This window comes from Pyrus communis, chromosome 15 (assembly GCF_041283825.1).
Source record: "Pyrus communis isolate YQ-2024b chromosome 15, ASM4128382v1, whole genome shotgun sequence".
NCBI lineage: Eukaryota > Viridiplantae > Streptophyta > Magnoliopsida > Rosales > Rosaceae > Pyrus > Pyrus communis.
Genome location: NC_142579.1, coordinates 3,683,905 through 3,742,272, shown reverse-complemented (window position 1 = coordinate 3,742,272; position 58,368 = coordinate 3,683,905). Strand labels below are relative to the sequence as shown.

At 37.2% G+C, this 58,368-nt stretch overlaps 2 protein-coding genes across 2 annotated transcripts; both read left to right on the top strand.

Annotated features, from left to right (window-relative positions):
- The first annotated feature begins 11,318 nt into the window (after window positions 1–11,318).
- LOC137709292 (receptor-like protein kinase 7) lies at window positions 11,319–14,906 on the top strand. The gene is made up of 2 exons (XM_068448381.2): window positions 11,319–14,051; window positions 14,146–14,906. Exons 1-2 carry the CDS (start codon window positions 11,498–11,500, stop codon window positions 14,541–14,543), a joined length of 2,952 nt encoding a protein of 983 aa, XP_068304482.2. The 5' UTR covers window positions 11,319–11,497; the 3' UTR covers window positions 14,544–14,906.
- A 25,979-nt stretch (window positions 14,907–40,885) lies between these two features.
- LOC137716535 (receptor protein-tyrosine kinase CEPR1) lies at window positions 40,886–44,679 on the top strand. Its single transcript, XM_068455991.2, has 2 exons — window positions 40,886–43,646; window positions 44,059–44,679. The coding sequence occupies exons 1-2, from the start codon at window positions 41,006–41,008 to the stop codon at window positions 44,451–44,453; spliced, it is 3,036 nt and encodes a 1,011-aa protein (XP_068312092.2). The 5' UTR covers window positions 40,886–41,005; the 3' UTR covers window positions 44,454–44,679.
- The last annotated feature ends 13,689 nt before the right edge of the window (window positions 44,680–58,368 follow it).

Here is a 58,368-nt window from a genome sequence, read left to right as displayed (position 1 = left end):
AGGAAAGAAGAGGGGAGATGGGGTCGGTGACAGGAAGCAGTGGAATGGGTACGGGAGGAGGAGGTGAAGGGGACGTGGGGCCAAGAGAAGGGGGATAGGGAAGGTCCGGGAAAGGGGGAATGGGAAGAGAAGGTGTGGGGTTTTGGGTAGGTGGGGACGTGGCAGCAAAAGGGAAGGAATCTTCATGGAAAATAACATCTCGACTGGTGAAGGTGCGGTGAGTTTCTAAGTCATATAATTTGTATGCTTTTTGGCCAAGAGGGTAACCAATGAAAGCACATCGTTGGGCCCGAGGGGAAAATTTTGTGGTAGGATGGATAGAGGTGGCATAAGCAAGGCAACCGAAGACACGAAAATGGTCATAGGATGGGGTTGTAGTATGGAGGACCTCAAAAGGAGATTTATTATGTAAAAGTCGAGTAGGGAGACGATTGATGGTATAAGCAGCGGTAAGAACACATTCACCCCAAAATTTGAGGGGAAGGTGTGATTGAAAACGAAGTGCGCGAGCGGTTTCAAGAAGGTGCCTATGTTTGCGTTCAACAACGCCATTTTGTTGCGGAGTGTAAACACAAGAAGTTTGAAAAAGAACCCCATGATCAGAAAAAAAATTGCGAAGAGAAACAAATTCTCCCCCATTATCGGTACGAATGCTTCGAACTTGAGTGTGAAATTGGGTATTAACATAGGCAAAAAAAGATTTGATTAGTTGTTGAGTATCAGATTTGTGCGTCATGAGAAAGACCCACGTAAAGCGGGAAAAATCATCCACAATAGTCAAAAAATAATGAGCACCAGTAAGGGAAGATTGACGATTCGGACCCCAAATATCACAATGAATTAAATCAAAAGGAAAAGTTGTAGAAATTGAACTTAAACCAAAAGGTTGACGAGTTTGTTTTGCCAAAGGACAAACAGGACAAACATGACTAGAATCAAATGAACAATTAAGGAAATTAGAGGCTAAAATTTGCAAACGGCTAGAAGAAAGGTGACCAAGACGGCGATGCCATAATGAGGATGGGATGGTGATGAGGTTGCATAGTGGTTGACGGGTGGGAAGGGAGGAGGTAAGGGCCACGAGGTAATAAAGGTCACCACGTCGCTTACCCACACCAATCATCGCCTTCGAAACCAAGTCCTGCAAAACACACCAAGAAGGAAAAAATGTTACGGAACACGATAAACCATCTGTAAGCTTACCAACCGATAAAAGGTCCACTTTAAAATTGGGGACACATAAAACATCTTCCAAGTCAATCAAAGAATTTAAACGAAGAGTGCCAGTTAAAGTAATTGGAGCAGTGTCACCGCTAGGCAAAGAAACAGGTGGCATGTGCGAAGCAGAAGTATTAATCAAACATGAAGCGGAGGAAGTGATATGATTCGTGGCGCCACTGTCAATGATCCATGGACCATGATGAGAAGCCACGGGAAACAAACCTGAGGCAAGGTGATCACGGGAAACTATATTAGCCCGAGGAGGAGATGCCGGGTTGTCATTGAGGGCAGCAAGGAGACGATGATGCTGTTCGGCAGAAAGATGGGGCATGGCAACCTGTAGATCATGCAAAGTGGGCTGCGGCGTGTGATGGGCTGGTGGGCCAGGGTGCGGAAGGAGATCATCCAACATAGGCTGATGTGCATGATTAGCAGAGGGGCGTGAGTGGCTTGCGGAGCTGCGAATGGGCCGAGAGGCAGCATTGTTGCTGCGAGCAGAGGGAGCAGCAACGCTGCGGGCAGAACCTGCGGAAGTGGAGGAGCGGCGGGGAGGTCTCCACGGCTGACCATGGAGAGGATGTCCAACCGGATACCCATGAAGCTTGTGGCAAGTATCACGGGTGTGAAAGTCATAACCGCAATAGGAGCAATGTAGAGGAGGCCGATCGGACGAAGACCGAGGATAGCTACGCACCACCATGGCAGCAGGGGGCTCGGCAGTACGTGAAAAACCTAGTGCACGTTGTTTTTCGGCTTGAGAAACAGAGGAACAAGCTTGGCGGACTGTGGGCAAAGGATTCATAAGAAGAATTTGGTCCCGAACGGCGGCAAACGATTCATTGAGACCCATAAGAAACTGCATAAGGTGTTGGCGATCATGTTTGGTGCCACAAGAACAAGAACATGCATCACTATAGGAGGCAAGCTCGTCCCAAAGACCTTTGAGGCGAGTGAAGTAGGTGGAAACCGAAGAGGACCCTTGGGAGATGGTGGCAATTTCACGGTTCAGGTGGAAGATACGGGGTGCATTGGATTGTGAAAAACGTTCATGAAGATCGTCCCAAACAGCCTTAGCGGTGGTGGAAAAGAGAACGGATTCGGCAAGATCGGGTTCCAGGGAATGAAGGATCCATGAAAGGATCATATCATTGCAGCGCCTCCAAGAGGCGTGAGCATCAGGATCATCGGCAAGGTCAGGTTCGACAATATCACCTGTGATAAAACCAAGTTTATTCTTGGCGCTTAAGGAGATGTGCATCCCGCGTGCCCAGGTTGTGTAATTATCTCCATTTAACTTCTTGGAGACGAGAACAAGGTTGGGATGGTCGGAATGGTGAAGATAAAAAAGGTTGGGGCCATCAGAAGAAGAGTCTCCCATGAGAAAAGAGAAACGGCAGGGATGACTGCCGAGAAAAAAAATTTGCGGTTTGGAGAAAAAAAAAAAAAAAGCTAGGGTTTGCAACCTGCTCTGTATACCATGTAGAAAAAGAATGTGTGGCTGAAAGTATATCTCATTAATACGTGAAGAAAGAAAATATATACAATTACATGCCTTGCACAACAAGGTACAATCCCTACAATATAGGAATACACTTATAATTAGGATTACAATCATATCTAGACTCCAACTAGGAAGCTATTTCTAACAAGGACCCAACAAAAATCCTAGGTCAATGGCTTGGACTGGCTCCACTAGGAAGAGAAAAGGCGCACACACACCCCCTCTTGTTCTGCAATTATATTAATTGAGGAGATGAGGAAGAAGAAGATTGTAGATATTTGATGGATGATCGATCAAAAGACCAGATTGCGTTGAATGGACTCGATCGTTAATACCAAAAGAAAAAAAAAACAGAAATGAATGATTACTTCTTGATCGATGGACGGGATTGAAAAGATATGTTATATGCGCGGTGGGTTCCCAGACAGTGCCTTTGCTTTTGGGTAGGTGGACATTTTTCACAACCTCCGTCTTCGTACTCCGAAAAGCTAATATTCCCTTATCTTCTATTTGAATTAATTAAAAAAATATGCGCAATTATGCATGGATTGTGCAAAATGTGCATGCATGGGTGCTAGAAATGCCTTCTGAGTCGACTACTACGGCCATTATGTCTCCACATGAAATGACAAGTTAGGCTCAAATTATTGGTTGCATCTCGCAGCTGACTCATCTACTTTTCTTGTAATTTTTTGTTTCCTTTTCCCCTTTTGATTTGTCTGTAATTTTGAGGGATCCGATAGGATTTGCATGCTGTTAAATGAAGAAACATTAATCAGTGCACTTTATACTGTGTTTGTAAACAAAAATCAATCTACCTTGCTCTTTTTGTTAGAACAAATGTTATGAAAGAAGGAATTCATATTCTGACACGAGTGGAGATTACTTACACAATTAGCTACTTAAGTTATACAACTCTTATAAAATTAATTTTTTATTTTCTTGTCATTCAAACAACGTTGATTGATTTTGTCCGACGAATATAAGTTTTCCGTCGCACAAATAGTAATTTCTAGTAGTGATGACTGGGATTTTATAGCACATTTCCTTATGTCTAATGTGTGAACATATATATTCTTTAAAATAATTAGTTATGTTGTGTTAGAATTTAATCCCGTTTGTGTTGGTTCTGATGCATTACGTGGTTTGGAAACAACAGATATGCATGCATGCTCCGGCATTCCTTAGGCTTATACCATGAGCGCTGGAATAGCAGAATGTTTAGGCTGATAATAAACCACAATATTAATTAGGGTTATCGGAAAAAGTGTTCCAAAAAGTTTTGTATACCCTTTTTTTTCTATTAAAAAGTTCTGATTATTACATGTGCCCACTTCACCGCGTTCAGTGCCTCTGGTCGAGCTCTGAGTCCAATAATTTAAACTTCTCTTTTAGTATACGTAGCAATGGCTCATTATGCAAGGAGCAAGGCAATGCTCGAAAACATGTTATTTTTTAAAGTTTTAAATCGTGTCTACGGATGAAATTTTATTACGATTATTCGACTTGTTGGGTAAGTACATCTACTTGGCTAGATTAATTGCATAAAAACTAAAAACTGTTGTGGCCTAAATTTAACTAAAGGAGAGAGAGATGCAACGGTAAAGAGAGAGAAAGAGAAATGTAGGAAAATTCTATGCTCTTCCCCTTACCTTGTACCCTTATTTATAGTAAACATAACGGACTTACTTTTCCTACAAGTAAGAAAGCCTAAGTTATAGATTACATAAGAATCCTAAATACAATTTACTAGGATTTGTGCAATCACTGTTATAATGTTAATCATTCCCCATTGAGTGTATAAATACTCAAGTAAATGTTGCATTAGCTCTTCAAGGATGATATAGAAGCAACTGATGAAGTCGTCTCATTTGGTCAGCATAAGTAGCAAATGCGAGTCGTAGGATAAGAAAAAAAATATGCACCTAGGGATAAACCTCACAAAATATGGCTATGGTAAAACTCAAGGTAGGACAAAATCCATAGTCTAAGGAGAAAATTGAGTAAATGCAATAAGTTAAAACTAAATACCTTCATGGCACAAGTAAAACACACCTAAGGGTATGACCAACCTAGAGTAGGAGCCTTATCAAAACCTTTAAGGCAACAAAAACCAACAGGACAAAATGGTCCTGATCGTAGGGAAAAATATACTTAAGGTCAAATGAGTATATTTCAGGATACTCCCCTTGAGTTTGAAAAAAATCCTAAATGAGAACTACAAGCATTGCAAATCAGATAATTTACGCATACCAATTCCTTGAACAAGCTTAGGAAAAGTAGACTTTTACAATGACTTCGTGAAGTGGTCGGAAGGTTATCTATGGATCAAATCTGCTTGACTTAAATCTTTTAATGCTCTTGCTGTTGATGTGAAAAGAAGAACTTTGATGTAATATACTTGATGTTGTCTCTTTTGATATATCCGTTCTTAATTTAGTCGATACATGCGGTATTATCTTCCTAAATCATTATTGAGACATACTTTAGGTATATAATTCTTTTGCCCATATAGGTTTTGAAAATTCTTTTACAAGGTTACTATTTCCTTCAATTTCCATATTTTATAGAGTTCAATAAAAAAAAAAAAAATTTCACGAGTAATTTCGATTTCATCTTTGTTATAAGTAGAAAGTTGCTTTCAAATTTTATCTATAAATAGACAATGATGTTTAATATATTTGTATTTATAAGTAGATAATGATGATAAATAATTTTCAAAGATGGATAATAGTATCAAATGACTCAAATTCCCTTTCAATAGAAAAAATAAATTATAACTTTGTAACTTTGTTATAGATAAATAATTGTGTCATATTACATTCGTCACATGCAGAATTTGGTGTTATATCTTGGTATAAGTTGATTCTTTGTTTTCATCCCTTTTTAATTTTTTAACATTGAGTTTCTTCAATTTATTCGATTTGGCGTTTGAAAATTGAGAAAAATATGTAAAAAGTAAAAATTAATGTGTAATAGCACTATCCTACATCAATGATTACATAATGGCATCTGATAATATACATCGTCACCATTGTGCACCAGCACGGACTTGACTCATTGTGTGTTGAGTGTCTAGCTATGTATGGCCCTTTAAAAAGTCGTAATCACTTTTTGGCTTTTAGCTTTTAGCTTTTCGTTCTTTTGCACTCTCTTTATCTAAGTTGTAAATTATGTGTAATTCATCTGTCGTTCTTATAGAATCAGAATTAAATTATTAAATAAGACTGGTATATGCTGATTAAACTGTAGATTACGTAGCTGCCCTATAAATAAAGTCGATGACTAGTTAGGTTTAGGACACACCCCGGACTTGATCAGATTCCTGTGACAAGAACTTTCCAGCGGGTGCGGTACAAATTAGTCCACAACAACAACACTTTAGGTAATAATATAAAGAACAAGTTAATAGTAATAAATAAATAATATAAAAATGTCACTCAGTACTACGGTCTGGTGACATTTATTTTCATTTGGAATTGAGAGATCTTAGGTTCAAATCTCATGAATGGAAAATTCGATACCAAATTAGGCTGCTCATTGTGTGACTTAACCAAACTTCTCATCTCCTTAGTATTAAAATATCGATATACTTAAAAAATATATATATAAATGAAATGAAGTTTGGTTTGGTTTGATGAAGTAATTTTCATGAACTCTTCTGCCTTCTAGATGGCATTGTTAATCTGATAATAAACCATGCAGAAGAATGCCGTGCATGTCCTTCTAGATGGCATTGTTTTGTTTTGATGACATTTTAAATAACAAAGTGTGTCTCAGAGCTTATTTGCACCTTTTAATATTATTTACTTTTTTACTAGCGATATTGGAGAAGAGATGGTAGTCAAGCATATGACTCGTGTCCAGACTTGGTACAAGAGATATTGTACACATTCATAATTACATGAATATTTCAGAAAACTTTTGTTGTTGTTTATGTTAAGATTCACATATAGTATGAACGTTTGTCAATTGCTTTTGGCTCGATATATATTTCAAATTGTAAGACCATCTCCAACACTGATGCTAAAACTTAAAATTTGTTTTCTAGCACCATTTCTTCCCTAACAGGAGCCTTAATCTAAATCCAAAAATAGGTCATAAAGCAATGGCACCATGCTAAAAAGGAAGTGAATCTCACAAATTAGTTCAGCAATTACATGACAACAGAAGCTGCAGATGCAATACAAAATTTAGAATTTCACATATTTTTGGGTTGGAGATTGCCTAACTCAAGAAAAAATCTTCTATATGATAATTGTCACATCCCTGCCTGGGCCCCTACCACATCTCAGGCTCGACTTCACCATAGTACGATATTGTCCGCTTTGGGCACTAACCACACCCTCACGGTTTTGTTTTCAGGAACTCACGTAAGCAGAACTTCCCAATGGGTCACCTATCCTGGGAATGCTATGACCCCTTTCTCGCTTAACTTCGGAGTTCCGATGGAACCCGAAGCCAGTAAGTTCTCAAAAGGCCTCGTGCTATGTAGAGATGGGAATATACATATAAGGCTTTCAGGATCCACTCCCCTGGGTGATGTGGGATGTTACAATCCACCCCCCTTAGGGGCCCGACGTCCTCGTTGGCACACTTCCGGCCAAGGATTGGCTCTGATACCAAATTGTCACATCCCAGCCTGGGCCCCCACCACATCCCGGGCTCAACTCCACCGTAGCACGATATTGTTCGCTTTGGGCCCCGACCACACCCTCACGGTTTTGTTTCTGAGAACTCACGTGAGCAGAACTTCCTAGTGGGTCACCCATCTTGGGAATGCTCTGACCCCTTCCTTGCTTAACTTCGAAGTTCCTATGAAACCTGAAGTCAGTGAATTCTCAAAAGACCTTGTGCTATGTAGAGATGAGAATATACATATAAGGCTTACAAGATCCACGTTCCTGAACGATGTGAGATATTACAATAATCGTACTACGACTGCTAGAAAGGGTGAGGCAATTGTGATTTTTGTGTCTTATCGTATTGTTGAATTTCCTCTAGCTCAAATAATGGGACTGCATAATTAGCAAACACAGTTGCGTGGAAAACTATGGCATGGATTAATATTAACAAACAACTCCGTCCCAAATTTTCTTTGGGATGTTTCAAATGTCGAGGACAAAAAAGGAGAAAGTTCCAATCACTTGGACTTCGTTCACAAACAATTTTTTGTCGGAACTGGATCCCCTCCTGAGCTTAGAATGGAGATTCTTCTTAACAATTATTCGGACAGTTGAATTTTGATCTAACAACTCCAAACAAAAGATCACTTTAAAAATTATAATAATTGCAATCGTTGAATCAAATTTGAATGATCTGAATGTGCTGTTCATGAGAATTCCTAGAGTTCAAGAGATGACCTGGCTCCTTTTTTGTCCACCTCTCAAAGAAAATTACACTTGTTTGGACTTTACCCACTAGAAAATATGAATAATTTTCAACAGGGGTGGGTCTCGGGATTGATGACTAAAGGGTTAAATTCAGAGTCTTCTTCAACGTTTCTCAAAAGATATCACTGTTATGTACGACAATCATATCAATCTTCCAGAAGGTGGAGCCCACGTGTCACCTTGGGACACATAGACTGAGTGCATTGAATCTTCCTCGAAGAATGACAAAATATTAATTAATAAATCTTCATCGAGGTGTGCGCGCGGAAGTAGGATTTTTCCTCATTCTATTATCATCTCATATTTTTTCGTTTTATTTTTATATAAAAATTTTAAAAATAAAATACTGTAATCAAAATCGTTTAAATAAAAAAAGATAAAATAAAAAGAAATTATAAAAAAGGAAAAAAAAAAAAGAAATTAAAAGAGAAGAGAATTTTATTCTAATTGCAGAGTGCTACAACTATTTCTTTCTGACTCTGGAAGAAGAATAATAAATGAATGATAAATGTCAAGATCGTGCCTATTGAAGCGCGTGGAGTGGGGGCAGTTGATCGGTCAACATTTTCCACGTTTTTGTGTGAACGATTTTTAAAGGTCAAGAAGGGCGGCTTCACGCTGCCGTGCTTCACCCATATTCTCCATTTGTTTGATTAGGAAGTCGCGGTCCCCACAATATTTCAGATATATTAACCCTTAAACTTTGTTTATAAAAATATAAAATTTAACGGTTAAAACGAATGTTCCAAGCTGTGAAGCGTCATAAAATTTTGTATTTTTCTGTTTCGAAAACAAAAATAGTTGTTTTCATCATTTGCCTCCTTTCTCAAAAAATGAAAAAGAAAATCCCTTGGGCAAAACAAAGCTATCAATTACTACGGGGTAATCCAATAGTTAGGGACGAATTTCAAGTTTGTTTTCCATACGACATATCGTGGGTTCAATTCTTATTAGTGGTGAATCGCATGGTGTTCCATTTGTTTGATTAGATATTCGTGGTCCCATACAATATTTTAGATATATTAACCCTTAAATTTTGTTTATAAAGTTGAACTGTTAAAATGAAGATCCAATATTTTGAAGCGTCCTATAAATTTTGTATATTTCTTTTTGGAAAATAAAAACAACTATTTTCATCATTTTAATTTTTATTTATTTATCAAGGGATAGAATTTTTTATAATCTAATAGTAAGGTTTACATCTTCATCAAGAACATTAAAAAAAGAAATTTGGACCAATCTCGTCCCATAAAGAACCACCGTGCTAGGCAGCATACAAAGCAACAGCATGGGCAATAACTAAGATTGACATTTCTCCAAAAAAACACAAAAAAAAAAAAAAAAAAAAAAAAAAAAAAAAAAAAAAATCCCTTAAACAAAACAAACCTATCATATCTTATAGTCGGTAGGATATAATCAAACTTAAAACTTTGAATGTAAGAGTAAACGCTCTTATCAACTTTGTCGAACTGTATCAAGCATATAGTAGCTCCCATTCAAAATGTGGGACCAACTTGCTAGCTTGTGATGAGCCTGACTACTAATTTTTGCCTTCTCTTGTTGTATGTGACAAGTGTAGATGCATTTCGTTAGAGTCATTGCATTTAGCTCTTGTTAACTTCAAGTCAAATTGAGATGACCCCCTTCCATGCCACGTCTCCTGCTTATTTAGCTACGTCCTTCTCGGTTGCTTCCGCTACGTCTTCGACCAACAACTAAAAGTGGCACACAACTCACCTCATACAACAAAAAGAAGTGGAGAGCAGAGGCAAAAAGTGGTGCTGGTACACAAGATCTCCTTTCCAGCAATATTATTCACATACATAGATTTTAAGCCGATCAGACAAAAATACAAGTTGGAATATTCCCAATAATTAACAAGATGAAAATAATAATAATTATTATCATATTAATAATATTAATAGTACAACCACCACAAGACAAGGTACCATAACTGGGTTAAATAATGCGGTTCAGAGACTAAGGCCAACAAACAAAGCCAATAAAATACATTTATATGTGAAATACAGATAAGTTTGGAAAGCAGAATGCTTCCAAATTAATTTTACATAATCACGACAAACCGACCTTGATTAGAAAGTGGTTTACGTGCTGAAACAAAGCTCATTCTCACACCTTTTTTTTTTTTTTTTTTTTTTTAAATAATTAATTTTTCGATAGATAAAAATCTCTTTTGACTGTGTTTTTAGAATGATGAAAACAACATTTTCTGACAAAAAAGAAGAGTTTATATTGGGATTGTTTGATAAACTTTTTCATTTTTAGTTTTTTATTTTTAGCTTTCGCTTTCTTTTAAAAAAAACTTGTTTCGTAATTACTATCAATTTTTCAAATATTTGCAAACAAAAAGCGGTTAAAATGAAATAGTTATCAAACATCGCAGTAGAGTGTTTGATAGCGTTTATGAAAAGTGTGTTGTTTACTTCTATGGAGGATGTTATTTAAAGAAACAACTTCCAATTGATTTTGCTCAAAGATTTTTGGTAAAAATCTGAAAATGGAAGTGTTTTACCACTCAAGTTAATGAAACGTGAGCACTTCCAAATTCCAATAGGTCACATCAGTCGGTCTGTAAATTTTGCAAATTTGTTAATGCTTTCGAGGCTTCCTCTTCTAATTTTGTCTTTTTCTTTTGGACCAAACGATATTATCTCTACTAATTAATGAAATCATTTTTATCAACCAAAAAAGGGTAAAAATACAACTTAGTCTTCTATCACAAAAAAAAAAAAAAAATGATTGGCAATAATGTAATTTCACATGTCCAAATTTTACTTTTTTTTATTGAAGCTTCACCAACTGGTGATGTTAATATACCTCAAATATTTAAAAAACAAAAAAAAAAAACACCAAAAACCTCCCACTCCCTCTCTCCTTCTCATTTTCTAAAAAAAAAAAAATATGTTCTTACACATAAAGTGTATTGTCAAATGCTAGTCTACATTAAGGGAAACCAAAGGAGATAGGGTACGCTTAGTTTCACAATGAGCTAGCAATAATGTGGTTCAAATTCGTCTTTAAAGAGAATTGAACCTAAATCCTCTCACTTACAAATGAAGAGAAATATCACTAGACCGTAGTATTAAGTGACATCTTCTAATTTAGTCTTATGTAAAAAGAAAAAATGTTAGAGAAATCACGTTTGCAACCACTATATATGACGATTGAGAGTTAAATTTTTTTTTTTAATAATTTAAAAAGACACTACACTTTGAAACACAATCGACAAGTGGTTAATGATTACAACCACTCATTCATCTCATAGGTTAAAAATGGTACTCTCTTAAGACTAACTTCCACCCTTCTCTCTTCAAAAATCCCCGCACTCCCCAAAGTCCACTCTCCCGTCAACCCCACAAAAATGTCGTCATCGACAGACCAGAGAAATTTTCATCTCCCCCTCTACCTCCTCCTCTGCCTCCTCTCCGCCGCGGCGGCCGACGAGCTTCAGATTCTTCTCACACTCAAATCCGCGTTCCAAGTTTCAAACACCAACAACATATTCAACTCATGGAACTCCACCAATCCCGTTTGCAGCTTCACCGGAATTGCCTGCAACGAAAACCGATTCGTTCGAGATATCGATCTTTCGAATCAGAACCTATCCGGGTTTCTTGCGGCGGACGCAATATGCCAGCTCGAATCGTTGGAAACGCTTTCCTTGGGGTTCAACTTCTTGGACGGGACAATCAAAGAGGACTTGAACAACTGCTTAAATTTGAAGTACTTGGACTTGGGCCACAACTCGTTCTCAGGATCTTTCCCCGACATATCATCCCTGTCCCGGTTAGAACATCTTAATCTCAACAACAGCGGATTTTCAGGTACTTTTCCATGGAAATCATTGGCGAACATGACGGGTTTGATTCGACTGAGCTTGGGAGACAACCCTTTTGATCAAAGCCTATTCCCAACCGAGTTGTTGAATCTCAAGAAACTCAACTGGCTTTACTTGGCGAATTGCAGCCTCGGAGGACCGATTCCTAAAGGAATCGGAAACCTCACGGAGCTTATCAACTTGGAGTTATCCCAAAACAGTATGGATGGAGAAATCCCATCCGAGATTACAAAGCTCAACAAGCTCTGGCAGCTCGAGCTCTACGGCAACAAGCTCACCGGGAGGCTTCCTTCCGGCCTAAGAAACCTCACCAACCTCGAAAACTTTGACGCCTCCGAGAATCGACTCGAAGGCGATTTGTCGGAGCTGAGATTTTTGGAGAACTCAGTTACCCTCCAATTCTACGAGAACAATTTCACCGGAGAAATACCTGCCGAGTTCGGGGAATTCAAGAAGCTTGTCAATCTGTCCTTGTACACGAACAAGCTGACCGGTCCTCTGCCTCAGAAACTTGGCTCTTGGTCCAAGACTGATTTCATTGATGTCTCTGAGAATCTACTGACGGGGAGTATTCCGCCGGATATGTGCAAGATGGGGACGATGAGAGGCTTGTTCTTGCTCCAGAACAACTTTACCGGCGAAATTCCGGCGAATTACGCAAAGTGTTCGACGTTGAAGCGGTTCAGAGTTAACATCAACTCGCTGTCCGGTGTTGTTCCTCCTGGAGTTTGGGGGTTGCCGAACGCGGAAATCATCGACCTTACTTCCAATCAATTCCAAGGCCCGATTACTTCTGACATCGGTAACGCGAAGACGCTTGCGCAGTTGTTCGTCAGTTACAATCAGTTATCTGGTGAGCTGCCGGATGAGATTTCCAAAGCAACATCTTTGTTGTCGATTGTTTTGAACAACAATAGGTTTTCGGGGAAAATCCCGGGGACTATCGGTGACTTGAAGAGTCTGGGGACTCTGTATTTGCAGAGCAACATGTTCTCTGCTTCGATACCAAAGTCTTTAGGAAGCTGTGATTTTCTGAGTGACTTAAACATTGCTGAAAACTCGCTTTCCGGTGACATCCCATCATCGTTAGGCTCTCTTCCAACCTTGAACTCTCTGAATTTGTCGCGAAATCAACTTTCTGGTGAAATCCCGAAGAGCTTAGGATCTCTAAGGCTAAGCCTTCTTGACCTATCACACAACAGGCTCACCGGCGCCATACCAAAATCTCTGTCGATTGCAGCTTACAACGGTAGCTTTTCTGGTAACTCCGGTCTCTGCAGCACGGACATAACCTCATTCCCGCGGTGTTCTTCTCGATCGGGGATGTCCAAGGATGTGCGGACGCTAATTATTTGCTTCTCGGTAGGTTTAGCAATCCTGCTTGCGTCCCTCACATGCTTCTTGTTCTTAAAGAAGGGAGAAAAGGACGAAGACCGTTCATTAAAGGAGGAATCTTGGGATGTGAAGTCTTTCCATGTGATGAGCTTCACTGAGGGTGAGATTCTTGATTCCATTAAGCAAGAGAATCTTATCGGAAAAGGAGGTTCCGGAAATGTTTATAGAGTTGTACTTGCGAATGGCAAAGAACTCGCCGTAAAACATATATGGAATACCAATCCAAGTGGCAGGAAAAGGTTCAAGAGCACGAGCCCAATGCTTGCAAAACGAGGTGGGAAGTCCAAGGAATTCGACGCTGAGGTGCAGACGTTGAGCTCAATTAGGCATGTGAATGTGGTGAAGTTGTACTGCAGCATTACCAGCGAGGATTCGAGCTTGTTGGTGTATGAGTACATGCCGAATGGAAGCTTGTGGGATCGGCTTCATACATGCCAGAAGATGAAGCTTGATTGGGAGACAAGGCATGAGATAGCAGTGGGAGCAGCCAAAGGGTTGGAGTATTTACATCATGGCTTGGAGAGGCTGGTGATACACAGAGATGTCAAGTCTAGTAACATTTTATTGGATGAGTTTTTGAAGCCTAGAATTGCGGATTTTGGGCTTGCCAAGATTGTTCAGGCCACTGCAGGCAAGGACTCTACTCACGTTATTGCCGGAACACACGGCTATATTGCTCCTGGTTAGTCAAATACTCCATTCATGGAAATATTTTAGGACTTTTGAGTTCATTAATTTGTTATTAGTTGTGGCTAATGTGATTTTTAAATATGCAGAATATGGATACACTTACAAAGTGAACGAGAAGAGTGATGTGTACAGCTTCGGAGTGGTACTAATGGAGCTAGTGACGGGGAAAAGGCCGATAGAGCCAGAGTTCGGGGAGAACAAGGACATAGTGAGCTGGGTAAGCAGCATGCTCAAGAGTAGAGAGAGCATATTAAGTATGGTGGACTCATTTATTCCAGAGGTGTACAAGGAAGAGGCTATCAAGGTGTTAAGAATTGCAGTTCTGTGCACGGCTAGGTTGCCGGAGCTAAGACCCTCCATGAGAAGTGTGGTTCAAATGCTAGAAGAGGCTCACGAGACGTTTAAATTGCTCAAAATTGTTATCGGCAAGGATGATGCCGCTGGTAATAAGAAAATGGAACTAGCGAAGGGTATAGATAATTGAAACTAATCAAGACTCCGGCCGCGCTTTGAAAATTAATTGGCCGAAGCAGCCCAATTACGAGAGCTGAGATTGCTTGTAACATATTAGCCAGAGCCTGCAGATTGGATATAGATTATATATAGATATATATATATATATATATATATATATATATATATATATGTTTGCAGTTTTGTGGGTGTAAAATAGTTGCAGGACTTTTTGTCTGATATATGTATCTCCGACTGGCTACTACTAGTTAGTCCCTTTGTTCCCTTCAGGCTACTGTAATTTTCGAACTCTCGAGCCTAACTGAAAGGAAGGCTACTGTAATTTGTTTTTGTTGGGCAATTGGAACTTGTATAATAAGCAAGGTTTGCATCAGTGTAAGAGTTTGGTGAAAGAATTTTACTAGAAACAGTCGTTCACACACGCGGTGGCTCCAATACAAGTGTGACCTTGACTGCGACTGTCCGAATCCGATTTTGGGTCATGAACTGCAAGGTTCAAGTAGCTGGGTGGTAGCATATTTGAGGTAGATCTTAAGATATTTAATGGTATATTGGTCTTGAGTTAGCAGCCTAATTGCTTGGTTGCTGTAACAAGAATTTGATTTGTTTAGTGTAAAACAGCATGGTGGTTGGAGCTGAGGGGGCGTTGAGGAGGAGAAAAAGATGCGGTCGCACATGGCCCCAAATTTGAAGGGACCTCCAAAATTTTTGTCACCTAATATTTATATGTAATAATGTTCTATATTTAAAAATTATTTTTGTTAGCGCTTTAAATCTCATCATGCACTCCTTATAAGCTTAGTTTTTTTTCCTTTCTAAATATAAAAATTTGGAGTATAATGAGATATTTTTAATGGCAATAATAACACCTTAAAAAGGGTTTTTTTTTTTTTTTTCAAATTTATTATATAATAATGTTATTTATTCAAGTGAAACTTTAAAGTTAGATTTTTTTGAAGTTTTTTTCTTTCTTGTTTGGTTGTTTAAGATTAAACTGCTTTTTATTATTTACTGAATGTTATGTTTGTAGCTCTTTTTACTCATTATTATTGACATTTTTAAACTTGCAATCACTAAGTGCTAAACTTTGTTTTGATTTAAGTGATTACTTTCTAGCGTCAATACATTGTCATATATTTTTTAAAATTATCTTAAGTAGTGGCCCTTTTATAAATTTCGCACATGACCTCTAAAATCTCAGAGACGGCCCTGAGTTGGTAAAATCTCAGAGACGGCCCTGAGTTGGAGTGGTAGACTCCAAATTTAGGTCAACAGCCATGCTTTTTTGCCCTTTTTGTTTTTAGTTTTCTGGCCGACATAGGAAGCAAGTAGAGACACTCATGGGAAATGAAAAACACAGTTTCATTAGATAAATATTACTGTTCTTGGCATTTAAAAAAAATCATCATACGCACATCTTCTGTTATAAAAATATAAAGTGAAAATTTCTATCAAAATTCTGCACTTAGAGCATCAATAACATCACATTCCATATATTATAAAAATAAACGAAACGATCCAAATGCATATATACCGTAATAAGTTCATGTAGACAACTATTAAAGTTGTTATTAACATTTCAAAATATTTCATCATACACTCCTGTCATTGTCATTCTATTATTTTGTTCATCTGCAAATTCTCATGAAGTTGGCGATTGGATGGGCTTAGAGGAGACTTTAACATGGTCTCATAAGCCGGCCTGGATTCTAGTATTCAAAGTACAAAAAACAATTTTTCCCCAATGCCCATTTCTAAATTTTCACTGTTTGGATATGCTTTTAAAATGATTGAAAACGTATAAAGAGAAAATATTTTTTTGTTTCAAAAGCACTTAAAGTGCTTTCTGCAAGAAACACTAGTTATGTGCTTCTTTCAGGAAGCACTTTAAGTGTTTTTCCAGAATTTACTTGCATTTTTACTAAGGATTAGTTCCAAAAATATTTTCACCAAAAGCGCTTTCAGTTATTTTAAAATCACATCTAAACGAGCTCTTAATTATTTATCTTATGAACTAATCTATTGACTAGACTTCATCCTTCAAGCACTTTAGATTCTAATTTTTTTTAAAGCACTTCCACTTTCATTTTATTCAAGTTTTTTTGTTCATTGTTCTTTAATTTACGGACCTTTAATTTTCAGCCTTATTTTTAGCTGATCTGTAATTTTCAAGGTTATTTTAGCTATGGTTATGGAACTCGATTTTAATTTCATTTTGCTTCTTATAACTCAAAAATCACCACTCTACTCCCTGAAACTCAAAATTCGCTTCACTTTGCCCCCTGGAACTCAATTTTGATATCATTTTGCCTCCTAAACTTGAAAGTCGTTTCTATAAAACTCAAAATTTGGTTCACATTGCCTTAGATATGTTAATTTTAATGTGGGTTTGATTTAGGTGCGCCAGGCTAATCAATTTCTTTTTTATATTTTTATCTCTTTAGTTTTATTTATTTATTTATTTTTACACTTAATATTCTCTGTTGTTGAATGTTAACGCATAATAAATATTTATAATCAAATTTATTGCACATGTGACATAATCTAATAGGGTGTTGGGCCCCACATATGTTTTAGGAGGCAACGTATATGTTTTAGTGAGGAAAGAGAGTCTACATGTCAAAGTGAATGAATTTTGAGTTTTAGAAAGTAAAGTGGTGACTTTGACTTACAAAGGCAAAATGAGATCAAAATGAAGTTTGAGAGGGTGTAGTTACATGTAAGCCTATTTTTCATTGCACTTCAGTGTTGTTAATATTCGAGTTCTTCATATTTTACCTTTACATTCAATTGCACCACATAAACAAGAACACCAAAAACATACAAATCAACCTACACGGACATTTGACCACAAGAGTTCAAGAATTTGGGCTAAGAGGATCAATCTTTCGACTAGAAGAAATATTTGAGGCCTACATCAATCTCTTTTTCCGTCCATTCCATTCCATGTTAGAGTAAATATAGAATTATAGAGAATAATTCGAATGATGACTTTGAAGTACGACTTGAATCGTTTTCTTAAAATGTTATTTGCCCACACTCGAATGAGTTTGCTAAAGGGTTCTTGGCAAATCACTTATAGGATACAACAAAGTATGAAATATTCGACTAGCAAAACCGAATTATATTCCCATAGAAATAACTAGAAAGAAATTGTATGAATGTGATGGAGAGAAAAGAGAGCACGGAATGTAGAAACAAATTTATGAAATTGTGTGTGAAACATTATGCCACAATAGGTATTTATAGGCATTAAAACACTCGTTCATCAAGCCCTTTCATTTTAGTTGAAGATATACAATCCTTCTTAATAGTGTTGACCCAAAAGACATATCTTCTATTTAATATTTTAAAAAAATAAATATTGACTAATTATATCTTTTAATTCTACTCATACAATTTGAGTAAACATCATGTCTTTTAACCAAAAGTTTAACTCGTGGTAGATAACATTAATCCACCACGGTCAAATTTTGGCCTGTTAAAAGCGAATAATCTGTAACGGACATTTATATTTGTGATTAAATATCATAATTACCACCAGATATGCTCGTAGTAGTTACTTCAAACTACCACATTGTCTTTTGTAAATTCACCACGCCTTTGACCCGTGGTGGATGTTTTTAATTTTATCTTTGTAATTGAAAACATTTGGAGGAGCGCGGGATATTAAAAATTTGGAGGCTGCCCAAATTTTGGCATAGCGCCCAAAATCTCTCCCTCCTTATTTTCATTTCTCTCTCGCAGCTTCTCTGCCTTTCCTCTTCAGAAATTTCCAAACGCCTCCACCTTTGCAAACCCGAGCCCAATTCCACCTTTTCGGAATCAGAAACAAAACCATCTCTAATTGCAAACCCGGCGAGTTCCTCGCGAACTCGTTCTCCCTTCCGTCGACTGCGCACCCAAGTCCACGGCTTATTTTGTAAGGTAAAGCTTGTTCCAATATGCTCATGTATGTGTTCTGGATATGAAAATCCATACGAAAATTATCTGAAATTCGATCATGGTGGTGGCTCCGGCGGCTCTTATTTAGATGATAGGTATGGGGGATACAACCAAAGTCGATCCGATTTCGGTTCGGATCCATATGGGAAGCGGTTTAATGCAGGTTCCGATACGGGTATGGCGATGGTGTTTTATGCTTACAGAGGTGATAATTCCATTCCTGCAATGGCTAATAATCTAGCCCCAGGTTCGTTAAATCTTCCTTCCATGTTTTGATTGTATACGGTGCTTCTGATCATATACGTACGTCCTGATTAAATTTTGTGATTTCAATCCATTAGTATTATATTGGGCGGTTTCACATCTGGGTTCTTCGAGTTACATTTTTTAGCTGAAAGATCATTGATTTGCAGAAAATATTGATGATTTCTAAATTCTCGGGCATTTCTTTGTATTGGGTTTCTGTATTTTATATCTATCTTTAGCAGCAATCAATCTTTTTCTTTACGTGTTTGATCAAATCTCTGTTACAAAGTTTACTCACTTGTGAATCTCTCTTAAAAATTAACTTCTTTCAAGTGAAAAATTCTTGTTTTGGCTGTATATGCTTTCTAGTATGTGATTCGGAATCTTATTGTATTCAAAATATTGTTTCTTGCTTCGTATGGATTCACTGTGTGTTACGATTTACACTGCACGTGTGTTTGGTAGTTGATCTGATATCTGTTTGAAAAATCACGATTAAAACAATAAAGGATTAGTCGAGTAACAGATGCTTTGTAAAGACGAACAATTTTTGTTTACTAAACATGCATTTTCGAGTTTCTGAATCAGTTAATCTGTAGTTTTAGTTTTAGTACCAAAATTGGATAAAAGAAGGTGAATTGATTCTAACATAGTCCCAGTTGGAGCAATTGTGTGTTTTTTAGCTTACTTAATTGCATAGACGATGATAAAATTTTCGTATTAATTAACGTTAAATGTATGTTGACACACCCCGACCGAGATCAGGGCATGCTGGTCGTCACGTGGAAGTGATGTAACCATGTGCACAGTGCGAAAGCTAATAAAATAATAATAAAAGTACGAATAAATAAAAACCAGCTATACACAACGTAAGAACATACATGTGCAAGCGTAAGTGTGAAAACAAAGTTCAGAGCACGAAGACCTAATGTAGTCCGGGAGAAACAACGCTACAAAAACACACCCAAAGGTGGTCCTACACTGGTGATAATCTGTCAGATATGCCGGGAAATCCTCTGGGGAGCCACCAAAAGTGCTAGCCAACTAGAACCTGGAGGGGCACAAAATAGAAAGTGTGAGTGGGCAAAAACAAAGTTTTTCAAAAACCATTGCATAAACAAAGTTCTAACCCCTCGCCGTAAAACCTGTATACTTCCCAGAAAAATAGGATATATACATATATATAAATCATGCTCGGAAATATGCCATGTCAAAGGTCTCTAAATAGAATGCAAATGCTCAGGAAATGTCAAATCAATGCCATGTAATTTGTCAGTCGGAGTCACCTAACGTGACCTGTACGGCTGAACCTAGAGCTCAAATCTCCAACTCACTAACTATACCTGCACACGAGTCGGAACCACCTAGAGTGGTCTGTACGACAGGACTGGGTGTATAATAAGTACGCTCAAGTGCTACGATCACGTGAAGGCTTGGCGAATAATCGCGGGTCACCTACGAGTCGGAACCACCTAAAGTGGTCTATACGACAGGACTGTGCACCTAACTTGGATCCAAGATGAGCGTGTGGTGCGGGAGGTGAACATCACGTGAAGGACTGTGCCCAACTCTGGGCGGGAGCACTAACACCGGGGGTGCAGGTTATGAGCTCTCTATGTATCTCAAATCACTACTGAACATAAGCATAAACCATACTCACCTGGCACTTACCTGTGCGCTCGCAGCACCAACATACAAACATATATATGCTACTAATAATACATAAACAAATGGCAAACATAATGCATGGCATATAAATGTATAAACGTTTCCATTCACTTTCTGGGAAAACGTAAGTATATAGGTATATACGGAAAACCAAAAGCCCACTCACTGGTATGTAGAAGGGTCGTAACCCCCTTGCCTCGAGTGACCGCGCTTGTCCTCGGGATAGGTCTCACCTATATGCGAAACAACTATAAAAACGTTAATTTTAAAACACATAACCAACATCACGAAATAACTTCTCATACAATGCTCAAATGGGGTGTATGAATACACCAACGTGATCTACTCAACCTCAGGAACATCCCTATATTTTTAGAAAAATTTTCCGATGCCGCATGCGCCCCCACGCGCCGGCCAAGGCACGGCCACACACGCCGCCCACGCGCAGGCACATGCCTGGCACACTGACGGCGTCAGTTAACGCCGTCAGGAATATTCCGTTAAATCTAACTGATGCCGTTAACGCCGTTAGGAATATTCCGTCCAAACTGACGGAATATTCCGTCATCTTCTCCGGCCAAACTCCGACGCCGGAAAACCGGGAAAACTTTAAAACCTTGTATCTTCTTCGTTTTTCAACCAAATTTCACAACATTGGTACCAAAATGAAGCTTACAACAAGAGGAACAAATCCATACCACTTTCAAGCACTAAAACCCACGGAATCTTGCCGGGAAAACACCACCAACTCCGGCCAAGCTTGTAACTCACGATCCCGACGTCCAAAACCTTCAAACGAACCACCTCGAGCCTCCTAAGGACCTCACCAAGCTTCCTACAAGCTTGAAATTCCCAAAAACACAAGAATTAACGTGTGCATGAACAGTGACCAAATCGGGGTATCCCGAGTTCGACGTGAAAACGAAGGTATCCTTACCTGAAATGGGTATGGTTGAACTCCTACGGACCTCACGAGCACGAATATGTAATTTGTTTCCTCGATCTGTGAAGGTTTCAATGGTTTTTGGGTGTGTCCATACATATAGGGATAGAAATGGGAGAGAGAGAGGGAAAGAGACAGGGATACGGGACATGGAAAAGGGTAAGGGGGTGTGGGAGAGTATGTGTGGTCCAAAACCAGCCAAACAAAATCCAAAAACAACCACACAACGAAACAAACATGATAGGGGCAAAATCGTCATTTCACCCCTACGGTACGAAAAGTCCGGGACGGGCTGTCACATATGTCCATGGCGAACTATTGCATATGCAACATTGAGGCGTAGACATAGCTTGTTGAACTTCTTTGCAATTTGATTAATACTGCTTAAATGATGTGACTGCAGCTCTGGACAAAAAATTGGTTTTGCATGAAGATTCTAAAGATGCATCCTCCCATAAAAAAAGGAGGGTCATAAGATGACAAGTCCCTGGTTGTTTGCTTTGGGGAAATGCTAATTGACTTTGTGCCCACCGTTGGTGGAGTTTCACTTGGTGAAACACCTGTTTTTAAGAAAGCTCCTGCTGGTGCTCCTACTAATGTTGTTGTTGGAGTCGCAAGACTTGGTGGTTCAGCAGGTTTCATAGGCAAGGTACATTAGATTCTGTGAATGCTGGTATTAATTTTTCCCCTTGGCTTTTGCCTTTCTTCCTGGGATTTCTGTTAAGAAGAAGGATTTCTCTAGTAACATTTTTGTTGAAAAAATGAAGTGTGTTCTGATAGGTTTAGGGTTAGCTTCTAGGGCCAGCTACCATAGGTGTATCTCTAGGGTAAGCTTAAGGCCATATTGTTGTAAATCAGCTTTTCCTTAATTTAAGGGAAGTGACTGATTAATGTAAAGTAGATAAAGCTCTTTTCCTTAATCTAACGAAGGTGACTGATTGGGTGAAGTGGGTTAGATCTTGTTGGCTGTGATAGACAGCCTTCTTTTCTTCCTTCTAGTTAGCTGCTTGTTATATCTGATCCTCTTCCTCTTCTCTTCTCTCATATATACCCTATCACTTGTACATTTGAATATATGAAATACATTGAAACTTAAAGCTAGAAAATCAACAATTTTGTTCCACACATGTAAGAATAATGAAACATAGAAACACGCTTTCAAACTGTTTACTGAAACCCCCCAACAGTTCAACTCTATATTGACTTTGTTGAGCATGGCATGATTCAAATATGAATCTTTCTCATATTGTGTATTTAACCCATTTCACAATCTCCAGACATGTATTCGAACGATGTTTTCTCTCATATCCCCTACAACATGTGACGTAAGTTCATTTTACTTTAGCATCAAGTTCGTTAAGGACCTTTTAATTTATGTATTGAGGTAAAAGTAATTTGTATGTTTATTTTTCTTCTCATGCAAAAAACCGACTCATCTACCTTCACCTTTTGGTCAAAGAGCTCTATGGATATTGAGCTAAGGCGTATTAGATTGCAGTTAAATAGTTACACTGCCAACACCCTTTTGGATACAGTGACTGCTGCAACTGTACAGGTTGGAAATTATTAAGATCTATAAACATTGAAACTTTTGTGAGATGTATGTGATGCTTTGGTTCTATGTGAAAATTACTAAAGGTGGGTTGGATTAATCATTTCGTGTTTCAGTTATATATGTGTTCATTTTGAGTAGGGTGGTAAACTGCAGAGATTGACTTATGTGCCTGAACTTTTAGACACGGGCCTGTATTTCATATTCATCAAATAGGCATGAGTAGTGTACTTACACGAGGGGTAGTGTTTTGTTGTGAAGTAACGCCAGCTGATTTCTCTGTGCAAACATGCATGAATATCAAATGTATTCCTTCAATGCATAATCTCTTATGAACTCTCTATCATTCATTTTGCGAACTTATTGAAATTTGTTATCAACGCCTGTTTGGCCCTCTTTCTTATTTTGTTACTGTTGTTATTAGGTCCCTGATGAGGCAGTTACAAAATGCACAGCCTGTGGGTCAGATTTTGGGGCTTTATAGATCTCAGGGAGGCAGTTAGATCTCCAAAGAACTAAGAATGGTGTAAAACAGGTTCCCAATTCTAGTTACCAGGTTTCCAAATCATCTCCCCAGGTATGAAATTGATTTTGTTTAATTTGTCTCGATGTCTTTAACTGGAGAAATAGAATTAACAAATCCTGAGGTGAAAGTTCATCATACAGTGCTTGGTCCTAATTGTTGGAAATTTTGGGTAACTGTTGTCAAAGTGGAGAATATATCTTTGTACTGCCCTACAAGTGAATTCCGTGTCCTGGAGGATGCTATATCTAATACAATTACTTGGTCATCAAAGTACGTCGGAGTTGGAGAGTAATTTTAGTTTGTACTTAGACTAGAAAATGGTACTTTGGCACTACATGGATAGTACTTTATGACTTCTATTGTTTATGTATTCATTAGGCACTATATGGATAGTACTTTATGACTTCTGTTGTTTATGTATTCACTTTATGACTTCTGTTGTTTATGTATTCATTAGGCACTACATGGATAGTACTTTATGACTTCCGTTGTTTATGTATTCATTTGGAAACTCAAGTATTTTTAAATTATCTTATAATATTATCAAGTATTTTTTAGGTAGTTATTGTATTGTAGTAAATATGCAATTTTGTACTACCTATATATATATATATATATTTGTTAAATAGTTTTATTTTTTTTTAAATTTTGGAAAATAATTTATAACGGCATTAGCTGTGGTCAATTAGTAATTGACAACAACATAGCACGTGGTGTTAGATCTCAATTTACAACGGGTACAATCTATGGTTATATTGCATTTGATAATGGGCATTGCCTGTGGTAGAAACTAAGACTTTATCGCATCTAGAATACTAACGGGCATATTGTCTGTGGTGGATTGTAATTTATCACGGGCTTTCACCGTGATAGATGAGCCTTTTTCTTCTAGTGGTACTTGCTTTTCTTCGTCTCCTCTTGATTGAAACGTGATCACCTCAGAGCATGAAGGTTCGCTCGCACGCTAGAACAATTCGTATGATGACATGAATGCTACAAGAAAGTGTTTCACTCGGTTTTCATTCCTCTATTGTTGCATATATACAAATTCCTTGCCATAATACTGTTGGAAAAAGATAGCAAACTTGCTTTAAAACCAGCAGCATATAATGGATGCGAGAAACAGGTCTGCAAGTAAATTGAACACATTACACATTACACATTACACTTGTCTAGGAAATTAGTCGGTCACAAAGGCTTACGCTTTCGAACAATTATTAAATATTATTATTTTCAAGTAGTATGAGTATACTTATTACTACTGCTCAGTTGTGATTATAGGTGATTTTTGATCAGATTGGATCACAAAAAAGCATTCGAGTGTCAATCCAAAAAACTTTTAGAATCAAACATTAGTTTCAATTTCGGAATTTTGAATTATCGAATTTTTTTTTAGAATTATTTTATTTTGAAATTTTTGAAACATAATTCGGATCTCCTTGGAAACAAACATTCCAATGCCAATCCAAAAAAGTTTTGGAATCATATAATCTAATTCAGAATTTCATATTATTGAAAATTTTGGGATAGCTTTTATTTAGGAACATAATTCGGATCTCCTACATTTTGGAAGACTTTGAAAATGTTCAAACCCTTACGTATCCACCATTAATTTTGTTTTCTCAATATAGGCGTCATTTGTAGTCAGTTATGTGTGTGTATGACATAAAATCATTTTTTTTTTCTACTTCTTATATCTTATAGTTATAATGGCTTTGTGGATCATCCCGTTGAGCGATTATTAGACAAGATAAAATCGTATGAATAGTTACATTCTTCATTTTTAATATATAATAGTATGATTAAACATACAAAATACAAAATACAAAATAAAGCACATCTAAATATAACAATTAATATGATGAAATCAGAATATCCATATTTTTTTCATAAGTTTGAGAAGTTTCGAATCTGAATTGCAGAATTTCCCATCAGATAGGTGCATTCACTATTCTAAAAATCCCTACCTAGAGGTGCCTAGACCTTGCCTAGGCACTAGCTGCGGGCTTAAAGCAGCTGGTCATCGTCCCGATTTGTCCCTAGGCGTTTAAAAGTTAAGAAAGTGCCATAGACCTGCTTAGGCGTATATCTAGCCCACCTAGGCCACCTAAACCCACCTAGGTCACGACGCTGGCTTAGACTGAAAATCGATAACTTTCATTTTGCATTTTAATTTTTTAATAAAATATACGAGACTTGTTGAATCCTTGAATGAACACTCATTATATGCTTGTTCCCCACATTTTCAATATGTTCTAATACTTTATAATTTATATGTCATTTTATTTTGCAATTTATATATCCCAATATAATTATGTGTGTGTTTTTTTAAGTATAAATAGACACTTATTTATACAAGACTTATTTTATCAACACCCCACGTATTGTTGAATGCAGCCCACAAACTTAATACACCCCACTTACTTTTCTATAATACCCTCACACCCCACACCTTAACATACACCCCACATTTTCTACATATACCCCACACTCTTCGTATCTTTAAAAAGAAAAAATTTAGCCCTCCCCCTTCTCCGGCAGGAACCAACCACAATTATTCTTCTTCTTCCATGCCACGCCAAATGTTGATTAAAGAGTAACATTGCTTTGATTAAAAACTTGAGGTCACAACATTTAAAGGAAAGGCCAGTGCTTCAGTTCCTCCATTTCTTTTTGTTTGGACTTCAACCCAGGATAAGCAGGACAATGTTGCGAAACCTAAAAGATATGTATGCAAAAGAAATGGACAACCTTTCCGAGCTCTCCTCGAAAATATGTGGAAACCATATATCCTTAAAACATGACTTGCAAATGAGGGCCTTTGTATTGCTTCTCTGAGCCGAACAACCAACTAATAAGACTAATTAAGGGGTTACTTGATTTGGTATGAAAGATTGATTTGATTAAAGGAATCAGGTTCAGAAAGATGGAACCTGCCCAAGTAGGAATATGAAAATGGGGACAAAAATTGGGATTAATTGATTGAATATCAATTATCAATGTGAAGTGTATTTGGTTTTGGATTAAGATTCTCTTATGAATAATTTTTTTAGTTAGCGTCTTTGTAGTTTTATTGATTATGGTTTTATTCTACGTACAATGGAGAGTGAATGATTTTGAGAGTTGAAAAAGATAAATAATATTGGGATGTGTTATTTGGGGTGTATTTAGAATTATTTTAATTTTTTATAATCTTATGAGGTCGAAATAGCCATTGCATATTAAGGCATACAAGTCATTTAACATTAAATTTTAATGTGGAGTTTATTCAACATTATGTGAGGTGCTAATAAAAAAACCCTTTATACAATATATAATAAATTTATTTAAATCCGTCTAGTCCACTTAGGCACCGCATAATACCTAGGCACTAGGCCTTGCTCCTTGGTCAGCCGTCAGACTAGTGCCTAGTGTCTTTTAGAACATTGGGTGCATTTCAATTGCCATTCATTTTTTTCAGAAAATTTTCAGAATAAAAAATGTTTGGATTCGGAACGAAAATTTTGGGTTTGATTAGGAATTTTCAATTGAACTTCCACCTCTAGTTTTATTTATTTTTTTTAATTTTAATTTTTTTTTATGACAAGCAATGATATTTGGTATTTCATTAATCAACTGAGAGCAATACGTAGATGTTAATTGGGTACAATCCTCCAGTGACTAAGAAATGAATTGGAGGTTAATTTGCGCAAATGAGACAAGAATAATAAATCCCTAAGCAGCTACCACATGTATGAGAACATCCCACAACACCCTTACAAACTTGTCACAGAAATGATATATAACATATTTGTATAGGTGATTGCAAACAGTCGCCGCCAAATAGTGCGGCCACGTAAAGTCATCGCAGGAGTGAGGCCATATAAATTCCTCGTTAGTAGACGAGACCACATAATACAACGCTCAAGGTGAAGACCAAATACATCCATCGTTGCACTCACTAGGCGAGACAATAGAGTTAGACTAAGCTAGCTTAAAACTAAACTAACCTAAAATAAACTGAACTAAGCTAAAATAAACTAATCCGAGAAGGGAACCACAAAATGGACACCACCCGATGGAAGGATAGGACCCTCAGGTAAGTACCACAGCGGTGCCATGGCACAAGATGGGTCCGACTACCACATCCACAAATCCAGCGGAACAACAACAACGAACCGCAGGCGGCAAAGGTTCCAGATACAACCACCGACAAGAAGCCTAAACAGAGCCACCGCCAGATTTGCATGCCCAAACCAAAGCAACACCACCAAAGAGGCATTGCGCTCTAATCCGAGCGTGGATTTCAGCAAGTCCACAGCACCAAAGCAGAGTGACGAAGCGTGGCTTCAACCCCCCAGCAGCCGCAATTCCAAGCCCAGATCACGCGTCATACCCCGAGGCAGGGAAAAGGCATTGAGCAAGGCATAACCCGGATCTGGGGGAGGCGCAAAACTAAGTCAAAATGGTGGGAGAGAAGACCCATCTGCATTCGCAGACCCACCCCTACACCCAGAGCACAGACGCCATAACAAAGAAAATCTTGAGAAGGCAAGATTCGGATCTGAAGGTTGGGGGAAATAAACGGGAAGGGAGAGGAATGTGGATGGCTGAGAAGACTGGGTTGGGAAAGATGGCGTAAAGAAACAGAGGGCGTGGATGGCGAGGCGAGGGAAATCTGGGATGGGAAAGGGGAATAGGAGGAAAGGGAGGACGAGAAGAATGGAGGAAGTCCAGGAGGAGAAGGAGAAGCTACCACCGGCCCCCAGCCCTAGCTAGAGGCCGATGGCTAAGGAGGAAAGCTATTATCTAGTTTTGATAGATATTACCAAATAATGTTGCTACCGCAAACCAACAATAATTGCGTTACAACTTAGAACCCTTACAATCTTTTCATTACCCTTAGGGTGTGTTTGTTGTATCGGACTATCTCGGACTGGACTAGCGGTTGGGATTAAGGTGGATTGGTTTAGACTAGACTAAGTTGGACTAATTTAGTGAAGCGTTTGGAGCAGTGTTGGATTATAAAACTGAATAATAAACAAACTATAATATTATATTATTTAATGCATATATTATAATATTTTATATTATTTAATGTATATATTGTAATATTTTATATTATTTGATGCATACATAATAATATTTTATTATTTATTCAACCTTTTAACCTTTTTTTCTCCTGGAAAACTATAACTCTGGAATCATCTCTTCTTTTCTCCTTCTGCCTCCGTCCATTTATTCTTTTCTCCCTCATTTTCCTGCACAACGCAGGTGTGAAGCTCATCACAAATCCTTCAAAAATAATCTCATCATCTTCACCCTCTTGCCACCATTAAGAATCTCCACCTTCCTCATCCTTTTTTCTTTCTAAAATTTTCGAATCTGATACATGTGTTGGCTTTTCCGCCTGCACAGCCATCTCGGAATTTTCTAGCACGCGGTTGACTTGGAATTTGGTGGTTGGATTTGGTTGTTGTTATTGTTTTTCGGTTTTAATTTTGTGGTTGGATTTTGAGATTTTGGCAGCGGATGAGGCTTTTGTTTCCGATCTGGGGGGTGGGCAAACGGTGTTGCAGAGAAGAACGCTTGCAGACGATGCAGTATGTAGATGATGCAACGGGCAAACGAAACAGATTTGGGGACGGGATTAGCAATCCCATACCTATCGGGGATCCCCGCTAAGACGACCTAGCGAAAGACTTAGTCGGTGCGAGTCCGACTTAGTCTCATTAACGATAGTCCATGTTCGCATCAAACACTGGCTAGCAATCCCAGCTAAGCCAGTCCAATCCAAGGAAGTTTAGTGAGGACAAACAAACGTCCCCTTAGTGTACTAACAATGGACAGATTTAGTAGGACAAAAATGCATACATGTATAATTTGGTAGTTTTCATAGAAATGGTTTTAAATGTTTGATACATAAATGTGACAAAAATACGAATTCCGTGGATTGACAAAATACAATCCTTGTGTCAAGGTATAGTTTTTTGCTTTAAGGGGTATTGATCGTGTCATTCTTTCTTTATACACCAGCAAACCCGTCGTATTCTATCTTTTTATTTTTGCCTTCGTCCAGTGGAAAGTGGAGTTAACCCAGGTCATTTTTTGCGCAGGTGGTCTTTGGATTTGCTCAGATTTGGGTGGTTATGTGGAGTTCCAGTAGCCATTAATGAAGGTCTTATTTGGTGAGCAGTTGATGAAGGAAGTAGTAGGAATGAGGGAGACGACGTGTGGCCTTGTGCCAGTTATTTGTGTAGGAAAATATTAGTATTTTGTGATTATTTTATTATTTGGACTTGCTTGTTAGTTTAAGCATAGCCTATGAGAATTAGGGTTTCTTGGTTTTGTTCTCTATAAATATAACTTATAATCTAATATGAATAACAAGTTAGTCACAATGCAACATCTTGGAGTTTATGTAGTTGTCTCGGCCATTTTGTAGTGTTTGATATCAATAATATTTCTAGTTTTGTAATCCATTTGTTCGTTCATCGTGGTATGCACACTCTGATATTCAACTATTATTACAAACTATACAGTTGGGTAGTTGAGGTGGATTGGATTTGGGTTTTTGGCTTTTAGATCTAGGTCCAAAAATATAGATGGTTTTTAGGAGTGAGTCCAATTACCTAATTATATGTATTAATTTTTTTAATGCTCATTTTATATTTTCTAAAAATATTAAAAATCAATTCAAATCTTCTAATATTATGCATTTTCAACCCCAAAAAAATATAATTAATATCATATAACAAAAAAAATAATATATTGACATAAATCTATATGCAAATCATTCTATCCTAACTCAAATAACAAATATATGAATGTATATCATACCTATAAGTAAGATATGAAACCTAACTAAAAGGTAGGAAAAAAAACATAATATATCTACAAGCAAGACACATGAATCTTACTTGATTATAAAAAAGAATCTGTCATATAGGTAGATAAATATAATTAACCTGTGATATAGGTGATTATAAAAATAAAAAATAAAATCTATAAATGGGGTTTAAAACGGAAAAAGAACAAGAAAGAACAAAAAAAAAAAAAAAAAGAACCAAAGAGATAATTAGGAAAAAATTTGATTTTTATAATAAATTTTATCATTGAAGAGATAATTATTGATAATAAAATAATAAGATTTAAGAATTAGACTTATTTTAATAAATTGGACTATTCCTACTATTGGCTCAAAAAATTAAACCTATATCAAGTTTCCCTTGTTTTTTCATTTCCCTTTCAAAAAAGTCGGCCATTGAGATTTCTTATGAAATCTAGTGCACTGACAGTTAAATTGATTTGGGCCATTTAACCCCAGACACACTATTCACTTTTTGGGCTAAAATAAAACTTAAGCCTGTTATGGGGCCATCTAATTTTTATATTGGTTCACCAACAGCGAAGCCTAGCTCGGGCCCAACATGTGACAACCATTTAGGAGCTCGGGCTCATATGTTCCCGAAGTGAGACCTCCATGTAAGCGACGAAGTCCAAGAATCTCGCATTTGCTTAAATGACCAAGAGACGCGTCATTCGACGTGAAGATGACAATGCAACACTGTATGAGCGCCAAAAAACGCAGAGGCAGGCCACCTACCGCGAAATGTAGTTATTGTCATGGACCAAATGACCAGTCTAGCCCCGCTCTAGCTTAGTGATGAGATCGAGGATGCTCTCCAGGACTCCTATAAACAGAGGCAGAGGCATCAAAGCTGACCTTCGCCAAATTCAATTTCTACGATTACAAATTTCAGGAGATTCTTCAATCAAACCCTCAAATGCTTTTCAGCAAAAACCCAAAGCTCTTCAGATCAACTCCAAAGCTTTCTTTAAAGCATCTTTGCTAAGATTCATGAGATCTAAAACACTGACGTACAATTCTACTACCCCGTAGAATGATTCGGTTCAGATCATTCCATCCACCCCTGATCACCTCTCTGAGGTAATGTTTCCTTCCTAGTTCAGTTCGATATCACTTATATTGCTAGGTTCACCTAGCATTATCCTGCTTTCTATGGCTTGAATCTTGCTAGTTTATTGGCTCCTTTACTTTAACATACTTTCTAGTTCTGTAAAGTGGCTCATCAGTCCACAAGTTTCTTTCCTAAACGTTAGTAATCTTGCTTCGATCATGAAATGATTACATTCGGTTTCTTTGCTTTCGTTTCTCTTTCCTTTACGTCTTTAGGGAAACAATTCACACTAGATTTCAAGTGTCTCAGAAGTAATAAAAAAAAATAACCTAACCAAACCAGTGTCTCATTGTGTGCAAACTCATTTTGATTAAGGAGTCACATCTAAGTGCAAATCCTACATATCGCTACACAGTCATGGACTATAGGCAATCTCCAACAGTGACAAGCGTGTTCTTATACTTATACTCAAATCATGTTTTATTACTGAGAACGAAAGCAATGCTCGAAACAAGTCACGTATTGCCCTAAATCGAATTCTATCTTATTTTTTTACTCCAACATTCAATAGTAAATTTCAATCACTTACCCTAAATTATGAATGATCTCTAATTTCTTATGAAGTCATCTCGTGGCACTGAGAATGAAAGCAACACTCAGAGCAAATCATGTGTTAACCTAAATCAAATTCCATTTGATTTTTGAGGCCAACATTATTCACTAGTAAAATTCAATCACTTACCCTAAATTATGAATGATCCTAATTTCTTATAATTGAGATATTGCCATTGGTGCGCGGAGTGCTAACTTGTAATGATGAACTTGTAATGATTTATTTCGTATTACATTCCAAAATGTGAATACTATAATAAACAAATCCTCCAAAGTTCATAGCAGACCTCTATTCTATATTGCTTCATATTCCATCCTATAAAAAAGGATCACGTTGCAAAAAAAAATTGAGAGATAATTGACTACCAAAAAAGCGGACTTTATTCTATCCTATAAGATATAAAGATTATGAGGAATATTAACTTTCTCAACGCAGTGGGACGCGGCCTGCTGCAGCATGAAATGATCATATTAAATAGATTTGTGTGGCCATTTGCAGGCCTTAATTACAACTTTGATTATCTCAATTAGGGATTTAATTATTTGCTTCAATTAATTTAGCCAATCAGCCATGAGCATCTGCAGCACTCTTTTGAAGTGGCTGTCAATTTGTTATACACCAAAAAGAAAAGCAAGTCCAATATATATGTAGATGGTAACTTTTTTACAGAACCCTAGCATGTCCAAATCCAATATATTTGTAAGCAAAGCATGCAGTTGCTATTTTGCGCTCAAGATTCAGGCGCACGTTAGCGTCTCCACCAAGAAAATAGAAAGTTGATAGTCATGAAAAGCAAAAGAAGCTTATAAGGCATTGCCAACTCAGATTTGATTCCCAAAACTGCCCTTTTTTTTGGTGGAATCCAAAACTGCTGTATATAGCATTTTAAAGAGTGGGGGTATCCAAGTATCTTTGCTTTGCGCTTCTTCATTGAGCACTCGTATGAATAATATGATCCCTTATATCCCAACTGAGATTTCCATCAGCCATGGTTATTCATTTGGGTGGTTGTTGTTGAAGAGATCTCTGGATTGGGTTTTTTCCCTAAATTAAGAGCTACCTCATTTGAGTCGAGCATGCATGCTACATGGCACCTCTACTTACACATATAAACAACAAAGTGATTGCTTTGCCAAAAGAAATGTGATATTTTAGTTGGTATCATCATATCTTGGAGAATGATTTCATGCTACAACATAGCCTACGTAAAATCACGAAATCCTAAACCCTAAACCATAACCCCTAAGGAGGAACAATACAAGGACAATGTTGCATCATACCAAAGTTCTCTTTATGTCATTCTCAGAATTCTGCCAAGATATGAATTCTCCCATTATATGTTGTTTACTTAGATAAAGAGAAGTTCCGTACACTTAGAGGTGCGCATCTTTGACATAAGTATCCCTAGCTTCCGCCTGCATACATTCAAGCTCTTCGAAATTCCTGGTCACTTGAGAGTTCTTGAGAGACAGAACTTACTTGTGTCTCATACAGCGTTAACACAAGAGATTTTGTGTTATGTTTTTTACAGAGATTAAATGGATAATTTGCACTGTGGTGATTTTCTGTTATCACTGAAAAATGTAGCTGTATTTTTTATGAATTAGTCTCTGAAAGGAAACAAATTTAAGACTTCATAAAACGATTGACCAAGTATGCATCCTACAGATCTATAATATGCATTGTATTCTTGATGTTTTTCATTTTGTAAGTAGATAGAAAGTTAGCTGATCACCGGGATTAATATTTAGTATTGCTTTTATTTATTTGAAATATATTACAAATTCACGGTGACAACGGAGGGAAGGATTTTTTATTTTTCAAAATAAGATTACAAAATCATGAAAATTGTGGCCATGATTAGAACTGCGCATGAGAGGGAAGGAAGGAGGTCAACCTTGTTGAGTAGGTTAATTAGAAATTTAATTTGATATGTAGACTTAGAGTCATGGATTAGGAGGTGAACCTTTTGAAACTTCTAACCTAATAAGGTAGCTTTTAGTGTATGTTAGGTGAGGGACGTTAAGTCCAACGGTATTGAGGCCAAGGTTTTTTTTTCGGTTGGTCATATATGATTGAAGTCTGGTTAATGAGGAATTGATCACAAAATGTTAGAGGAATCGTAAATGCACCACGAACATGAGCATAACAAACAATGTGAAAGAGGTTTTCAAATGACTGGTCATTTGCTTTCATCCCTTCTAATGTTTTGTAGTGTATTTTTTCCTCATTTAATTTAAACCTCTTGGGTTTTAAAAGAATCTCAACCAAGCACGCCCTTAGAATTTTAAGCTCTTCAAGATGGTTAGAGCTTATTACCAAAGCCACACGAAATTTAGTAGAAAATGAGTCAGTTGGTCTAAAGCCTTTGCAACCATTGCAAAACAAAACAATTTTGTCTATTTTTCTTAACAATTTTGGCTTGTTGACAACAGACTTTTTTGGAATTGCATTTTAAAAAAAGCACTACAAAATTTTTAATCAAAATACAATTGTTTTTTTTTTATAATACAAAAACACTTCGTAACTTTTGATAATCTAAAAATATTTTCAATTATTTTAAAAACACTTTCAAATATATCAAATAAACATAACTACATGGCTAAAACTGCCAAAAATTGGAATGATATGAGCGTCATGCAAAATGTGCGGGGATTTTTATTCATATTAAAGAAGTAAAAAAGAAAATAAGAAAAAAAAGGAAAAGGTCTCTGAATTCCAAAGAAAAGAACTTTGCAATGTCAAGTTGTTAACCAATCAGATTTTTCAACAAAGAATAGCCTACGTAGGTTTTGTAAGACAAAAGTACAATGGTGCCCTCTCTTGGTACCTTTATCTACTTTCTTGGTGTGAATTCCCCTAACGCGATTTTATAATGTTTGTAATTCCCAGCTTATCCACCTCCAACCAATTAGGAATATTTGTCGACTATTATACTAATCATGTCTGCAACTAAACAAAAACGATCCAAAATGTAAACAATGATAAAAAAAAACATCACTCGTCTAAATTCTTTACTCTCCTGTAAACATGTTGACGGTAGAATTTTCCACCATGTAGATTTTGATTGGCCTAAAATGGTCACTTGAAAAAGGGTTGTTTGCCATTATGTTCTGCTTTTTATCTTCAAACAACTGTTTCACTGTCTTAATTACCAAGCACATATACTCGTTTCCCGTTTGCATGCTGGGGAAAGAGTAAAAATTATGCCCCGACTCCCAACCATACACTACATGGATAAGGGGTTCAAAACTATTACCATACCCAATATGTTTGTTATTAAACTAACTTAAGGGTGTTGTTCTTTGACACTCTAAAAATTTGTGGTGGTGTTATCCACATACTTCTTTTTACATTATACATACTCTTCTTAATTTTCGGTTGTCAGATTAAATGAATTGAAGAAGATCAAATGACAGAAACTAACAAAAATTGTGTGAGAGTTAAAAAAGTGTATGGATAGCATCACCCAAAATTTATTGTGCACTCAAAATTTTCTATATCTAAAAAGATTTGTTTTTGGAAGGAACCCAAAAACCCTAGCGCAGCTACGTTACTTTCTTGTCCCTCTCCTTTCTCTAAAAGCCCCGGAAGGAAAAAACCATCCTCAGCAGCTGGCCCTAGCCTTTGGCTTTAGGGTCGGTGGCAGCCCCCCGTTTTCTTTGGCTTCCGTCTTGTCTTCTACTCTATTTCTTTATCTGTCTTTCAATTCGTGCTTTGTCTCAGCTATATGAGTCTTTATCTTAGTTTTATCCCTTTTACGCACTCAAATGTAGCTCACGCTTGCCCCATTTCCCCTCCCGATCACACCCTTCTTTCCTACCTCCCCCTTGCCCCCATCTTTTCCAACCGTAATCATGATTTAGATCTTAGAGTGTAGGGCTATATTGATACAAGACCCAACCCTCACACCTCATTGCGATTCGGCTTGTCGAAAAAATTAGGCGAAGTGTGGAACGATTCACATCGAAACATGGGTGTTTCACACACCCCCTTTGCCCTTCCCCTCCTCTTTTTACATTTTGTGACCTTCCTTGCAAGTGTGGTTGTGGAGGCTTTGGTTCTTTGTAGATTGATTTTGCGCAACACTCTCAAATCTAGTTTTTGGTTCGGGTGCTATTTTTAGTTTGGGATGATGTCTTCCTTTGCGGAGGAAGCAGCGGCGGCAGTAGTGGCTGCTGTTTGGCTGTTGGAAATTAGGGTTTAGCTATTGCTTTTTTTTTTTTTTTTTTAAATTTTATTGTTGACTATAGGTCTAAGTCTGTGTGGGTCTCTCTTTATGTCTCGGGTTGTAGCTCTCATTTGATTGTGTTTGTCTTCTCTTTTATGTCTTGTTTTGTTTACGTAAGTTTTATGTTTAGTTTAGACTTAGGCCATCTACACAAAAACACTTTTTAACTTTTTTGCCAAATGTAAACGAAAACACTTTTAATAATCTAAAATCATTTTCAGTTATTTTAAAAACATTTTCAAACATGTCAAAATAAACAAAACCACATAGCTAAAATTGCAAAAAAAATGGAATGACATTGGCTTCATGCAAAATGTGTAAGGATTTTTATTTATATTATTGTATCCTCATATATATCAAAGAAGAAAAAAACAAAAAATCAAAAAAACAAAATAGGGAAAGGTCTTTTGCATTCGAAAGAAAAGGACTTTGCAATGTCCACCGATTAGGTTTTTCTTCAAAGAATGGGCATATGTAGGTTGTGTAAGACAAAAATACAATGGTGCACTCTCTTGGTACCTTTATGTACTGTCTTGGTGTGAATTCACCTACCCAACTTATCCACCTCCATCCAATTAGGAATATTTGTGGATTATTATACTAATCATATCTGCAACTAAACAAAAAGATTCAATAAAACTTCACTCGTTTAATTTCTTTATTCTTTTTATACATGTAGACAGTAGGATTTCCACCATGTAGATTTTGATTGGTCTAAAATGGTCACTTGAAAAAGGGTTGTTTGCCATTATGTGCTGCTTTTTATCTTCAAATAACTGTTTCATTACCTTAATTTCTAAGACACATATACTCGTTTCCCCTCAGGATGTTGGGGAAAGGGTATAAGTTAGGTCCCAACCATACACTACATGCATAAGGGCTTCAAAAGTACTACCATACACAATATGCTTATTATTGAATTAACTTAAGGGCATTGTTCTTCACATTTTAAAAAATTTATCATGTTGCTGTCCTCACACTTCTTTTTGTCTTTCACACACTTTTTTCAATTGCTGATCGTCTGATCGAATTCAAGAAGATTAAAAGACAGAAATCAATAGAGTGTGGAAAGTAAAAAAGGTATGTGGATAGTGTGAGATTTTTTTAATGTGTCAGGAACACAGAGTGGTACGTCTTATATTATTATACAAATAGAGGAATTTTTTTTCTTAAAGTGTCCCTCCACTTGTGTAATGATATTTAGCGTATGTGTCCATGTTTCAAGCATATTGAAAAATCTCTTGTAGATAGTACCACCCTAAATTTATTGTGCACTCTAAATTTGAACCACATTATTGTTAACCTATTATAAGGCTTAGCCCACTACCATGCCCCTTTAATGTAGATAATATCATTTGTTAAAAAAAAAAAAATGATTGTGCGATCCAAATTTTCTATATTTAAAGAGAACTACAATTTTAATGAGTAAACAATAAATTATTAAAGTGTCAATAATAACACTCTTAACTTAAGAGGTGTGATCTCCACACACCCCATTTTACTTCTCACACACCCTTCTAATTTTTGGCCGTCGGATCGGATGAATTAAAGAAGATCAACAGACAGAAATTAACAAGGGATGCGTGAGAAGTAATTTGGGGTGTGTGGATAGCACACCCCTTACTTAATTCTTTCCGGCTGAATTCGAGTGATTGGAAACAGTAAAAAAAAAAAAAAGCATCCAAAAACCAACTAGCAGAATCAGACCAGGTGATGCTTAAGCACTACTGCAGTGGGTATGATTAGTCTAATATTTATTAATTTGACTAGCTTACTATTTAAGTTTACAGTGTATCAGGCTCAGCATATTGTAGTGCAAGTGTTTTCTTAACTATTAGCATATTGTAGTACTCTAGATTCGAGAACTACTAAACTATCGATGAACAAAGTCTACAAGATCGAATCAATCCCACAATACAAGAAGTATTATAGTATGAAAATGGCTATTACTTTGAGGCAATGGCTATTATTTATTTAGAATATAACTCCAAGAAGTCGGTATGCCACAACTAGCTAAAGTCTGCGCATTTGTTATACTATTCACTATTTTGGAAATTAGAGTGATTGAGTTAGACTATTCACTATATAATAAATATTTAAAAGAAGAAATACATGACAAAATAAAGAAATTGCAACGTAATTATTGGAAATTAACCTTGTATGTATATGCACCATAAAATATAGTGTTCCACTGTAAAAGTGTGAGCTACTCGACAAATTTCATAAATAACACTTAACATGAACAGACCAATCTAAATAGCAGAGAGCAAAACTCAAGGGGTTGGTAGAGTGGAAAGTGAGCAAAGGTTTGAAATCTCCAATTTGAGTTCGAACTTCCACGGATGTATTTCTTGGGGCAATCGGCTTTGCTTTCACATACTGTTTCACCCAGGAGCCTAAGTACATTGTCGTCTCATGTGGTACCGGACTGAATGGAATGGGCATGCACCTAATGGGGTCTATGTACCCCTTCTCCTATCTTATTTTCCGATGATATTATGATATTTTTGTGAGGCACCCGCGCTCATCTTGGACGGTTTATGAGATTTATTATGGAATATGGGCTTAACTCAGATCAAGTAGTCAACAATTCAAAATTTTTGGTTTTCTTGGGTAAATATGCGTAATCAAGGTATAGATCTATCAGGAATCTCTTGATATTGGAGTAGGTTATTTTCCATTCAAATATTTATTAGGTGTTCTCCTCTTCCAAGGCCGGCTTATGTGGAGTTACTTTTAATACATTGTGGATAAAGTAAAATGTAAATTTTCAGCTTGAAAGCGTCTTATGATTTCTCAAGCGAGTCTCCTACAGCTTATCTCGTCTGTTATCCAAAGCATTCTAATTTATAGTTTTCAAGTGTGCGATTGGCCTCGTCTTCTTTTAAATCAAGTTCCACATTGGATAAGGAATTTTTTCTGATCAGGTGATTCGGACTCTCGTGCCTTGTGGTACTCCTCTAATTTCTTGGCATGTTTGATGTCGCCCAAAACAGCTTGGTGGCTTAGGGTTAAAGGATTTGGTGTTCAAAATCGCTCATTACTTATGAAGCTTTGTTGGGACATGGTAGATTTTTCATCTCTAGTGGCTATCTTATGCTTGCCTGCTTCTTGCATAGAGGTTTGGTTATTCTTTCCACTTATAAAAAATCTAAGTGTGGCTGGGTTTTAAAAATGTTATGCCAATTATCTCTTCACATTCGACTTGGATTGTGGATGATGGTCCTCAATATCTTTTTTTTTTTTTTTTTGCTCTGTTATTTAGTTGGGTAGGCCTTTGATTTCCTATCTTGACATCCTTGATACTCTTGCTCGTACGGTTAGAGTCCCAATGAGAGACTTTATATGCAATTCTCATTGGAATTTGTCACTGGATTTCATTACTATTTTTCCTCAAGTTGCTACTTTAATTACAGCTACTCCTCTTTCATTGTAGATATCTTCAGACGCTTTATATTGGTCTGGCTATCTCTTTGGTATTCTTACAGCTAAAGAGGCTTATTTTCACTTGCTTAACTTTGATATCCAAGTGCCTTGGGGGAAAATCATTTGGTTTCATCGGATTCAACCAAGGCAAAGCCTAACTGTTTGGAAAAGTTTACAGTCATTTCCTCACTGATACGGTTCTTCAACATATGAGAATTTTGATGATTTTTTGTTGCTCTTTTTAAAATTCAGCTGTTGAGTCTCTCTGTAACATTTTTGTTTTGTAATTCAATTGTTTCTCTCCCTCTCTCTTGCTTTAATGCTTCACGTGTTTTATTTAATTTAGGTTATGCGATTGAGAATCGCACTAGGTTGTTTATGTTTGAAGATTTTTTGTGTCCATTGTTTGAGTATTTGAAGTATTCTCATAATGTTAAGATATTATTTAAGTAGATTATTGTGTACATCTTTGTATTGCGTATTACTTTCTTGCCTTCGTTGTATGTTTCTGTATGCATTTTGAGGGAAGGCTCATTATGGCCCCCTAACTAGGTATATATTTTTTACTTACTAATGAAATTCACTTGTGTCGTCTAGTTTTGTTTATAAAGATTTTAATTATTCCCTATTATGTATAATTTAGTCGAGGATAGGAGACTCCTTTAACAGGTTATGTAGCCTAGACCTATAGCGCACCGGAGAGAAGAAAAAAGATCCTAGCCCCGTCTCTGCTTATGTGACTGAAGGATTGTACTGTATTTGTAATGGCCTTTTGATTGTGCTCTTCTTCCTTAATGAACTTTTTCCGACGGTTCGAATCGGTCGGTTCGGCCAGTTTGCCCACCCTAATTGTTTGGATACTCCAAAGAAGCAGCATGTAGTCCATACTTCACTTCTGTCACAATTATTAAACAGACCACTAACAGGTTGTCAAGTATTGGGTGTCATTCATATCCTGGCTAATTGATATCCATTTCAAAAGAAAGGTCTGTCTTATATCTCATTAGTATTGGGTATTGGGTTTATGTCTAACAATCGAACAAAACATTATATATAAAGATCGATCAGGGGCGTCGATGTCCAACTTTGTGAGTGGTACAGGAAGAGGGTGGGTGGGGGTAGGGGTCCCTCTAATAAGAATGAGATTCAAGGAGAAGAATACAATTTCTCTTAAAAATCTGGGGCATGTGGCTTTCAGTATAAAGCAGTTGGCACTGGTCGATGTTATTCCCCTACTATGTACATCTTTGTGGAGTATAAACGTAAAGATTCTTTATGCAAATAGATATATGCCATCTCTCTCTCTCTCTCTCTCTCTCTCTCTCTCTCTCACACACACACACACACACACACATCAGCAGCAGCAGTACTACTATGTACACGTGCACAAACAGTCCCTCCTTTTTGGTCGTCAAGGCTTCATGTTACTGCTGCACCCAGTGATCCCCTCAATCGTCACATTTATATACCTCTTCCCTGCCACAATTCCTACCAGTTTTTTTAAAACTACCTTCTCTCTCTCTCTCTCTCTCTCTCTCTCTCTCTCCATCTTTGATTTTTCAAACATGGCTTCTTATAATCATACCACCTTCGTCCTTTCTATCTTTCTTATAATTTACTCGCTTTTTAATCCGTCTCAAGCCGTCATCCGTACAAATACTAGCCAGTCTGAGTTTTTTGTGCTCATAATAAAGTCTGTTTCAGCTAACGCCGGGAACTCCCTGTCAGATTGGGATGTCAAAGGAGGGAAACCTTACTGCAACTTCTCCGGTGTCACCTGCAACAACGAAGGGTATGTTGTCGAGCTTGATATATCCAGTAGGTCACTCTCCGGTAACTTTCCTGCAGGCATCTGCTCTTACCTGCCTCAGTTGCGTGTTCTCCGTTTTGGACGTAACAATCTCCGGGGTGACTTTGTGGACAGCATCACCAACTGCTCATTCTTGGAAGAGCTCAACATGGAACATTTGTACCTCAGTCAGACGCTTCCGGATTTTTCACCCATGAAATCTCTGAAGGTTCTTGACATGTCGTACAATTTGTTCATAGGCAAGTTCCCCATGTCAGTGTTCAACCTCACCAATCTTGAGGTACTCAACTTCAACGAAAACGAAGGTTTCAACTTGTGGCAGCTTCCGGAGGACATCACTCGGCTGACAAAGCTCAAATCTATGATCTTGACAACGTGCATGATTGAAGGAAAGATCCCGGCATCAATTGGAAAAATGACTTCTCTTGTTGATCTCGAATTGAGCGGCAATTTCCTGGGTGGTGAAATTCCGGCTGAGATCGGTTTGCTCAAGAATTTGAAACAGTTGGAGCTCTACTACAACCAACTTGTTGGAACTATACCCGAGGAGCTTGGAAATCTCACTGGCCTGGTAGAGTTAGACATGTCAGTCAATAAGCTGACTGGAAGGATTCCGGAATCTATTTGTCGCCTTCCCAAGCTCCAAGTCCTGCAGCTTTACAACAACAGTCTTTCAGGTGAAATCCCAAGTGCCATCGCAGACTCGAAAACACTGAGCATGCTGTCGCTTTATGACAACTTCCTGACAGGAGAAATTCCTCGAAATCTGGGGCACTCATCACCAATGATTGTCCTAGACTTGTCCGAGAACCATTTTTCCGGTCCATTGCCAACGGAGGTTTGCAAGGGAGGTGAGTTACTCTACTTTCTTATGCTGGACAATAAGTTATCCGGAGAGATACCAGAGAGCTACTCAGAATGCCAGTCTCTTCTTCGATTTCGACTTAGCCATAATCATCTGGAGGGCTCAATACCTGCAGGACTTCTTAGTCTTCCCCATGTTTCGATCTTTGATTTGGGTTACAATAATTTGAGTGGTCAGATCGCAGATACAATTGGAAGAGCTAGAAACTTGTCAGAATTGTTTATACAAAGCAACAAGATTTCAGGTGTTCTACCACCTGCAGTCTCTGGAGCAATCAGCCTAGTAAAGATTGACTTCAGTAATAATCTTCTTTCTGGTCCAATTCCTTCTGCAATTGGAAACTTAAAGAAGCTTAATTTACTGATGTTACAAGGCAACAAGCTCAACTCTTCCATTCCCGATTCTCTTTCTTCACTAAAATCTCTCAATGTTCTTGATCTCTCCGACAACCTCTTGACCGGAAACATCCCAGAGAGTCTCGTTGAATTATTACCAAACTCCATCAACTTCTCAAACAATAAGCTTTCTGGTCCAATTCCTCTCTCATTGATAAAAGGCGGGTTGGTGGAAAGCTTTTCCGGCAACCCAGGCCTCTGTGTTAAAGTTTCATCAGATCAAAATAATTTTCCCATATGTTCACAATCTCTTAACAAAAAAAAGTTGAATTCTTTCTGGGTAGTTACAGTTTCAGTAGTCTTCCTCCTCATTGGAGCTTTGCTCTTCCTAAAGCGCCGGTTTGGAAGAAGAGCAGAGGTGGAACATGATGAGAGCCTGTCCTCATCATTCTTCTCATATGATGTAAAGAGCTTCCATCGAATAAGCTTTGACCACCGCGAGGTCATTGAAGCCATGGTTGATAAGAACATAGTAGGCGATGGAGGATCAGGGACAGTGTACAAGATTGAGCTGAGCAGCGGGGATGTGATTGCAGTGAAGAGGCTGTGGAGTAGAAAAGCAAAAGATTCTGCGGAAGATCAGCTGTTCATACACAAGGAGTTGAAAACTGAGGTTGAGACGCTGGGAAGTATAAGGCACAAAAACATTGTCAAATTGTACTGCTACTTCTCAAGCTCGGACTGCAACCTTTTGGTTTATGAGTATATGCCAAATGGTAACCTTTGGGATGCTCTTCACAAAGGTTGGATCCATCTAGATTGGCCTACTCGTCACCAGATTGCCCTCGGGATTGCGCAGGGTTTGGCATACCTCCACCATGATCTGTTGCTTCCAATTATTCACAGAGATATCAAGTCTACCAACATCCTGCTTGATGTCAATAACCAACCCAAGGTTGCAGATTTTGGCATAGCCAAGGTTTTACAAGCAAGAGCAGGAAAAGATTCCACCACCACTGTTATTGCTGGGACTTATGGTTACTTAGCCCCAGGTAATTTCCCGATCCAACTTTCTAAAGATTTAATTAAACATTTACAGTTTTAGTAAAAAGATTATATATTGTGTAGACCTAAGCATAGTCAAGTTGTCTAAAGCAGTGCTCTTCCTCGTCATCACCCAAGTTCGAATTCCCCTCCCAATGTTTCAAATTAGATTAGAATATCACTTAGATAAAAAAAAAGAAAAAAAAAAAAACACATTATGTGTTACTTATTGTATCAAATTTGTCCTTGGTAACTCTTGTGCAGCCACTTTTTGATGGTTGCTCGTAGTTGTTACCTTTTTAGGCTAAACAAGTACTATATCTTGATTTACTTTTACTAAGCTGTGTTTTGACTTAAATTAGTAACTAATCCAGATCATGTTTAACTAAATTTAACTGATTAATTTGTTTTTGGCGACAGAATATGCATATTCATCCAAAGCAACAACTAAGTGTGACGTCTACAGTTTTGGGGTAGTTTTGATGGAGTTGATAACAGGGAAGAAGCCAGTGGAGGCAGAGTTTGGAGACAACAAGAACATCATATATTGGGTTTCAAACAAAGTGGACACCAAAGAAGGAGCTACGGAAGTGCTGGACAAGCGATTATCGGACTCATTCAAGGAGGAGATGATCCAGGTTCTTCGCATTGCCGTTCGATGCACCTACAAGGCGCCTTCGCTGCGCCCGAGCATGAAGGAGGTCGTTCAGCTGCTGATTGAAGCTGACCCTTGCAGATTTGATTCATGCAAGTCATCAACTAAGACCAAAGAAGCACCAAATGTGACAAAGGTCAAGAACCCTTATGAGTTATGATTTGCATGGAAGAGTTTGCTTGTTGGGTCCCACGGTCCTAGGTTAAAGAGTGTTATATAGCACATATATATATGATAACCATGTAATTAAAGTCCTCTCAAACTGATTGGGGGACTGGTCATAAAGGTATAACTGATTACTCTCTTTAAGCTTCTTTTTTTTTTTTCCTGAAGGTGGTTTGTAGAGTCAATGTCTCAATCTTTTTATCTACTTTTCAATTTTCTAATTTTGATTTTGTAAGGATTTAGGAATTCAGTCACTATAGCTGCTTTTTTTACAGTAACCCTAGCTCATCAGCATCCCCATTTTTTTAGGGATCAACCAATCCAATCCTTCCTAGCTTTTGTGAATATTGCTTTTTCGTCTTTATCTTTTGTGCTCTTTTGTATTGGAGTGGAGGATAAAAAGCACATATATGTTAGTGAGGAGTGGAGGGTTGTGAATTGTATGAGAGCTTTTTCTGTTCATCAAGAAATGGGTTCCTGATTCTGAAAATAAAGTTAAGGAGGCATATATGATTCTTGTGCGGAGGGGCCAATTGAGTTAGCAACCCATTGGGGCTGATTGACAGCTCAGCATATCTTAGAAGACCATATTCTAAACAAGTCTGATTAATGAGAGATAGATTCAAATTCCAGTGCAAGGGGACGGACACATTATCCTAACTAACTGACCTAACTTATATTTGCAACTTTTATCTCCATTTAAGTTAAGAATAGCGGAGAACGCAATAAATCTTCTTATTCTTTTTTGTGTTGTTTCCATCTTTTTCTACATGAACTTGATTCATTTTTTTTGAAATGGGGTGTGTGCTTATCTTACGCTACCAGTCCTAAGTCCAAATAAAAGAGGCAAGGGAGGGTGTCAGGTAGTCGACAGCCGACACCTTATTTTCACGTCGAATCCATATGATATAAATCTTATATGAAATTGCCCTAAAGCTAGGTCACCACTCGAAGTGATGTGTTATGTGGCTCAAGCACATTGATAAGTGAGTAAGGGTCGTTGTTTCTCCATCGACAATGTTAGTTGAGTAATAGTACTATAAAAACTTCTTTTTGAACGACTCCACTCAAAGTTATTTAGAAGCATCTATTGACATCAACTTTACCCAGGATATGCAAAATTAGTATCGTTGACCTTACTGGATGGGTGAGATAAAAAAAGTTAGGACATGAAGGTAAGGTTCAAGAGAGTATAATGTGCTTAGGAACATGGAATATAGGAACCCTAACGGGAAAATCTATAGAAGTAATGGTAGGTATGGTGAGGAGAAAGATAAGTATTATGTGCCTTCAGGAAACTAAGTGGGTTGGTCTTAAGGCAAAGGATCCCGAAAACTCAGGTTTTAAGCTTTGGTATTCAGGAACAAACAGATTGAGAAATTGTGTTGGCATCATTGTGGATAAAACTCTAACAAAAGATGTTGTAGATGCTAAGAGGGTTAGGGATACAATTATAGCAATCAAGATTGCGATAGAACAATAACTCATCAATGTGATTAGTGTGTATGCACCTCAAGTTAGGTTGGATAGGAGTCTAAGGGAGAAATTTTGGGAAGATCTTGGAGAATTGATTCAAAGAATTTCTCAAAATGAGAAGTTACTCATAGAAGGAGATTTAAATGGACAAGTGAGCAAAAAGACAGTGAATTATAGGGGTTTCCATGGTGGTCACGAGTTAAGGGAGAGAAATGAGGTAGGGGAAGCCATTTTGGGTTTTGCAAGGACGTACAATCTCTTTCTAGCCAATACCTTATTTAAGAATAGAGAAAAACATGTGGTGCCTACAAGAATGGGTCATAAAAATCACAAATAGATTTCTTTTTGATGAGGAAAGGGGATTGTGTAACTTGTAAGGATTGCAAAGTTATACTGAGAAAGAGCCTGGCTAACCCACATCACATGTTGGTGATGGATGTACATATAAAAAAAAGATAGAAGAAACAACAAGACCTTGATGTGTCCAAGAACTAGATGGTGGAATCTAAAAGGAGAAAAACAAGTCACTTTCAAAAAGAAATTGCTCACCCAATGCGTTTGGGATATAGGGGGGAACACTAACAAAATGTCGAATTCCATGGCCAACTGTATCCAAAAAGTTACAAAATGAGTATTAGGAGAGACCAAGGGTTTTACTCCACATCGAAAAATATCATGATGGTGGAAGGATGAGGTACATGATAAGGTTAAAGCTAAGAAGGAATGTTGTAAAGTTTTATACGAGGATAAAATTGATGAAAATTGTGAGAGGTATAAAATAATGAATAAGGAGGCGAAGAAAGCTATAAGAGAAGCGAAGCTAGCAGCTTTTGACAATATGTATAAGTGGTTAGATATCAAAGAAGGAGAACTTGATATCTATAAACTGGCTAGAGCAAGAGAAAGAAAGACGAGAATTAAACCAAGTAAAGTGCATCAAGGATGATATACAAATGTTTTAGCTAAGGAGAACGTAGTTAAAGACATATGAAGAGCTCTTTTCATAATCTTTTTCAATGAAGCACACGAAATGAGTACTTTTTTGGGTGAGTTGAGTAACTTGGAAAAGTGTAGAAATTACTTCTTCTGCCGCCGAATCAAGAAAAATGAAGTGGTTGTGGCTTTGAACAAGATTAAGCATAGAAAGTAGTAGGTCCCAACGGTATACCGATTGAAGTGTAAAAGTTCTTGGGAGCGACGAGTATAGCATGGCACACGAGCCTTTTCAATAAGATTTTGAAAACAAAAAAGATGCCAAACGTGTGGCCAAAAAACACTTTGGTGCCTATCTACAAGCATAATGGCGACATACAAAATACAATGAAGATTTGGGAGAGAGTAATTGAGCATAGGTTGAGGCAAGAGACGCGAGTAACAATTATGGTTCATGTCAGGGCGCTCGAGTATGGAGGCAGTCTATCTCTTACGAAGACCAATGGAACAACATAGAGATGTGCAAGAATTTGCACATGGTGTTTATAGATTTTTTTTTTTTTAAAAAAAAAATGTATGATAAGGTCTCAAGAGAAATTCTTTGGAGGATTTTATAGAAGAAAGAAGTACGAATAGCGTATATCCAAGCAACAAAGGATATATATGAAGGAGTAAGGACTGCAATAAGTACTCATGAAGGACAAATTGAAAGTTTTCCCATAACTATAGGGTTAATGAGACATATTTAAGATGGTATCTCTTAGTGTATGCTTTTAGCAGATGATATAGTGCTGATAGATGAATCAAGGAGGGATTAAATGTGAAGCTTAACCTTTGGCAGGAAATGTTGGAATCCAAAGGTCTTCTCCTAAGTAGGTCAAAGATATAGTATATGGAGTGCAAGTTCAGTGGGAATAGGGCCCTAAATGAGATAGGAGTGAAGATTGAAGATCAGGAAGTACAAAAGAGTGAACACTTTTGTTATCTTGAACCTATTTGCAAAAGAACAAAAAGTTTGATGGAGATCCTAACCATAGAATACAAGCTGGATGGATGAAGTGGAAGAGTTTATAAGGTATATTGTGCTACCACTGTAAGCTAATAAAGTTCAAGGGAAAATTTTATAGGACGGCAATATGACACATTAATGTTTTATTGCACGAAATGTTGGGCGATCAAGGATTGACACATGCAAAATAAAATGAGTATAGTAGAGATGAGAATGTTTCACTGGATGTGTGAGCACATGAGAAAGAATATGTTTAAAAACAAGGATATCTGAGGTAAAGTAGGAGTTGCCGCAATTGAAGATAAGATGAGAGAAAATCGTTTAAGGTGTTTCGGACATGTGAAACGAAGAGCAACAAATGCTCCCATTAAAAAATAAATTATGGGACAGAGGTTTAGAGTGAAAGGGGTAGATGAAGACCTAGGAAGACATGAAGTACTTGAAGCTAATGAAATACTTAGTGCAAAACCGAGCATAATAATGTTTTAGGATTCATATAACCAATCTAACTTAATAGGATACAATTTTATTATTATTGTTGTTGAGGTGTGTACATGAAACATCACCAAACTAGTTTCACCATCGATAGTGAGGCGTGAAGCCTCCACTCACAAGGTGGAAAAAAGTCTTTAATGATTGAAGGCATTCTAATTGTGACATAATTCTTCCATTTCTCTCAAATTCATTTCTTCTAAATATTGTATCACTGCCTAGTTTTATGCTGCTCTATAACTAGCTTGATCATGTTATAGACAATATCATGTTCAACCTACAATTCATCATTTTTCATTTTCCTCTAGAAGACCAAGGGTGGACTTAAATACAAGGCAGAGATTATGAAAATACAATTAAGTGGATTGTGATTATTGGACCCTACCAAAAAAATTGATCCGTCAATTTAACAGTCACAACAACTTTCTGGTTAATTTATATCCTAATAGAGAAGGAAGAACCCCATAATTTAACGGCTACAAAAACGTTCGCATCGTCTACGAGTTCGTACTGTATAAGAAAAATCCAAAAGCATACATCTTAAAAGTGTAGTAAAAGATCAGTCTCACAAGAGTTGAGTCATGTCACATAAATATTAATTGAGATAGAAAAGCAGTCAGCCATTGAGCGCATAGTAGTAGTTTGGAAAGACAAGTTGTGAAACAATCATACACACATACTGTACATACATACATATATATATATATATATATATATATATTTAAAAAAAAAAAGGATCTCTATTTGCTGAAAAAAAAATGAATTAGGTTTGGGACCCATTCTACATCAAACTTTAACGATTTGAACTGTTTATTTTGTAAGTCTCTATTCATAAATCATCATTGCAAAAAAATTAGTTAATTTGAAACCATTTGCTTACTTAATTGTTACGATAAAATCTTAATATTTCTTAGAACATAATCTTTGTCAATTTTTTTAAATTTAATTAGACGCCTAAAGTATTTTCGATTTGATTAATATTTTGCATAAATGATCTATAATGTGCAACATAAAAAATAAACAATTCGAATCATTAAAATTTGATGTAATATAAGGCTTACAACTAATCTTTGTTTTTAAAAAGAATGAGAATCTTTTTTTTAAAAAGTTGATGTATACACATATAGCATGATTCATGAAGTACAGGTGCGTGTGTTTGCAACCGTGTGAGCAAACACGTTTGCAATGCAGGTCTGTTTGCGTCCAACTTTGTGAGTGAGTGGCGCTCGGGGTCCTCTTATCAGAATGAGATTCATGGAGGCAAATATTTATTTTTTCTTTTGGCTTGGTGGAGACTCCATGGAGATCAAAAGCAACAAGCTTTCAACAGCTTAAAGTAAATAATGGTTCTTCAAACGAAAGGGACATCGTGTGTATCATGGCAAAAATGCATAGCTGTAAATTCTAAGTTGATTGGATTCGGTCATTTCCGCATGATAGGGATCAGATCCTTTTTCATCAAATCCACTTAGTTTGGGATCCAGATCGTTAGATTTTGATCCAACGGCTACAAATAGGGAGCCCTTTTAAAAATTATAATAACTGTAACTGTTAGATCAAAATTTAACAGTCCGAATCCCGAACTAAGTAGATTTAGTGGAAAGGGATCCGGAGATGATCCCTTTCCATTTCCACAAACACCTTGCAAATTGCAATCATTCTTTGGATCTTTTCCACCAAATCCATCAAGACACACAATTTGGATCTTTGAAATTTGATCTAACTACTACAAACAGGAACCCACTTGAAAAGTTATAATAACTTTAACCGTTGGATCAAATTTTAATGATTCAGATTGTGTACTTTGGTGGACTTGATGAAAATGATCCGTCCATTCTTTTGAGTTACCATCATTGACTGACTACTTTCCAAAATCCAAAGACGTGTCATGTTCTTAACATGAAATATAAAGGACATAAGATTGAATTTTTGACTCCATATAGTCCTTCAAGACAATAAGCTTGACTTTTTGACTCCATATAGTCCTTGAAGACAAAGTTGCTGATGTCTGGTTTTTTTTTTTTGTTTTTTTTATGGTGTAAACTAGGAATTCACATTCCGGGCTAAGAAGCAAACAGGTACAAGAATGCCTACCACGAGGCAAACACCAAGATAGACCAACCAAGACCAAAGCAGTGAACGGTGATACAACCAACAGACACTTCAACCAAGTAAAAGTGTCACCCCAAACATCACCACAGCTAAGTTAATGAGAACACGAAAGATCATAATTACACAAGACATGAACTAACGAAGATGGAGACCTCTCGACCCACACAAAATCACACATCTCTGTAAGATCAGCCGACGCAAGAGCATCCCCGCAATATTGGCTAATGTCTGTTTGGAAATGACAAAATAGGAGTAGGTATTACCGCCACTATCTCGTAACCCTATTTTTTTATTACCATCTGACGTGATTATAAGTGAATGACATTTACGGTGATTCGAAAAGATAAACAAACAAACTATAGCCGCATCGGTTGGAATTTCAAAGTTGAGTTACGAATTGGTGTCTTTAGGATTATTGGACGAAATGAGTATCAAAGGTAATAAATTATTGATGTTTGACTAACCATGACATTCACAAACAGAAAACAATACACAATTATAACAATGATTACTATGTCCACAAATGAAGCACTGATGAGCCCAAGCAATGGTGGTTTAAATTTAATTGGGTTGAAAATCATACCACATGAGAATTTTACATGCATTCCACTTTCACAGTACAGACTCAATCTAGAAATGCTACTTGATTCATTGAGAAATAGATAGCAGCAAGAAATGTGCTACTTGATTCGTTGAGAAATAGATAGCAGCAAGACATAGTAAAGTAATTAAAAAACTTGACACCAAGCACTTTTGTTTTTCTCCGATGAATGTCACGACTAACGAGTGTGTTCTATACTATAAGTCTCAGAAAAGAGAATCACACCCATTGTAAATTGTAACATACTCGCCGTTGTCATCTACTCGTTTGGTTTAGATTCCACGGACACGTTGAAAACCCCCTCACAAACACCCTACTTTGAGCCCTTCGCATTGATGAGTGGTTTGGGCTCATTCAGCCAAGTTGGATGGAATTGAGTATCAACATTACTACTCCTACAAGAACTCTTTCATGCACAACCGAAAGGTATGTGGTGTTGAATTAAACATGGTAAAATACCAAAAATATATATGATAATATTTGGAAATTTCTTGTATATTCATTAATCTTCAAAGTGTAGTATATAGGAGTTACAATTGGTATTATATATGCACTTCGTCAATGTGGGACAACAGACTACTATTTACACTTTAACTAATATATAAATATATAACTCGCAACACTCCCCCTCAAGTTGGAGCAAAGATGTCACGCATGCCCAACTTGTTGAGCGAGTTGGAAAACACACTATTAGAAACAACCTTAGTAAGCACATCAGCAAGTCGATCTTGAGATCCTACAAACGAAAAATTAACAATTCCAGCATCCAATTTTTCCTTGATGAAATGTCAATCAATATCCACATGTTTTGTTTGATCAAGTTGCACTAGATTATGAGCAATCTCAATAATAGACTTGTTATCACAATGAAGTTTCATAACACCCTTGGGTTTAAATCCAAGATCTCTCAACATTTTTTTTCAACCACAACAACTCACATAAACCATAAGATATACCACGAAACTCAGCTTCAGCAGTTGACCGAGCCACCACTTTTTGTTTCTTGCTTCTCCAAGTAACTAGATTACCACCCACAAAAGTAAAGTATCCAGATGTAGATTGCCGGTCAATGATAAAACTAGCCCAATCTGCATTTGTATACCCTTCTACATTCAAATGACCATTCTTGGAGAAAATCAAGCCTTTGCCAGGAGCCATCTTCAAGTACCTCAAAATACGGATTACTGCATCCATATGAGCTTCACTAGGTGAGTGCATAAAGTGACATACCACATTAACTGCATAAGCAATGTTAGGGCGAGTGTGAGACAAATAAATTAATCTCCCCACAAGCCTCTGATACCGTTCTTTATGAGTAGGAACTTGATCTGAAAATAAGCCCAAACAATGATTCTAGTCAATCGAAGTATCAACAAGTTTGCAATCTAACATACCTGTTTCAGCTAATAAATCAAGAACATACTTTCGTTGAGACAGAAAAATACCATGCTTGGATCGTGCAACCTCGATTTCAGAAAATACTTCAATTCACCCAATTCTTTCATCTCAAATTCAGTAGCTAGGTATTTTTGAAGGCGTTGTACCTCCTCTTGATCATCACCAGTCACTATTATGTCATCAACATAAATAATCAATGCAGTTAGCGTACCATTTCATTGCTTTAGAAATAGAGTATTATCTGAATGACTCTAAAAATACCCAAACTTCTTCATTAAACTTGTAAACCTCCGAAACCACGCTCTAGGAGATTGTTTCAAACCATACGAAGCCTTTCGCAATCTGCACACAACACCTTTTTCAGGGGATATACCGATACCAGGTGGGAGATCCATATAAACTTCCTCCTTAAGATCACCATGAAGGAAAGCATTTTTAACATCAAACTGCAATAGGGGCTAATCCTGGTTTGCTACCAAAGAATGCAAACACGAACAATGTTAAGTTAGGCAACAAGAGCAAAAGTCTCCTGATAGTCCACACCATATGTTTAAGTATAACCCTTAGCAACTAATCTGGCTTTGTACCGGTCAATAGAACCATCTGCTTTATACTTAATAGTGAACACATATCTACATCCAACAACTTTCTTCCGGTTTGGCAACAGAACCAAATCCCAACTGGAATTCTTTTTCAAAGCTTCCATCTAAACATTCATGGCATAACCCACGACAAAGTATCCTGAAATTTTTTTAGAACCGATACACTAGATAGCTGACATGTGTAAGATGCATATGGTTTGGACAAACGATGAGTAAACACATAGTTGTTGATAGGATACTTGGCTTTAGCATGCATATCAGGCTCATATTGTACTTTAGGTTTTCTACGAATAACTCATGGAGGCAACTTATACAACAACAACAATAAAAACAAAACCTTTTCCCACTAAGTGGGGTCGGCAACTGATAAGTAGAAGAATTATCACAAATTTACCTTATGTGGGTCACATTTGGTACCAAATCATTAGAAGAATCATCACTGAACGAACCATCAAGAAGTAACTCGTTAGTCATACTAGCAGCAGGCAACTTGTCATCAAAGGGCAATTCGTCAGCCATTCCAACAATAGGCAACTCGTTGGGCACATTCGACGGGTCGTCAGTAAAAATAGTCTCAAGAATGATAGTTGATTGATCACCATCTATAGCTGACTGGTCAGTATCACGCAGCATAATAGGTTTCGTCCTCAACTCTGTCCGTAACATATCATTCATACAATTTCTTTGAATCTACACTTCATTTTCCCTCTCCCCCTGAAGTGGAGAGTCGAAAGAAGGCATCACAAAATACGAAACTTTCTCGTGGAATATGACGTCCATGGTAATATAAGTTTTGTAAGTCGGAGGATGATAACACTTACAGTCTTTTTGATTGTTAACATATCCAAGAAATACACATCGGAGAGCACAGGCATCAAGTTTACTCCGTTAATAAGAGTAGACATGCACATAGGCCACGCACCCAAACACTTTCGGAGGAAGTTTGGATACAAAAACAGAAGAAAAATGTTTTTGTAACACATCAAATAGTGTCTGAAAATCAAGAACCCTACTTGGAACACAATTTATCAAGTACACAACAAGAAAACAAAATGCCCCCACAAATGATTAGGAACATATTTATCCAACATTAAGGAGTGAGCAACCTCCATTATTTTACGATTCTTCCGTTCGGACACACCATTTTGTTGGGATGTAAACGGGGGAGTCGTCTGGTGAATAATACCATGATCACGGAAAAAGCATGCCAAAGTGTGATTCACATATTCTCCTCCGTTATTAGACCTGAAGACCTTAACCTTGGTCTGAAGCTGAGTAGACACCATTGCACAAAATTCTTGAATAAGTGAAGGGACATCACTCTTATTCTTCATCAAGAACAACTAAGTTAATCGAGTACAATCATCAATAAAAGTAATAAACCAACAAAATCCATTAGAAGTAACCTTTGCCGGACCCCACACATCAGAATGTATCAAATCAAATTGCAAAGTAGCTCTAGAATCACTTATAGAAAAGGAAGCACGATGACTCTTAGCCATGACACATGCTTCACACTTGAACTCTGAATCACTACAAGTGCGAAACAAAGAAGGAAATAGATGCTTCATATAATTGAATAATGGATGTCCCAAACGTTGATGCCACAACCAAATTTGATGTTTGTCATCCACTTTAGCACTTAGCAATTGATGATTATTTGAACCTGAAGTAATAGTATCCTCCATGGTTAAGATGTACAAACCCTCAATTCTTTTACCACGACCAATTATCTTCTGAGTTTGAATGTCTTGAAAATAACAATACGTGGGGTAGAAGTGAGCGGAACAATATAAGGTATCAAGTAGTTTTCCTACCGACAAAAGATTACACTTAACATCAGGAACAAGTAAAGCATGGACCAGTGATAAGGTCGGGGTGAGAGAGATGGTGCCTTCACCCTTCACAGGGGAAGATGCTCCATTTGCATTAGTAATATATGAATTACAAACATAGTCACATAACTCATCAAACACTCTAGCATCACCAATTACATGAACAGTGGCCGTACCAATTATCCATATATTTGTTCCACGAAGATGCATAACAAAACTATGATTATATTGAGCCATTTAGCTAAAACACGAACAATAAGGACACAAAAGATACGAGGAGGAATTATGACAATTTACCAAAACACTGTAACAAAATCACTGTTGCGGACTATTCTTGGTATTGTAGCACGACACTATTCTTTTTTTTTTTTTTTTTTTTTTGGCACAATACTAAGTAAAGTGAGCACAAAATTAAAGTACATAGGTCACCAAGAGCAAACTGCTCTGATGCCATGTTGAATTAAACATTGTAAAATACCAAAAATATATATGACAATATTTGAGATTTTCTTGTATATTCAATAATCTTCAAAGTGAAATATATATATATATATATATATATATATATATATATAGGAGTTACAATTGATATTACATATGCACTTTGTCAATGTGAGACAACAGACTACTATTTACACTTTAACTAATATATTAATATATAACTCGCAACATGTGGCACAAAAACTCTAGCGCAATGTTTTGAGTTTATTACAATGACTTACTTGAGCATTGAAGAGTTCTTTGCAAGCAACCGACTAATGTAGGACGAAATAAAAAAGTTGAAGGACTAAGGTGAAAACACCTCATAGTAAAACTAGTTTTTTACTATGGTAGCAAATCATGTACTAAAATAAAACGTTTTCTTCCTAAATGGTACATAGTACCTAAATGTAAGCGGTTTTTTCATTGTTACGCTTCTGAATCTAAATAATTATGTTACATTGATTTGGTGTTTGTCCAAAATGTTTTCATTGTCGTGTTTATTTAACATTATTTAAAAGATTAAGGACCAAGTTGAGACAATAATTTTTTTTTTAAACCAAAGTGAAATCACCAATGCATTTAAGGGGTTAATTTTGTAATTAACTCTAAGGGGGATCAATTATGCAATTAACTCAATAAGTTAAAAGTTAGTAAATGGACTAGCTCAGCATAGCATTGGGCCTTTTTAAAGTGATCATGGACTGGCTTGGGCCTTACTATTTTTGGCTTATTTTTTGTTACGGTCATTGAAACTCGATTTTGACCCTACTTTGCTTCTGTAACTCCCACCACTTTACTCTTGAAATTCAAAAGTTGCTATACTTTACCATGTTTTCATTTTTTCTATTAAATGCCTGTTAAAGTCGCTGACGTGGATGGTAAAATTGTAATATTATAGACTTATTTTTAGATATGCTCCCTGAAACTCAATTTTGATCCCGCTTTACCCCTTGAAACTCAAAAGTCGCCACTTTACTACATGAAATTCCAAATTCGCTCCATTTTGACTTGTAGATTCTCTGTCTATCTCTTCTCCCTAAAACTCAAAAGTCACCCCTTGGGACATATGTGGGACTCAACACCAAATATGATTATGTCGCATGTACTAATAAATTTGATTATAAATCTCCACTATGCATTAACATTCAACAATCATATAAGGATTGGAATTTTTTTGGTGTGTTGTGCCTGAGTTTCAAAGATCTAGAAAAAAAATGAAAAAGAAATTGATTAGTCTCGTGCACCCAAATCAAACTGACATAACGGAAGAAAAAAGTGTTTTGCCCCAATTCCACGGATAGTAAATCAATCTTAGAGAAAGAGAGAGAGGGGGAGATTGGTTTGATAACTTGATAATGAGGAAAAGAAGAGGGAGTTCTCACCGGCGAGATGGGGTCAGTAGTGGTGGGATAAACGACTCCAAGAAGTCGTTCTCTTCTTTTAGGGTTTTAGATCACCATAATACATGTTCCTCTTCTTTCACATATGCATTTTTTAGTCCACGTCAACATATTTGATGGATTTTGAACATAATTGGCAGAATTAAGGTAATATGGAGCGAACTTTGAGTTTTATGGAGTAAAATGATGACTTTTGAGTTTTAGGGGCAAAGTGGGATGAAAGTCGAGTTCCAAAGGGGTAACAAAAAAGAATCCTATGATATTACAATTTTACCCATCCACTTTAGCAACTTTAACAGGTAACTGACAGAAGAAACGGTAACATGGTAAAGTGGAGCGACTTTTGAGTTTTAGAGAATAAAGTGGCAACTTTTGAGTTACAGGGCAAAGTGGGATCAAAATCGATTTCCAAGGGTTGTAGGTAAAAATAAGCCTTTTTTTTATATGACAATATTATACACTAAAGGTGAAGAACTTGGATTAAGTCAAATAATGAGTCAACTAACAAATTAACATCAAAATCACCATGCACAAGATTTAGACCTCCTACTTACTAATAGAAAAAATACCAATGATTAAGTGGCAATAAATTCGGTCATCCTATTTGTATGAGTTTAAGCACCAAACTTATTACGTCAAAATGTGCAACACAAAACACACATTAAAACTCAATTGTTCAAAAACTTTTTAATTTTCATTAACAATGACGCATTATGAAATTCGAAATTGTGATAGAAAGTTTATACTATATATACCACCAATTAACAACTTGAAGATACAAGTCGAGTTCCAAATGGATAGTTGGCATGGAAACAATATCATAAGTAGTGTTGTTGTGCTTCCATGGCTAGATCACAGACACATATCTTCCTTCCTAAAGCTTGCCCAGAAGCTCTTCCGAGAGAAATTTTCACGTCTTTTTTTGTTCCATGCCTATAATTCTCAACTCCGTCAAGCCAAAACTTCCCGAAACATACTGTTGACCCTAAAAATTACAAAGCCTACACCGCGCGCAGGCTGAATAACTAATAAGCTAACTAAGTCTTTCGGTTAAATGCGGGGCGTGCCAACTGGTCAGCCGAGCTCGGCCGAGGAGTAAAATTTGTTGACGTTGCGTTGAGCACGTTGCTGACTTCTCTATCTTGCGATTGCGACCGAGGAAGGAACATTCTCGACCTCTGGGTTCTAGAGCCTGAAGATAAGGCTGCTAGTTCTGCGAAGTTCACAAATCGTCAGCGCCGGATTCGGACACAGTGATTATATTTGTGAGAGTATAAGCACGTCGAATCGACACCAGACTGTACGGACACAAGTATTCAAAGGTGATGTATGTCTTGATCGTAAACGTGATTCGGCCGTCAGAATGCCGAACTCTGAAACTCACTTGTGAGTATCCAATCATAAAATCACTCGGCGCTCAACACGCCGAATATCGTAACTCGTAACACCTTATTTCGCCGCGAAGGCTAATAAGATGACCCCTACCAATAAGGATTCGAAAACCCTTCTCGGTCGAGACTTAGATAGGTAACCAGTCAGCCTCGACGTAGTGCTGGTTATCCAAACTGA

Excerpts from the sequence above, each read along its gene's own strand:
- LOC137709292 (XM_068448381.2), top strand. The coding sequence starts at position 11,498 with ATGTCGTCATCGACAGACCAGAGAAATTTTCATCTCCCCCTCTACCTC. Across the intron at positions 14,052-14,145 it reads ACACGGCTATATTGCTCCTG|AATATGGATACACTTACAAA; the intron begins GTTAGTCAAATA and ends TTAAATATGCAG.
- LOC137716535 (XM_068455991.2), top strand. The coding sequence starts at position 41,006 with ATGTTACTGCTGCACCCAGTGATCCCCTCAATCGTCACATTTATATAC. Across the intron at positions 43,647-44,058 it reads TTATGGTTACTTAGCCCCAG|AATATGCATATTCATCCAAA; the intron begins GTAATTTCCCGA and ends TTTTGGCGACAG.